This window comes from Magallana gigas, chromosome 1, assembly GCF_963853765.1.
Source record: "Magallana gigas chromosome 1, xbMagGiga1.1, whole genome shotgun sequence".
NCBI lineage: Eukaryota > Metazoa > Mollusca > Bivalvia > Ostreida > Ostreidae > Magallana > Magallana gigas.
Window position 1 is genome coordinate 56,568,153 of NC_088853.1, and position 72,089 is coordinate 56,640,241.

General features: G+C 34.2%; 2 protein-coding genes across 2 annotated transcripts; one reads left to right on the forward strand and one right to left on the reverse strand.

The window, feature by feature from the left end:
• Positions 1–10,864: 10,864 nt before the first annotated feature.
• LOC117685598 (uncharacterized) lies at positions 10,865–17,797 on the reverse strand. Its single transcript, XM_066074312.1, has 7 exons — positions 16,416–17,797; positions 15,881–15,958; positions 15,418–15,480; positions 15,112–15,207; positions 14,802–14,855; positions 12,407–13,859; positions 10,865–12,196 (listed from the first exon to the last, which is right to left on the reverse strand). Exons 1-6 carry the CDS (start codon positions 16,885–16,887, stop codon positions 13,741–13,743), a joined length of 882 nt encoding a protein of 293 aa, XP_065930384.1. The 5' UTR covers positions 16,888–17,797; the 3' UTR covers positions 10,865–12,196; positions 12,407–13,740.
• An 18,189-nt stretch (positions 17,798–35,986) lies between these two features.
• On the forward strand, positions 35,987–60,218 carry LOC136276068 (uncharacterized). The gene is made up of 4 exons (XM_066086924.1): positions 35,987–36,466; positions 38,342–38,757; positions 39,121–41,905; positions 60,048–60,218. Exons 1-4 carry the CDS (start codon positions 35,987–35,989, stop codon positions 60,216–60,218), a joined length of 3,852 nt encoding a protein of 1,283 aa, XP_065942996.1.
• Positions 60,219–72,089: the final 11,871 nt, after the last annotated feature.

The following is a 72,089-nucleotide window of genomic DNA, read 5'->3' on the forward strand; positions in this document are numbered from 1 at the left end:
CCCCCGCGGGTAGGGTGGGGCCACAATTGGGGGGGGGGTCGAAGTTTTACATAGGAATATATAGAGTAAATCTTTAAAAATCTTCTTCTCAGAAACAAATCAGCCAGCAAAGCGGAGACTTGTGTGGAAGCACCCTCAGGTAGTGTAAATTCAAAGTTGTTAAAATCATGAACCCATTGGGGTAGGGTGGGTCCACAATGGGGGATTTAAGTTTTACACAGGAATATATAGAGTAAATCTTTAAAAATCCACATCTCAGAAACTAATCAGCCAGGAAAGCTGAAACTTGTGTGGAAGCATCCTCTAGTAGTGTAGATTCAAAGTTGTGAAAATCATGACCCCCGAGGGTAGGGATGGGCCACAATGGGGGGTCGAAGTTTAACAAAGGAATAAATAGGGTAAATCTTAAAACATCTTCTTCTCAGAAACTAATCAGCCAGATGATTCTTTATAATTGTTAAGACTTTGGCCCCAGGACAATTCTTTGGCCTCACAAGAAGGTTCAGAGTTTGATGTAGGTTTATATCCCATATATAAACTATTGTTAAGGATCTTTTTGAGAACTGCAATACTCAACATATGATATGACTTTAAAATCATCCTGTTAGAACTTTAGGGACTAATGATTATAAACATAAGAATATCCAGGGGAAAAATGGATTTTATTATACAGGATCTACATCTGTACATTGTCCAGATAGTTTGTATTATGACTCCATTAAGCTGATTTTATCATACCTATTGTTCCTCAGGTGAGCGATGTAGCCCATGGGCCTCTTGTCTCATTTGCTGTGACTAGCAAAGACCGATCCTATCATTTTGGAGTTCCGATTGAGAATAAATGAAGACGGACTGAACGATAAGTGAACGCACAGTAAGCGCAAGGTGAGCGTTTTGTGACCGGTGAGCGCGAACGGAGCGAAGCGCTAGTGAACGCATGGTGAGCGCACTCTAAACGCACAAAATATTGGGAAAGTGGAACGTAAACAACAACACACTGTAATCAACAACACAGAAGGCATTTTAATTGTTTTTAACACAAATCTTGTCAACACTTGAATTTATTTACTTGGAATTACTTGAGACTAATTTGACTCTTACTTTGACCTCAACGGAGATTATTCGCTCTTAAATTATTTGATATTAAACTTCAAACTATATATCAATTATGTTCAATTGTTTCCTTAATTAACAGTCATGCATGGTTTTTATTAAAAGCACACATGTATTTAAACTGAACACATTTTATTATAACCAGGGCTTCGCTAAAAAAATATGGAGGGTAATCGTGTTTAAAATTAAGACATGTAAACTTGTAAATCCGAATATGCAATCGTGTTGCTGTGTGAACCTGAGTATGAATGTGTGCAATTCTGATCGTGTAACCTATAAAACTCGGACATAAACACATGTAAGTTATGACTAGGTTCCTTCGTATGATGCACATTTCGCAGCTTTATTGTTTTCATTAGTTAATTTAACCTTCAACTCTGCACACATTTAATCCGTAGTTTCTTCATTTGAAACTTCATGCTTGGCAATAGCACATCAGACGTGATACAAGTTGACAAATGTAAAGTGTACAAGTTTGTCGAATTTTGACATGACCTTACATGGCATTTGCCTTGCTGCGGGGAATAGGCATGCCGTAATCGCCAGAATGGACGAAAAATATATATGATATTCAGCTCAACTGTTGCACTAAGTTATTGATGAAAAACACTTTTTCTATTCAAAATACCGGCATTATTTGTAGAAAATATTTGAGGTATAATCAAAACTGAACCAAACAAGAAGAGGTTCATGTATATAAAATTCGTTTCTGATGTGACGAATGCGCTGATTTCTGTAATATTCTATGAACTTCTCGGGTAGCTAAATCATCGTATTTATCGAAAAAAAACCATCAATAATTATTTTTTATATAATTCATCGATGAATTGATACAGACTTATAATAATGGATTGTTATCAAGCAAAGTTTAAGTTTAAAGCCATAGCCGAACAAATTGAGAAACGCGATGTTTCATTGGACTATCTTTATTTAGTCCAATGTACAGAAAATCAAATGTTATATTGGCCTCCTAGATTACGTGAACATGAATTAACGTTCTCTTTTTTTTTCGACATAGTTGGATATGAGCCAATCAGAAAGCTAGGAATTAATCAATTATATAACAAATGTTAATGCGTACTCTTTTTTAGAAATGAGACGGATCAAGAGGTTTCATAAGGGGGGGGGGGGATTATTTTTATCGGCATGGGGTTCGGAGACCGCCGTGAGGTCCATCGTACCTCGATTGCTTCTGTTGTGTTCTAAGAATTTTGAGAGAAAATTTTTAACTCGGTTTTCCGGTTATTAAAAAAGTGGAAATGGCGGGCGGGGGAGAGGCTGCCATAAAGGTACCCTTATTGTATCGATAACCCCTAGTACAGGATAACCCCTAGTACAGGATAACTCCTCGTACAGGATAACTCGTCGAACAGGATAACTCCTCGTACAGGATAACTCCTCGTACAGTTGTTTTTTAAGATAGGAAGTTGTTCTTTTGCAGATCAATTAAACATATATCAGAGGAATGCAAATTGCTAGGATTATGAAAAAATATCAGCTGTTGAACTTGGTCATTTTTGGCAAAAACATTGCATATAGAGTACCCCATTTTTCTGGATAGATAGTTTGTATCAATTCAGGATGGTCAAATGGATTATGGATACTGTTCACACAAAATAAAAACCCGGTTTTCTGTCACATTGGCAGCTTTTCTCTTGTTATTAAGGTCTTCCGTTTCCAACGTCACATTGGCAGCTTTTCTCTTGTTATTAAGGTCTTCCGTTTCCAACGGAAGACCTTCTTGTTATTCTTCGGTTTCTTTTTCCCTATTATTAAGGTCTTCCGTTTCCAACGGAAGACCTTATTGTTTTCGTTCGGTTTCTTTTTCCCTATTATTATTATTTTTCTTTTTTTTTCTTACAAATTTTGTGAACGCGATTTCTCAGAGACGACTCAAAAGATTTTCTTGAAACTTTCAGATATAATAGATAGTGATCGGAACCTTATAGGTTTTTTATTATATTGATGACGTCACTTCCGTTTTTGAGATATTAACGTTTTAGCGATTTTTAGAGGGATGGCTTGTTCCTTTAACTTCTCCTTAACTATAAAAGATATTGAGGTAAAATTTTCAGGGATAGTAGACAAAAGATTGTAGATTTGCAATTTTATTTTCATTTTGATCTGGCTTGAAAGGCGCCGAAGCTCGCCTGGACCCGAAAATTGAGTTTAAAAAAAATGTCGTATTTTTTCTGGTTTTCTTTGTTTTTCTCTTTTCTGAAAAATATTTTGTTAAGACATGTAATGTAAAAAAGGTTTATATTTACAGGACCTTTTATTTGCTATCAGGAAAAAGGGGCTTCTCAAATTAGGGGACCAAAGGGCTCTAAAGTCTTTTATCTGTAGCCCTTTATAGGTTATAGAAGCAAATGTGTTTATCTTACAGTTATGTACATAAGTAATGTAATGAGTTTATCATGTGTCACGTGGTTAAGGGTTTTTAGGGGCCAAAAGTCAAAAATTTTGGTCACCCATATCTCAGAAAGGAAATATATTTTGAAATGCAGTACAGAAGAAAAGTTGTTTAAAATGATGTTCTCAACAAAATGCAACCTTTAAAATTTCGATAAACGGCCCCTATAAGGAGATAAGGGATTGACCCCTAAAACCTTCATTCTCATATATCTCCAGAACGGTAACGAATTTCTGAACACTTGTTGAACAAAATTTTTTTAGAATTAAATGACCTTTCATTTGATATCAAGAAGGGGCTGGCCCCTCAAATTAGGGGACCAATGGGCTCTAAAGTCTTTAATATGTAGCCCTTAACTGAGAGATATTTTGTGAAAGGTTATAGAAGCAAATATGTTTATCTTACAGTTATGTATCCAAGTAATGTTATGATTTTATCATGTGTTATGTAATAAGGGGTTTTAGGGGCCAAAAGTCCCAACATTTAATCACCCACATCTCAGAAAGGAAAAATATTTTGTAATGCAGTACAGAAGAAAAGTTGTTCAAAATGACGTTCTCAACAAAATGCAACCCTCAAAATTTCGTTAAACGGCCCCTAAAAGGAGATAAGGGACCGGCCCCTAAAACCTTCTTTCTCATATATCTCCAGAACGGTACCGAATTTCTAAACACTTGTTGAACAAAATTTATTTAGAATTAAATGACCTTTCAATTCATATAAAAAAAAGGGGCTGGCCCCTAAAATTAGGGGACCAAAGGGCTCTTAAGTCTTTTATCTATAACCCTTTATTGAGGGATATTTTGTGAAATGTTATAGAAGCAAATGTGTTTATCTTATAGTTATGTATTTTAGCAATGTAATGATTTTATCATGTGTTACGTAATTCAGGGTTTTTAGGGGCCAAAAGTCCAAAATTTGATCACCCATATATCAGAAAGGAGAAATATTTTGTAATGCAGTACAGTAGAAAAGTTGTTCAAAATGATGTTCTCAACAAAATGCAACCTTCAAAATTTAGTTAAACGGCCCCTAAAAGGAGATAAGGGATCGGCCCCTAAAACCTTCTTTCATATATATCTCCAGAACGGTAACGAATTTCTAAACACTTGTTGACAAAATTTGTTTAGAATTAAATGACCTTTTATTGCATATCAAGAACAAGGGGCTGGCCCCTAAAATCAGGGGACCAAAGGGCTATAAAGTCTTTAATCTGTAGGCCGATCTCAATCAAATTTTAGGATGTGATAGATAGTGGTCTGAACTTGATTGGAAATTTTTTGCATTGATGACGTCACATCCGTTTTTGAGATATTGAGATTTTTCTAATTTTTATATGGGTATTTTGTCTTCTGTTGTTCTCCTAAACTATAAGAGATATTAAGCTCAAATTTCTACGGTTGGTAAACGAAAGATTGAAGTTTTGCATGATTGTTGTTTTGTATGTTTACCACTACTGGCGCAAAAGCTCGCTATGGCTCGAAAATTGACATTAAAAAAGCGTCGTCATTTTTTGTGCTTTTCCTCTTTTATCTCTTTTCTGGAAAATATTTTGTTTAAACATGTAATGTAAAAAAAGTTTATATTTACAAGACCTTTTAGCTGATATCAGAAAAAAGGGGCTGGCCCCTCAAATAAGGGACCCAGAGGGCTCTAAAGTCTTTTACCCATAACTCTTTACCGAGGGATATTTTGTAATAAATTATATAAGCAAATATGTTAATCTTACAGATATGAAGCCAAGCAGTATAACGATTTTCTCATATGTTACGTAATTGGGGATTTTTAGGGGTCAGAAGTCCAAAACTTTGACCACCTATATCTCAAAACGGAAAAATATTTTGAAATGCAGTATAAAAGAAAAGATGCTCAAAATGATGTACTTAACACCATGCAACCTAAAAATTTTGGTTCAGCGGCCCCAATAAGGAGATACGGGACCGGCCCCTATAACATTATGTCTCAGATATCTCAAGAATGGTAACGAATTTCTGAACACTTGTTGAACAAAATGTCTTTATAATTAAATGACCTTTCATTTGATACCAAGAAAAAGGGGCTGGTCCCTAATATTAGGGACCTAGAGGGCTCTAAAGTCTTTTTATTATAGTTCTTTACTGAGGGATATTTTGTAATAAATTATAGAAGCAAATATGTTTATCTTGCAGTTATGAAGCCAAGCAGTATAACGATTTTCTCATATGTTACGTAATTAGGGATTTTTAGGGGTCAGAAGTCCAAAACTTTGACCACCTATATCTCAAAACGGAAAAATATTTTGAAATGCAGTATAAAAGAAAAGATGCTCAAAATGATGTCCTTAACAACATGCAGCCTAAAAAATTTGGTTCAGCGGCCCCAATAAGGAGATAAGGGACCGGCCCCTAAAAATATTCTTTCTGAGATATCTCAAGAATAGTAACGGATTTCTGAACACTTGTTGAACCAAATATCTTTATAATTAAATGACCTTTTATTTGATACCATGAAAAAGGGGGCTGGCCCCTAATATTAGGGACCTAGAGGGCTCTAAAGTATTTTTCCTATTATTCTTTACCGAGGGGTATTTCGTAATAGATTATAGAAGCAAATATGTTTATCTAACAGTTGTGTAGCCTAACATTATAATGATTTTTCTCATGTGTTACGTAATTAAGGATTTTTAGGGGTCAAAAGTCCAAAAATGTGATAACCTATATCTCAAAAAGAAAAAATATTTTGAGATGCAGTATAAAAGAAAAGATGCTGAAAATAATGTACCTAATAACATGCAACCTTACAATTTTTGTTCAGCGGCCACAATAAGGAGATAAGGTCCGGCCCCTAAAATATTCTTTCTGAGATATCTCAAGAACGGTGACGAATTTCTAAACACTTGTTGAACAAAACTCTTACAGCTGAAACAAAATAGTATCAGGCACTTAAAATGAAGATCCTCTTTTCCTGTTTTAAATCATGTATAGCTGTTAAATAACAAAATCAAGATCAAACATAAATCTCAATTTCTAAAATCAGACGGAAGACCTCCTCGTTGCTCGCAACGAGATCGTGTCTGGTTAAGGTCTTCCGTTTCCAACGGAAGACCTTATAGTTTTCGTACTGTTTCTTATTAAGGTCTTCCGTTTCCAACGGAAGACCTTCTTGTTATTGCTTTGTTTCTTTTTCACTATTATTTTTATTGTTTTTTTTTTCTGTCACGTTTTCTCAAAAATGCTTCAGCCGATTTTCATGAAATTTTCAGATCTTATTCATGACAAAATTTGTAAGAAAAGTACACGATTTTTTTTTGGTCGTCACTTCCGGTACCGAGAAATTGAAGATTTTACGTTTTTGCTTGTTCACGATTTTTCTCAAAAAGTATTTACGATAGAACCTTCAAATTTTCAGAGAAGGTAGAGAATGAACGGCCGCAGTGCCCTTCGCATATCCGAACGTCCGCCGTCACTTCCGGTCGTCACCGGAAGGAAATGAAAAACCTTAATTTTTCAAATTTTTAGATTTGAATTATATTTATGTTTTTATTCGATAGAGACGCTTAAAACACTTCAGAATATGAAATTCGTGTTAAAATAGATCCAGACATTCCCGAGATTTTGAGATCAAAAGTTCTGAAGCGAGAGTCCGCGTAGCTCAGTCGTTAGAGTGTTGGACTTGTGCCCAGGCGACCCGGGTTCCATCCCCGAGTGCCGATTATTTTTTCTTCCCTAATTTTGTTTTGTTTAACGATTTTACCTTTAAAATGATGGTTTTTATTGTTTTCCGTTTTATTTTTATCATAAATAAAAATAATAACAGCTTTTTTAGTACAAATATAGAGCTCGTTTTTGTCAGCAGTTCGCATCGCCGCCATCAAAGACATGCCGCCGAAGCGCCCCTGCAGTACGACCGCATTAGAGTTCACTGGGTCGCTTTGCCGGCATCAAAGAAATGCCGCCATCTCAATGACTGTATGCACACAACATTTAGCAATGCACCATCGTTATTTTACATGGCTTTAAAAGGAGAACTGATTAGTATTTGTTCACATATATAGATACACGCTTGCATGTATGCATGCGTTTATTGACATACGTTGCTGATATACTGATTCCCTAAACACTACAAAAAACTAGAAAATTTCTCTCTCTCTCTCTCTCTCTCTCTCTCTCTCTCTCTCTCTCTCTCTCTAAAGTACATAAGAACTTAGTACAGGTAACATGCAGTAAATTAGATAGAGGCTAAATGTACATTGGCGTCCAAAAATTATACATGTAATTATTTCAAATTACGGGATAATGTCTATGGATTCAAATAATTTGAAATTCATTGTTTAATGATTGTCTTTTTACTGATTGGAAGTCAACGCTAAAAAGTCATTTTTATTAAAGATGGTGTACTTTTTCCTTTTTTGTGCATGTCTATATACTGATACAAATCTGTTGCCTGTCTGGGATTAAGAAAAACCTCCAAAGTTTATATTTCCGTTTAGTCTGTATCTACGATAGCATGTGAACTACATATGAATGTTAGAACTGTGGAAATTACTGTCATCAAATTTTTACCGAATAAATTTACGTGTTACTGATTTCGTTATTTCTACATTTATAAAGATTTTATCAATCCTGCTGAAATAAAACAGTCAAACATAATAGTAAACGACACGAAAAAACATTCTCAAAACTGAAATACATGGGTAAAATGCATCAGTCATTGTTTTTGGACCTAATTGTTGTTAACCGAATCCGAGATCCACACCTCAAAATTCTATTTTCGATTTATTTAAGACGAAAATCAAGCTCGGGTCTTTTCAACCCCCTCCAGACACAAACACGCATCAATATTTCAAATGACCTCGCACTGTTACCAAACCTGAATAGTCAGACCTCTTACACGTTGTTTTTCATCTCATACAAAAACTCAGCTCCTCTCCCGGGCGGAAACGCCCCAAATTCAAAGACAAATTCGGGAATTATTTCGCGTCAAACATGTTTTGAGACACCTGCAAAGGCTGTGTGTTCTTATCTCGCCGGAGCCAAGATTTGTTCTTTCTCTCTATTTCTTTCTCTCCTTTTTATTTAATTTTCTAACTAAAATATTCAACATAAAAGGGTTGTTGGACTGTAGTTCAAGTTGAAAAACACTCTTCAATTAAGATTTAGACAAAAACAGTCTTTTATTATTAGGGTCTTCCGTCGACCCTTCTATTCTTATTGTTATTAGGGTCTTCCGTTTACAAAGGCAGACCATCTTTTTTTTCTTCGGTTTCTTTTTATTACAGGTCAGTAGATCTGTTATTAGGTCAAAAGACTTCTTATTTAATATGAAATATATGGGGCTGGTTCTTTAAATAAGGGATCCAACGGGGTGTATAATCCTTCATCCATCGCACTTTTAGATCACATCTGCATTTCCTGATATGTTTCGTTGATGAAGATAAAAGGCAAGGTCATTTCCTCTTCTAAAAATCGGACGGAAGACCTCCTCGTTGCTCGCAACGAGATCGTGTCTAGTTATTATTATTTTTTTTTTTTCCAAATTTTGTGCACGCGATTTCTCGAAAACTATTCGACCGATTTTCAACATTTTTTTTTACAGATAATGAGTCATCATCTGAATTTTATATGTTTTTGAAATTTTTGTTGTCGTCACTTCAGGTACCGATTTATCGACCATTTTGTAGTTTTTTACGATCATTTTGTGCAGAGCTGATCTCAGAAACTATCAGAGATATGACTATGAAATTTTCAGGATCGGTAGTCTATAGTCTGAAGTTGTGCACTATTATTTTGTTTTACGCCAGTGGCGCCATTTCTTGGAGCTCGCCTGGGCACGAAAATGGAGTACGAGTTTTCATTCAAAATTTTCAAACGTTTTGATCTGTATCTTTTTATCAGTTGATATTTTGTTAACATATATATAACAAAAGTGGTAGATAATCAAAAGTTCTTTTCAACGAACTCAAGAAAAAGGGGCTGGCCCCTTTTTTTAGGGGCCAAGGCACTCGTAAACTCTATTACAAATAACTTAAAAACGATAAAGATTTTGTAATGCATTATAGAAGCAAAGTTGTTGATCGTACCAATATCTATTAGAAAAAAATCATTGCCACGCCCATTTATTACGTAATTGGGGATTTTTAGGGGCCAAAGTACTTAAACCTTGACAAAAAATAACTAGAGAAGTATGCATATTTTGTTAGACATCATAGAAGAGAAAATGTTTGAATAAATGATTTAAATTAATTCCACTTATCAAAACACGAATTTCTGTCCTCATTAAGGATCTAGGGGGCTGGCCCCTAAAATATTCAATCATTTGTATCTCAAAAAAGATCAACAATTTTACATTGGTGTAAGAACAAAAATTGTTTGTATTCTAAAGACCTTTTCAAAGAAATCAAGAAAAAGGGGCTGGCCCCCTTTTTTTAGGGGCCAAGGCACTCGTTAACTCTATTACAAATAACTTAAAAACGATAAAGATTTTGTAATGCATTATAGAAGCAAAGTTGTTGATCGTACCAATATCTATTTGAAAAAATCATTGCCACGCCCATTTATTACGTTATTAGGGATTTTTAGGGGCCAAAGTACTTAAACTTTGACGAAAAATAACTAGAGAAGTATACATATTTTGTTAAACATCAAAGAAGAGAAAATGTTTGAATAAATGATTTAAGTGAGCGTCTCAGAGAAAGTCATGCAAAACAGTCCACAAGCATGGTTGATGTATCGATATCAATTTTGGTGTGCAACATAGTATTAATATGCCATAAAATTTGACACATATGTTTTTGTCATGGTTAGCATAGTTCATGAGTAAAAGGCATATTACCAAAAATAGAACAAGGGGTCAAAACTGGGAACAAAAACCATGAAATCTACACATATTTCAGGACCTCTCAACTAACAGTGATAATACATGCATAGAAACTAATTATAGGGGGTAAAAGCATGTTGTCTAGCATGTCTCCTGGGGAGGTACATTTAAATAGATCTGATCTAGTTTAAGTACAAAAAGGTCATAAATTTTTCAAATTCCTACGTTTAGTGAAATGTTCAAATTTTACCAACTTACAAAGCATTATTTTGGGGTCTGTAAACGCTTCAATTTCTTTTATTGCAATTACACCAATAAGTACGGACCATGAATAATACAATATAAAAAATCTGACTTTGGACTCTATAATATAGGTCAGATATGACGTCACCAATGAGACTGATATTTTCATTTTTACAAAAAAACGTTAAAATGGCTAACATTCAATTCATTTAAATCTATACCAGAAATGTTTTGATATATCACAGAATTATTTTGACAATTTATACAGCAAATAATAATAAAAATTAACTTTGAATATTTCAAAACAGGAAATACAAGTTGTCATTAATAACGCCATCATATAAGTACATTACGTATATATTACTGTTATTCATAAAAACTTAAAATTGTTTTTTTTTCTCATTTTGGACTTTTATCACTTTCTTTGAGGAAGGTAAAAAAAAAATTCTGATGCTTTATGGTTTTAACAGAGAATACTAAATCAAATGTTATTACTCTAAGATAAGTTTTGCAAATATTAATTTCAATATTTTCAAATACTAAAATAAAATTGGTTACTAAAATGAAAAAAACTTGTTTCCAAGGAAATACAATCATTTGCGTTTGTTTAATTTCCTGAGAAAACCTTATATATTACTGACAGTGCATTGAACCTTGAGAGAGTTAACTTTTGGTGGTGTCTAATTAGAACTGACAATAATCATTACATAAAAAGAAATAAATCATTGCACTAATGTAACCTGTAAGTTGCCATGCTCACACAATCATAAAAGATTAATACCAAAGGTAATAAGAAATAAATTCATGCTAAAATACACATACTGAGTGGATTTTTTTTTTAAACCTGGAATTTTTCACCTTTACAAATATCTTAAAGTATAAAACATTGATAATTTCCATGTAAATGCATGTTATACAGGTTGCCACAGAGATATCCAAAGGTAAATTAAGTATTTACTGCATAAAACACATTTTCATACATGTCAGATACAGTCTGCTGACGTTCTTCTGCCTTAAGATTCATGACAATTTCTTGAAGATGTTCATCAGTTTCTGGAACTTCCAGTAAAAGAATCTGTCTGTCCCTGTAATTTTTCTTCTTGTTGTTAATATATGATGCAAACAAGTTTCTCAATTGATTTGCTGTTAGCCACTCAAATGGTCTAAAAAGGCGCTGTCCATTTTCATCACAAGCTTTTTGAAGTTCTCCACTTAAAGCTGCATAATTCGGCCGTTTTCCTGTCTTTTCACAGCTTTCAAAAATCTTCTTTACATACTCCTTCACATTTAAGGAGAACCTGTTGCATTTAGCAACAGATTTCAATGCCCATCCTCCTGAACATAAGGAAACGATACCTGTATCACGACTCTGAGACAACACTGTCTCACAAATGTGAGCATATTTCTCTCGGATGGCAGAACACTTCTCAACCCAGATTTTGATGCCACAATCAATTCCGGATACTGTTTCTGGCAATAGGGATCTGGACATGCATACAAATCATTATTCAGGGGCCCCTGGTCCTGATCCTGGTTCTGTTCCTCCTCCATTTCATTTTGAATATTTGGGTTCCTCATTCTAACACAGACTTGTCCAACATCAACTGCATGAGATGGAAATTCTTCTAACACCTATAAAGCAATAAAATCCAAATTACATTTGTAATTTTTAGACTATATAGCACATACATTTGTATTTATACTACAGAGACTATATAGTAAATGCATTTGTAATTTATATAACAGAGACAAAATAGCTAGTATCTTGTCTTCTTTATGATGTTGAACCGAACATTATATATTTACCGGTAATGATTATTAATTTTTACAACTAACATATACCTCAAAACCATTAATTTCTCCAACATTAAGATGCTGATCCTTCAAAGTATTAGTCTCAATAAGGCGTCCACAACCAATCTGATATGCCCTTCTTGCAATAACTGAATCCACATCAAATCTGAAATTGTTCAGAAGGCTAATCTGAGGAATTTTGGATTTTATCTTTGGCTCCTCTGCATTGTCAATGGAGATACACAGGTCTTTGTTCCTTTTAATCCATTATTACTTTCTAAGGCTCTCTTCAAGTCTGAGGCAGAAAAAATATCATTTCCCTCATTCAGAAATCTAGCCACATGCATTCGACAGGAACCAGTTTTGCTGTCACAAAGATCTTCTCCAGACTGTGTTTCACTGAAGTTGAACTCCTTGATGGTAATAGGAAAATGACTGTGATTCTGACTGATGAAGGCGATTAGTGGTGTACAGTGATAGCAACCAGTATTGTCTGTCTTCATGTAGATCTCTTTCAGGTTTGGAAACTGCACTGATAGAGTCAAAAGAAGGTGTCTAATAATATGAGCAATGGAAAACCAACCTTGAGTACCATTCCCAAGGATATGGATATAGGTGTTCAAGTCAAGGTGGTCAGACGAGATGCTAGCTGTTGGTTCAGGGTCACTCTTCTTGGTAATTAAACATGAAATATGCCAGCTAATGCCCTTTTTTCCAAAGAAGTCTGACTGTGTTTCCCTGTACTGGAGGGGTAGAAACTTCATGGCCCAATCCATTATAAGAAGTCCCTGGTTTGATTCAAGGTGTTGTAGGATGTCTGATCTTGCAAAGTCTTGGTGCACAGTTCTAAGAAGATGAGCCTTCCAGTCCTTGGTGGCTTTTGCTGCCATGGTAATTTCATGCTGCAATTCCTCCATCAAATCCTCAGATGGTATTCTGACTGTTTTAGTGGCTTCATTGATGCCCTCTGTAAGTTTGTGTGTCAAAACACAATTTGAGCAAATGTCTGAATGGTCATGATCACAGTTACTAGAAAAGCATGTGTGTTGGATCACTCAGGGAACACATTGTACAATGATCACTGCATGAGGAACTTCTGCTGAAATGGCTTTTCACATCAAATTTCAAGGGCTGATTACAGATGTTGATCATATCAATCAGAGTGTCTTTTTTCTCCATATCCAATCCATATTCCCCAAGTCTTGTTACAACCTTCTGTAATGACTCCATGGCATTCATTCCAAGTGCTGTAGTATTGTCAAGTCCATGCATCGCTTTCCTTTTTGATGCTCGACAGGCTTTCAGGATTCTGTACAAAGATGCACGGCTGGAAGTTTGGAACTCTGTTTCCTTGCAATACTCTAGGTAGTTTGCAATGATTCTTAGTGAGTTAAATTACCTGAAAGTCTCCGTAATGCTTCATTTAGTTTTTCTTTTGGTGTTTTGTACTGCTCATACCAGTCTTGGGATGATGGTAAGGAAGGGTAACAAGAACTTGTGGCTGGAAAGCAATACGGTGTGCTTCATTACTAGAAATCTACCGGTAACTAGAAAATGTGAATTCATGTATAAATGCTATGTGTATGATCTTCTCAGGTAGTATGATTTGCATAGTCAATGTCTATGATTTGTCTCAGTAACATATTGGTTTACCATGATCTATTTATTAATTGATCAAACTTTGATATATTTAGATACACTTATGAGTTATATTAAATAAATATGCAGCTCTAATAATGGAAACAAGATATCCGCAAGTGACCAATGCTCACTAGTAATACCCTCGCTCTGATGTGAATATTATACAAAATAAGCAAAGTCTACATTTAACAGGAAGTTGATGTACACATGGTACAAAAATAAATCCCACTATATGGCATACCTATACAAAGTGTGTGTTAAAAGTTCAAGCATCTGTGATGAATAGCTAGTTGCTGAGAAAACTGTGACAGAAATTTTTGTTACAGACAGACAGACACACACACAAGGGTAAAACAGTATACCCCTTTCTCCTTTGGAGTGGGATACCAATAATTCATTATAGATACTAAAAAACTGACATAGTCTCAAGATATACAATCCTCCTTATATGGTCTACTTGTGACATATTGTGTCACACAATTGTGTTAATGGACAGACAGACAGTTGGACAGAATGATATTTCTCTTAGAGTTCCAAGATTTTTTACCGAGTCATAATTACTTTTGACATTGGTTTGCATACTGCACTGCATACATTTTAAAACTTTTTTTTTTTTACACAATGCACAATAAACATTTACAGTACACATATTACACCTAACAAGAATATTTGTCAAATTTATAGGAAATAAGATAATCAAAATAAACACCAAAAAATAAAACAGTTGAGGCTAATTTAGCTTGTAAATATGCTTTACATGTAATTGATTTGTGGCTTAATTTATCTGCATACATACACTTACAGAGAATTTCAAACTCCATGTCTGTACCCACTGTGTCTTGTGAACTTGGTACACCTGTATTTAGGGAAGACACACATATCAATTTAAAACAAAGCAATATTGCTAAAGACCTTTAGATATATATACACTCTTTTATTATTTATCTGTTTCTGATAAGAATTGGGAAAGGTTATTGGTTTATCTTTATATATATAGTTACACATATACCTGTAGTTGCATCTAGATTGAGCTAAGAAACCACCAACAATGATGCTGATGTAGCTGTTTCACAAACAATACATGTTTCTGTTCAATTCAACTGTGTACTTACTGTGTACATCAATATCAAATGCTGTTTCTTTGTTTTCAACTATAGCTGGTACATGTGGCACTTGTATGTCAATCAAGGAGGACTGTAGATGTTCACCTATATAGGTATAATGCAAATCTTTTCAGATTGATTTTATGCTAAACATAAAAATAGTTGTATATTTCTTAATTTTGTATAAAGATTTGGTTTAACTAACATACATGAGAATATCCAAAATCAAGTCATTAACTGAGAAAGAATATCTGGTATAATTCATTTACATATGGAAAATGCACTAAATTTCATCGAAAAAAATGTGTCTGATACCATGAATTTTTGATTTTGTGCTGTTGTCTGTGTGAAAAATTCTACAAATCTGTCTACACCACTCTGAAAGTAAAGTAATAAGGTCTTCTTAACAATTACTTTAAAAATAATACCCATATGAAAAGCTAAAATGTATCATTGACAACCCCAAGTTCCATATATATCTATAATTAACAAACCTGGTATTACACAATATATCACAACACATGCAGTTTTAAAGTTTTCAAAATTTCTTAAGCATCAAATCCATTGTTCATGCATGCATATCTACATGTTCATGTATGTTCTTAACATTTGACATATAAAAATAATCCTTAAAATGTTTATGATGAAATCATTCGACATGTTACAATGCTTTCAATAAGTAGAATATATTCCTTTACAATTCTAATTGTATACATGCATGTTTGTCAGTTTATTACATTTATGTATATAACTGAATAATATACAGCAAAATTATTACCTAGTTCTTCTACATACTCTACACTGTATGATGGGGACACATTCTTCTTATGATCCATTGAGCACCTTTTGCAAATTGCTACAAGTAAATACTGCACATAAGATCAAAGTTCAATCACTACACTGTGCATTGTAACACAATTTGACACATGTTTTGATTGTGATGACATATTAAGTTATCATTTAGTTTATTTTCATATGATTGTGAAATTGAAGTAGTTTTAGAGCAAAACATATTGTAGTGATCTAAAGTACTAATACACAATAAGACCTCCCCCCCTCCCCCGGAAAACAAAACTATCTCTCATTGGACCCCCCCCCCCCCTTTTTGGAAAAAATTTCTGGATCCGCGCATGTACAGTTAAGGTCAATTGTTAAAGTAATTACAGACCCTCATATCTATATTACATCTAAATCTAGATATAGAGGTCCTCCTAGATATCACCTGTTTATAAAATACACTAATTTTCTCATAATATTTTATATTACATACTCTGTCAACGTCCTGAATTAAGGTGACTGTAAAAATAACTTACCTGATCCTACTGGTATAATCTGTCTTGTTTTTAACCAGAGTTCTTTACACATTGTTGGACTGGCCCCTCTGTCAGCTTTCATATTACCCCGATGACCAGGATAAGAACAAGTTCTCTTTGATCTTTTCCACCGTGCTCCCAACTCTTCGCGGTGCTTCAGGCATATTTTCATAGAAAGCACTGCCTTATCGATGATGAAATACCAACTTCGATACAATATTACTATGTACTCAGGACATATGTGAGCATTAGACACACACTTGTCTAGAATTTGTGCGCTTTGTAAACTGTATAAGTGATTCATAATATCCCTGTCACACTCATAAACAGAACAAATGTTTGCAACATCACATTCAGATCCTCCGGATCCATTAAAAAAGTTACATATAGCAGGACATTCAGCTGCTAAACCTAGTGCGTTTTCACCCATTTTCATGAACAAATAGGTCAAGCTAAATGAAAATAATCTCATAGTTCCTTCTGATGGAAAATTATAAGGTCATAATGATCAAATAACTTGTATTCACCCCATTGTCATAAATTATGTTTTCAATGTGACCTCCATTTGGCGTCTCTTCACTTTTTTAACCTCATCTGCCTAGAGATTGCATCAAAGGGGAGGTAAATCTTACAAATCATATTTCACAACCAAACATTAATTTACAGGTTTGGGAAGCGATAATATCAATATAAAAAATATTTATGACAAGAAAATATCAATTTTTAATTAATTTATTCTTTCAAAATCCATTTAATAACTTATTTTTTGAAATATAAATATATTTAATAATATGCTAGAATATGCTTATTTTGATGGAATGTATCAGTCAATATATTATCATTGCGTGTTATTCTTTGAGAGTCCAAAAGTGGATTTTTGAGAAATTTACACTTATGTCTTCATCTTAAAAAATCATGATAAATTTTGAAGATGCAGGCGTTTACAGGTATATTTATACCTCTATCAAAGTTGTTAATATTTATACATCTAGCAAAATTGGCAAACTGCCAGTTTTCAAAATCTCTTTTTCCTGGTTCTATGGGCAGTTTGTAATAATTTAAATTGGTATTATGAAAAATGGAGTTTTAAGTAACATATATATAAGTAAAACAATTGTGGGGAATTTTCTATTATATTCTTTTTTTAGTGCTCAAACTGCATTGTTTTCCATAATTTTTCTTGGGTTTTAATCCATATTTGGGCCATTATTCAAATTAGGTCACAGCTAAAAATAGAACGACACCAGCAAGCAATTGAATTCAAAATTTGGACTTTTATGGGATAATCTTTCAGTTTTAAACACTTTTTAAAATATGTAAGATGTACGCTTGTGGACGATTTTGGTAATATTGCATGACTTTCTCCGAGACGCTCACTTAAATTGATTCTACTTATCAAAACACGAATTTCTGTCCCCATTAAGGATCTAGAGGGCTGGCCCCTAAAATATTTAATCATTTGTATCTCAAAAGTGATCATCAATTTTAGATGGATGTAAGAACAAAAAATGTTAGTATTCATAAGACCTTTCGTATAAAATCAAGAAAAAGGGGCTGGCCCCTTAAATTAGGGGCCAATAGACTCCTTAACTCTATTACTCATACGTTAAAAATGATCAAGATTTTGTAATGCATTATAAAAACAAAGTTGTTGATCGCAGCAATATCAGTTTGTAAAACTCATTTCCAAACCCATTGATGACGTATTTAGAGATTTTAGGGGACTAAAATCTTAAATCTTTAATGTGCTGTATGTTAAAAAGCAAAACTCTTTGTTAAGCATTTTAAAGGATATTGACAATCGTATACATTATCTAAAAGGAAGTGGTTGAGGGAGAATTCTGAAATTTCATTGATATTTTAATCGAATCGTTTAAAAAATTGAACGGAAGACCTAGTCGTTACTCGTAACGAGATCGTATCTAGTTATTATTAAGGTCTTCCGTTTCAAACGGAAGACCTTATTGTTTTCGTTCGGTTTCTTTTTCCCTATTATTAAGGTCTTCCGTTTCCAACGGAAGACCTTATTGTTTTCGTTCGGTTTCTTTTTCCCTATTATTATTATTATTATTTTTCTTTTTTTTTCTTACAAATTTTGTGCACGCGATTTCTCGAAAACGGCTCGACCGATTTTCATGAAACTTTCAGATCTGATAGATAATGATTTAAACCTTATAGGTTTTTTATTATATTGATGACGTCACTTCCGTTTTTGAGAAATTGACGTTTTAGCGATTTTTAGAGGGGTCGTTTGTTCCTCTACGTTCTCCTAAACTATAAAAGATATTGAGTTCAAACTTTCAGGGATAGTGGACAAAAGATTGTAGATTTGTAATTTTATTTTCATTTTGATCTGTCTTGAAAGGCGCCGAAGCTCGCCTGGACCCGAAAATTGAGATGGAAAAAACGTCGTAATTTTTTCTGGTTTTCTTTGATTATCTTTTTTCTGAAAAATATTTTGTTAAGACATGTAATGTAAAAAAAGTTTCTATTTACAGGACCTTTTCTTTGAAATCAAGAAAAAAGGGCTGGCCCCTCAAATTAGGGGACCAAAGGGCTCTAAAGTCTTTAATCTGTAGCCCTTTACTGAGAGATACTTTGTGAAAGGTTATAGAAGCAAATATGTTTATCTTACAGTTATGTATCCAAGCAATGTAATGAGTTTATTATGTATTACGTAATTAAGGGTTTTTAGGGGCCAACAGTTCAAAATTTTGATCACCCATATCTCAGAAAGGAAAAATATTTTGTAATGCAAAACAGAAGAAAAGTTGTTCAAAATGATGTACTGAACAAAATGCAACCTTCAAAATTTCGTCAAACGGCCCCTATAAGGAGATAAGGGATCGGCCCCTAAAACCTTCTTTCTCATATATCTCCAGAACGGTAACGAATTTCTAAACACTTGTAGAACAAAATATGTTCAGAATTAAATGACCTTTTATTTGATATCAAGAAAAAGGGGCTGGCCCCTTAAATTAGGGGACCAAAGGGCTCTAAATCCTTTTATCTGTAGCCCTTTACTGAGAGATATTTTTATAAATGTTATAGAAGCAAATATGTTTATCTTACAGTTATGTATCCAAGCAATGTAATGATTTTATCATGTGTTTTGTAATTAAGGGTTTTTAGGGGCCAAAAGTCCAACATTTTGGTCACCCATATCTCAGAAAGGAAAAATATTGTGTAATGCAGTACGGAAGAAAAGTTGTTCAAAATGATGTACTGAACAAAATGCAACCTTCAAAATTTCGTCAAACGGCCCCTATAAGGAGATAAGGGATCAGCCCCTAAAACCTTCTTTCTCATATATCTTTAGAACGGTAACGAATTTTTAAACACTTGTTGAACAAAATTTGTTTAGAATTAAATGACCTTTTATTTGATACCAAGAAAAAGGGGCTTGCCCCTCAAATAAGGGGACCAAAGGGCTCTAAAGTGTTTAATCTGTAGCCCTTTACTGAGAGATATTTTGTGAAATGTTATAAAAACAAAAATGTTTATCTTAGAATTATGTATCCAAGCAATGTAATTATTTCATCATGTGTTATGTAATTAGGGTTTTTTAGGGGCCAAAAATCCAAAATTTTTATCAACCATATTTCAGAAAGGAAAAATGTTTTAAAATGCAGCATAGAACAAAAGATGTTCAGAATGATGTACTTAACAATGTGCAATCTATAAAATTTCGTTCAACGGAGATAAGGGATCGGCCCCTAAAACGTTCTTTCCCATATATCTCAAGAAGGGTAACGAATGTTTAAACAGTTTACCCCTAATTAGGGTTGGGGGGGGGGGGGTCAGAAGTCCAAAAGTCTGATCACCCATATCTCAGCAAGGAAAATTATTTTGAAATGCAATATAGAAGAAAAGATGCTCAAAATGATGTAATAAACCATGTGCAACCTTCATAATTCTGTTAAAACGGTAACGATAAGTAGATAAGGGATCGGTCCGTAAAACGTTCTTTCAAAGAGAAGTCAAATACGGTAAAATAATTTAAACACTTCCTTAAAATGCACTTGAAATATATAATGACCTTTCATATGATATGAAGAAAAAGGGGCTGATCCCTCAAAATACGGTGCCAGGTGTGTCTAGAGTCAATATCTATAGCTCGCTACTTGGCCGGAATTTTTTTTGTGGCAGGTTATAGAAGCCAATATTTTCATCTAACAGTTGTGTACCCAAGCAATATAATGATCTTCTCGTGTGTTACGTAGTTAAGGGTTTTAAGGGGTCAAAAGTATATAAGAGGTCTCCTCGAAAACCCCCGCTTCGCGTCTGTTGACAATGGCTTTCTCAGGGTGTCAATTTTAACTGTAACCCTCTCAAAAGGGCAGTATTTATATAATATTCTCTAATTTTGACATTTAAAATTGGTAGCCAGAGTTTTTTTTTGTTTTTTGTTTTGTTTATTTGTTTATTTCGTGAAAGGTTTATTATCAACATAAGTTGATGCTATACACACATCCACTGGATTTTAATTAGCAAACCGACGATCAAACACGGACCCAGAAGAATGGGGGTAGTCCCTTTGAATATTTGCGGTTTCCCGGGGGGGGGTATTTTCAGTAATTTTACAATGCGAATTTAATAGATTTGAATTCTCTTGAAAGTATTATTTACTTAAATCATTTATTATAGACCCAGGAAATAAGCAGCGCCTTACAATTTACCTGGTCTGAACAAGGAATACGTTGCTACAGACTAACATTTGCATATTATTTTAATAGACCTAGCTCAATTTCAGCCTTTGAACGCAGGTATTACATCAGTAACAGCCGATCTGTAATATTATGCGTTCCCATTTTGATGTTTGCGTTTTGCAAATATTTGAGGGAAATGAAGATTTTTTTTAAATTTACACATATATCTAAATAATTAATCAATTTTAAGGTGGAATATCCCTCTGATAAGAGAGATAACTTCTGTAGAAAATAATCTCACTTCGTTTCTGTTAACTCACAATCATTAAGGCATGTAGCAACAAGGGAGGCGGTGCAGAGCCCCAATTCATTTTAGAAGGCTACATTTATTTATATTCAAATGTAGAAAAAGAATATTTGAACGGAGCGAACTGAACATCGACTTTTAGCTTGGGGGGAAAAGTAAAGAAAACTTTTGCAAAACTTTGCAAGAAGCGAATCATATTGATCAAATTTTTATGAGGCAATTTCTGCATGAATATCCCCCTCCCCCATATGGATTAATTTTAAAAAATAAAATAAAAATAAATTTTATGTACTAGTTTGAAACTTATAACATTTCAAATGTTTAAAATTGAATAAGGGTTTTCTATTCTGAGAGAACAGATATGGGACAACAAAAATTGAAACAAAAAATCGATATAACATTTTATTCAAGACAATATATCCCTATATTATAGAGAACATACTAGTATCAATTACTGGAAGATCATTTATTTGATCCCCCTTTTGTGTTTTAATAAAATGTTCTGGTTTACATTTAAAGCATTTCTTAAACACACATGTATGGATCCTTTTACTATTATCTTATCCAAATTTAAAAACAGAAAAACTTATCTGAAAAATTAGAAGCTGTGGTGGCAACTTACCATGCACTGAATGTAAAACATGCATGTAAAACCTTCAATAGTCTATAATAAAGAAAGATAACTCTTGCTGAATGAAGCAATTTTTGTTACAAACCTAAGCAACAAAGCGCTATTCTGAACTAAAAAGCAGCGGTTAATTATGTTTTAGTATGAAGTGGCAATGTATATAACTATATATTATTTTCATGTACAGTTAATATTTTTAATTTTATAATGCGATGGTAAAAGTTTGCTTTTTCCAATCACTATGTCTAGTTTTCTTAATATAATGATTAGACACATTATCAATATTTTTGAAATTTTAGCAGCGTTTCATCACTTCAACTTTGGTAAAATTAATAGCAGAAGGATAAATACATTGTAGGCTAGCTACCTCAAGTACATGTATAGAATGTAAAACATACATCGAAAATTCATCGTGCGAGTTAATATGTTAGATCGGTACACAATGATCATTCGGCAAACGTCGGCCGATTCCCTAACCTACATGAGATGATTTACGAATCAGCCGAGGTGTGCCGAGTGAAAAATGATGTCATTGTCTTTAATTTAGAAAAGATAGCGTCGGTCTGGAGAAACTACGCAGCTACTTTACACTTTTTGGGCAGAATTGAGAAGAACAGAAGAAGCGTACCCGAATCAATATTAAGCAGAAGAGATACAGAGGCAATATTAAGCAACATTAATCAGCAGAAATACACGTCTTGATTCCAGTGTATATTTAGGTCGTGGCCTTTTTGATCAGTGTGCAGCGTAAGTAAAATTAAAAACATGAAAGTTCCATGGGTCTGATTTCATAATGACACTGACATGAACGTTTTCAATCATAACAAGATAGCCTTCTTGGTCTTTCCAAGAGGCAAATAATGGATACTTAAATGCTTGTAGTGATTGTTGATGTCTCGAATATTGGTTTATGCGTGTAAATATAGAATGCATTGCATAAAGTTGGCCTATTATGTGTAGGATGTTTGCCAGTTCCGATTTTTATGCTGAAGTTTGAATCATGCTTATGGATTAGGCCAAGCAGAATCTCTTGATTAAGATATAAAACTTGAAAATGCTTTATAGGCAATAATACTGCTATTTAGATTGGTTAATTTCACTTATTTTTTCATAGATGATTTATTGATTATTATTGGTTATTGATTCATGATCACACAATTACTTCAGGCACGTAGCATCGGGGGGGGGGGGGGGGGGGGGGGGCTGGCCCCCACACTTTTTCTCACAGCAACAAATTTTTTAAAATTTACATATAAAAAATTGAATTATCATTGATTTGCCCCCCCCCCCCCGCTTTTTTGGGAGTTTCTAAAAAATGATATAAAATAAAGAAATGAGGAGTGAAATTGAAGTTATATACTACACCAAAGCCCTATACCTGTGAAGAGACAATGGATAAAGAGTACTCAAATTGATAGTTAATTTTTATTTGATAAGATTGTACATTTAAAGTTAATTTCCAACAGCAAAATCAGATTATTGAAATGGTGTAAATGGCGGGCAGGCGACTACCAAAAGGGTACCCCTATGGTACGGATAACTTAAATTATTGGTAATTTAAGAAAAAAGCACTAGCTTTTGAACTAGGCCATTTATAATTCATATACATGTTGGGTACCCCATTTTACAGATAATTCCCCCAAAATTTTCAAGATAACAAGTTGATGCTTTGCAGATCAATTGTACATCTATTGGAAATGTGCATGTTACTTGGATTTTGATTTTTAATAATAAATGAAAAAAATGCTACCTGCTGAACTCAATTAGGCTTAAGGAAATTAATAGTGCGTTTCCTTTTCCAGCTTTTAAAAAAACAGGGTATGTAGGTAGGAAAAATATTTTATTTTAACATTTTACTGTTTTATTTTATACTTCGACAAAAATGGTATGAGAAAACCCAGGGTTTACAGGGCTCGACATTAACGCTTCTCCGGTACCAGTTAAAAATTATACGGACAAGTGAATTTTGCTGGCCACTTGTCCGACTGGACAAGTGCAATTTTATGTAAAGAAATCTGCAACATTTTAAAAAGAAAAAAAAGTTTTGTGATAAGTTTATTGTTATAAGTTTATCGTTTAGTTATTTTGAATTTGGATCCTGACATCAAATTGCAATGCAATTGAGTTACTCTTGATCGGGATTGTACAAATTAAAACTCTAGGGTATGATAAGCCGGTATGTAGTTGTACACCCTGGTTTGATTTTTCTCATTTAAGGTTGGCCAACCACTTTCAGGGGGGGGGGGGGGGGGAGGTGGTCAAAAGGGTGTTGGGTCTGATATAGAACCTTATGGGAAAAATTGTAGACTCTATTATAAATGGTTATAACTTGAAAACGGACAGAGATAATTACTTAGGGTTTTCAGAATCATATATTGACTGTTATAGGCAATATATGGGGTTTATTAGATCTTGCTCCTGAGGTCATCCCAACCCCCAGGAATTAGAAATGCCAAAATATCTTGAAAACGGTTGGGATCCCCACACCTTTACCATATATATTCTTGTTCTTTGTGTTAAGGGGCATGAAATGGTATGTAGGTCATGGGCTCCAGGGGTAGTCCTGAACCCCCTTACACAGGAAGCGCCCAAATATTTTGCAAACGGTTGAGATCCCCAGCCCTAAACCATATATATATTCTTTATCCTTGTTTTAAGAGGCATCAATTGGTAATGTAGATCATGAGCCCCAGGGGTAGTCCTGACCCCCCCCCCCCCTTTTAAACAGGAAGTGCCTAAGTATTTATAACCACGCAACCAAAGTTTAGGGGGGTATATTGGTTTCACCCTGTCCGTCTGTCTGTAGACGCACATTTGTCCCCCCTATAGAATATTTTACTACTGCATGGAACAGTCTGAAAATTTGTACATAATGTTGATCACCATCTGCAATTTTGTTTAAGATCAGACAAGATTTAATGATTTTATGACAGTTTTCATTTTCCTTATTCTATATATTGTACACTGATGTTGAAAAGTAAGGGAGGTAACCCTTACAAAATTTATTAATTAATTAATAGTATTAAAACACTAAAAATATATTTATATGAATACATCCAGATGGAGCTTTTTTGTCTTAATGTCTTAACTAAAGTTATTTTTATTAGTATTCTATCAACTGACAATGCAAAATTTTTGTTTGTCAATGATAAATTTTTAGGAGCTAATAAGAACGTCAAAGACAAGTTTGGCTGAATTCATTTGTCCCAATGGGGCCATTATCTGAGCCATGGTTTAGATGTAGCATGTGTTTAGGGAAAATTGATTATCTGTAAAAAGGGCAGTGCTTTTGGGGCTATTTTAAAACTGTTTCATGTAAACCAAAAGATTCCATCATTATAAGGAAATAATATCATTATTAATAAAAAAGTTTACTGGTAATTATGGTAATGTTTTGGGAGTTTATTAAATTAAACAAGCTCATCAAAGAAAATCATAGTCCTATGGGATCAATTTTCTGATATGGAGTTCCATTGTACCACAGGAGAAATTGGGGAAAATTTGAAACAACTAATTGCATCTGTCAAGACTTTTATTAGAAAGATATTCACAGTTTTATCAACAATAGAGCATTGCTTGGCTAACTGTATTTCCATTTACTGCAAAGGGAGGGGTTATTGTAATTTTTTTGGTTTTTGTTTAAAACAAATAAAAAAAGAATATCATCAGATGCATAAATTTGTAAATGTATTACTGTCATACATAGTTATTTACAGTGAAATTCTGACAATTTTGATTTTACTTTTTCTTTGTTAATTTTTTTTTTACAATTCTAGATTTTCTTTTTATTTGTATGTGTTCCAAACCTTTATTATTCAATTCAATTATTTGTTTCATTTGAAATTAGCCTTGCGGGGGTATTAGTCCCATTAGGACAGTTCTAGTTTGAAAACGGTTGAGATGCCCACCCCTAAACCATATATATTCTTAATCCTTGTTATAAGGGGCATCAATTGGTATGTAGGTCAAGGGCCCCAGGGGTAGTCCTGACCCCCCCAAACAGGAAGTGCCGAAATATTTTGAAAATGGTTGAGATCCCCACCCCTAAACCATATATATTATTGTTCTTTGTGTTAAGGGGCATCAAGTGGTATGTTGGTCATAGGCCTTGGGGGTAGTCCTGACCCCCCTTAAACAGGAAATGCCCAAATATTTTGAAAACGGTTGAGATCCCTACCCCTAAACCATATATATTCTTAATCCTAGTGTTAAGAGGCATCAAATGGTATCTAGGTCTTGGGCCCCGGGGGTAGTCTTGACACCTGTTGAACAGACAATTTCCAAATATCTTGAAAACATTTGAGATCCGCACCCCTAAACCATGTTTATTCTTGTTCCTTTGGTCATGTCGGTTCACGTGATATACAGTAAATGACTCCTTGGGAACCTCATAAAGTTTCACAAATGAAAATATTTAAGTATTACTCTTTTTGAGGCGCATCGCTATCAGCGATGTAACCTCATTGCTGTCAGCTCACTTCTCTCGGCTTATATACAAGTGGCGTCATAGAACTAAGTATCAATGCGTTGATAAATATATAGTGCTGTTCTGATTGTTACCTATTTTCAACCAGGAACATATATTCGGTATTTGAATTAGATTAATTAAAGATTAATACACAGATGAGATAGACTGGCAATGCCTGCAATGCGATATACGTATGATAGGGACAGAGGACCAGTCAACCGATGAAATATTTTGCATAAGATCATTTCGTACTTCAATTTAAAAGTGGCGACGTTAATTGTTCGAATATCAGAGGTAAAAAAAAGTAATAATTTATTATATAAAATATTTATATTAAAATGAGAGTAAGTGGCTGTGTTCCTATAGCTAGGAACAGATTTCATATTTTATCACTTAATAAAACGAATAAGACAATGTCCAACTGAATGAGGAAAAGCACGCCACCTTCCCCATGTAGAATGGCGATATTTAACAACTTGTAGTGATGTTTTAGCTATCTTCAATGCGATGCACCGCTCAGGCCTTTGGTTTTCTGTAAAGTTTGACCCATGTTGGTGATCCCTACCCCCAATGATGGCTTGTTTGTTTGGGATACTTTACAATTGCCCTGATTATAATTACATCTTGTTCATTAAATGAATTTTTAACATGTATCCAAGTCATGCTTATCAACCTGCAGGTCCCAAGTTTAAATACTGCAGGGACTTTTATTTTCATGAACAGGGGTAAAATGTTAAAAAGTAGATTTTTTCCCAAAAATTTGAATTGTTTCAGTCATTTTCAAGTTGAACGCATGCTAGAAATCCATATCTTTAAGTAATGTAGAAGAATGAGCTTGTATGCAGTGTGTTGAGGACCCGTAAAGCACAACATTTTTAGTTTCAAGTATACGTTTTATTTCATAATGGTAAGTTGCTTCACCTGGAACAAAAACGTGTCATAAGCGCTTCGGAGTGTTTAATGTACCTCACTTTCTAACAAATAAATATTCTAGTAAAAGAATGTATTAAGTTTGGCAAATTATGCGTATTTAAACCATAATTATTGACTGCCGGGTTCTTAGGGTCCGCTATAAGAGTCGTCGGTGAACCAGAAAAACACTGTTAATTTTCTTGGCCTTATTTCTCTTTGAAGAATAAAAAAATGGGGTATTTTTTTCTTTTTTAATAGGTAGTGTTTATCAATTCCAGTTCAACAAATTTATTATGGACACTGTTTACATAGAAGAAAACTGAGTTTGCTGTCACATTCACAGCTTTTCACTTGTTTCTCAACTATCCTGATGTTGTGGTTGTTTTTTTTAATGATGCAAACTGTTTTTCGAGGCATTGAGCTAATGCTTGGCAGCCTTCTAGCGATTGTCTGGATTGGCAATCGTAGAAATTCATTTTCTCCACTGCCTTTTTAATGCGCATATGAAGTTCTTTAAAGTATTACAAGATTTTTATTCCATTTATTGAACAATATTGTGTACAAAAAACCCAACTTTGCCTCCGTTTATTGACAACTCATTGCAAGTATAAATTTGCTTAATGAGGAAATGGCAGATTATGAGATAAATACAGTAAGGTGAAAAAATTCACAAAATATTATTTTAGTTTATCGCCTACATTTTAATTGCAGACCATGATCGATGAAGAAAAAAATTGATATGTTAATTTATTTGTTATCAGGCACAGTTTCCAAAATAAATGTAAGTGATAAAGGTACCTAGTGACTTTTTTACCATAAATAAACATGATAATGCAGTTTGTTTGGGAGAGCATTTTAGTTAGCACATGGATTGAATTTATTTGTAAACAACTATACCATAAGTAATCTTGTTTCAAACAGGAATTGAAATGAATAAAAGTATTATTTATTATTATAATCAAGGACACCAGGGGAAGGGGGGGGGCACAATGGGGAATGAATTTTTACTTAGGAATATAAAGAGAAAGTGTTTAAAAATCTTCTTTTCAAAAACTAATAGGCCAGAAAAGCTCAAATTTGAGTGGAAGCATCTACAGATAGAGTGGATTCATAATTGTTTAAATCATGGTTCCGGAGGTAGGGTGGGGCTACAATGTGGGATGAATTTTTACATAAGAATATATAGAGAAAATTTTCTACTCAAAAATTATTAGGCCAGAAAAGCTCAAATTGAAGTTGAAGCATCTTCAGATAATGTAAATTAAAGTTTGTTGCTTAAATCATGGTCACCAGGGAAAGGGCGGGGCCACAAGGGAGGATGACCTTTTAAATAGGAATATACAGAGAAAACTTTAAACATATTCTGGGAATGTTTTCTGTCCAAAAGCCAGTAACCTGTGTGAAAGCAGGGATAAAGTGTGGGGGGTGGGTATATAGGAATAGAGAAAAATCTTCTTACGGGTACAACAACAAAAGGGGCTTGGTATATACCATAAAATTATGTGGATAAAAATCCATGGATTTTTAATTTTTTTTAGCAAGATCTACTGTACTTGATTGTCAAGATATTTTGATTTTGATATTATTATGCTAATTTGATTACTGATAAGGCTATTGTTGCTCAGGTGAGTGATGTGGCCCTGAGCCTCTTGTTGTATGAATTGAACCTCTTAATTTTTACACAAAGCATCCTTAGCCTAAGGGGATTCAATGTTGTGAAAATTAAGGACCACGCCCTTTTGTAAAGGGAGATAATTAGGAATTTCGAGAAATTTTCAAAAATCTTCTTCTCATGAACCATAAAACCAGGAAAGCTGAAACTTGTGTGGAAGCATCCTCAGGTAGTGTAGATTTAAAGTTTTGAACATCATGACCCCTGGGGGTAGGGTGGGGCCACAATGGGGGTGTTGAAGTTTAACATATGAATATATAGAGTATATCTTTAAAAATCTTCTTCTAAGAAACTAATCGGCCAGGAAAGCTGACACTTTTGTGGAAGCATTCTCAGGTAATGTAGATTCAAAGTTGTGAAAATCATGACCCCTGGGGGTAGGGTGGGGCCACAATCGGGGGGTCGAAGTTTAACATAGGACTATATAGATTAAATCTTTAAAAATCTTCTTTTCAGAAACTAATCAGCCAGGTAAGCTGACACTTGTGTGGAAGCATCCTCAGGTAGTGTAGATTCAAAATTGTGAAAATCATGATCCCCGGGGGTAGGGTGGGGCCACAATGGGGTGTCAAAGTTTAATATATGACTATATAGAGTAAATCTTTAAAAATCTTCTTCTCCGAAACTAATCAGCCGGCAAAGCTAAAACTTGTGTGGAAGCATCCTCAGGTAGTGTAGATTCAAAATTGTGAAAATCATGACCTCCGGGGGTAGGGTGGGGCCACAATGGTGGGTCGAAATTTAACATATGAATATACAGAGTATATATATCTTTAAAAATCTTCTTCTCAGAAACTAATCGGCCAGGAAAGCTGACACTTGTGTGGAAGCATCCTCAGATAATGTAGATTTAAAGTTGTGAAAATCATAATCCCCGGGGGTAGGGTGGGGCCACAATGGGGGGGGGGGTCGAAGTTTAACATATGACTATATAGAGTAAATCTTTAAAAATCTTTTTCTCAGAAACTAATCAGCCAGGAAAGCTGAAACTTGTGTTGATTGCATCCTCAGGTAGTGTAAATTCAAAGTTGTGAAAATCATGACCCCTGGGGGTAAGGTAGGGCCACAATGGGGGGTCAAAGTTTAACATGAATATATAGAGTAAATATTTAAAAATCTTCTTCTCAGAAACTAATCGGCCAGGAAAGCTGAAACTTGTGTGAAAGCATCCTCCAGTAGTGTAGATACAAAGTTGTGAAAATCATGACCCCCGGGGGTAGGTTGGACCACAATGGTAGGTCGAAATTTTACATAGGAATATACAGAGTAAATCTTTAAAAATCTTCTTCTCATGAACCATATGACCAGGAAAGCTGAAACTTGTGTGGAAGTATTCTCCGTTAGTGTAGATTCAAAGTTGTGAAAATCATGACCCCCTGGGGTAGGGTGGGGCCACAATGGGGGGGGGGTCGAAATTTTACATAGGAATATATAGAGTAAATCTATAAAAATCTTCTTCTCAGAAACTAATCAGCCAGAAAAGCTGACACTTGTGTGGAAGCATCCTCAGGTAATGTAGATTAAAAGTTGTGAAAATCATGACCCCTGGGGGTAGGTAGGGGCCACAATGGGGGGGGGGGGGGTCGAAGTTTTACATAGGAATATATAAAGAGTAAATCTTTAAAAATCCTAGTCTCAGACACTAATTGGACAGGAATGCTGAAACTTGCGTGGAAGCATCATCAGGTAGTGAAGATTCAAAGTTGTGAAAATCATGACCCCTGGGGGTAGGGTGGGGCCACAATGGGGGGTCTAATTTTAACATATGAATATACAGAGTATATTTAAAAAAATCTTCTTCTCAGAAATTAATCAGCCAGGAAAGCTGACACTTGTGTGGAAGCATCCTCGGGTAGTGTAGATTCAAAGTTGTGAAAATCATGGCCCCCGGGGGTAGGGTGGGGTCACAATGGGGGGGGGGGGGGGTCGAAGTTTTACATAGGAATATATAGAATAAATCTTTAAAAATCTTTTTCCCAGAAACTAATCAGCTAGGAAAGCTAAAACTTGTGTGGAAGCATCCTCTCAGGTAGTGTAAATTCAAAGTATGTATTATGTATTATGTACATTGTCCAGATAGTTTGTATTATGACTCCATTTAGCTGATTTTATCATACCTATTGTTTCTCAGGTGAGCGATGTGGCCCATGGGCCTCTTGTTTTAATGACTTGACTGGATGAATTTAATTCTAAAATTCCATCAAATTTGCTTAAAAATTTATATTCCGTTAATTGTAGTATTTATCATGTTTAAACCACAAATTACATTATCTCCATTTATAAACCTTACATATTTGTGCCATAAAGAATTGCTATAATACTTAAGCATTATTGTATCAATATCTCGTTTGCTGTAAGATACTGCCTTTGAAACTTTGCCAATAAAATACAAAAAACAACATAACAATCTTTAAGACAAGAACTAAACAAAACTTAAATAATGCCAAAAAATTTGCAAAAAATTGAAATCCAAAGCCCAAGTTATTTCCTTCAACAGAAATAGGCATAATAACTTAAAAATGTTATCAATGAATTTTAAAGGTGAATTTAGGGTATATAAATCAATTATTTTTACCTGGAATTGTTAAATTTATCATATGCAATGAAATATCAATCGATTATTTAAATTTCTTATTAAAATGTTAATGATACCTATCAGACATAGGGTAATCATTTTAACACTAAAATGTTTTCTTTGATGATTCATGCAGAATATGAATCTGGCGACATTGCAATACTGGATTATGTAATTTTTTCTGCAAATGATCACTAACTTCATAACCAGCATGAATCATCAAAAAAAAGCAATTTATTGTTTATATTTACATATTTATTTTAAGAAATTAATAAATCGATTGTGAAAAGTAAGTAAAATTTACTACATTACTGATAATATACATCAGGACGTTAGCAAAAATAAACATATTTTGTGATGCATATATTGTATGGAATCGCTCAATGGAAGCCTGAGTATTGCCAGCTACCACACAATACAATAGATACCACAATATATTAATGTGATACCTTGTGTATTACAACATAGTAGTAAGCTATAAATAAACTGGTATCTATATAGATTCAAGTTTCCTCAAATCATTACCACTAGGGGGTAGGGTGGGGACACATGGGGGGGGGGGGTGTCAAACTCATACATAGAAATATATATAGAGTAAATCTCTAGAAGTCTTTTTCTCTGAGAGCAGTATCCATAGGTAATGTTCATTCAAGATTTTTTAAATCATAATCCCCAATAGATTGGAAGGGTGAAACAATGTCGGGGGAGGGGGGGGGGTCAAAAATTTAAATAGGAATGTTTAGGGGAAAATCTTTATACATCTTTATCTAAAACTCAATTATTTGCCTACAAAATTTGTAAGTTTTAAATAAAGAAATTGAATTTGCTCAAATCAAAATCTTGAAGAGTTGAATGGGGCCACATTGGGGATCCAATTTAACAAAAAAAGCATTTTAATTATTCACAAAAGCTGAAATGTTAAGATATATATTTTTACTTTCATCCCAGCATTATGGCTTATTGCTGATTCTTAAAGATATATAGACTTTGCTGCCTGGACTATTCTTTGGCCTTTGAACGGGTTCACATTGTGATGTAGGAAAAGGTAGTAATGATAATGTAACCTAATATCCAAGAGGAAATTATACATGATATGCATGTATTATACTACATTGTCCAGATAGTTTGTAATATGACTTAATTAAGTTAATTTAATGATACCTATTGTTACATAGGTGAGCAATATGGTCCATGAGCCTATTGTATATGACATTCCATTTTCACTTAAAATGTTTATATTGGTTCACATGAACATATAATCTGTTAATCAGTTAGAGCTCTGCACTTCCTTGCAGATTTTAACTCTTGTTTCAAGCTACCAACTGATTGACCATAAGAGAGAGAGAGTTTATATCTTCTGTCTGTCTGAAAGAGACAGAAGTGTATGTAAGTGTCACTAATCGTGTTTGCCTTTTCAGTTCTTAAATCCACAATGCAGTTAATGATGTTTGACCACCCTTATTTTTGGATAGTAATTGAAATTGTTTTAATAAGGATCAATTAAATTGGAAAATTTACAAGCTCCAAACACATTTTATTCAAATACTGAAGCAATGTTCCATCAAAGTTCTTTGTTTATTGCGGATAATATTTTAATGAAAATATTTGATAAAATAAATTCAAATTTTATTTTTAAAAAAATCAGTAAAATCAAAATAATTATAATGGTTAAAGGCGCAAAGTCAAGATTTTACTCTTAAATCCTCCACACCCCCCCCCCCCCCAAAAAAAACAAACAAAAAAAACCCACTCTTTACATAGATTTTAAAAATTGAGCTTTCTATGTTGGTTAAGATTTGTATAATGAATAAGCACTAAAAATTCTAAAATGTTATTTTATTAAGATTGAAATATGAAGTCTAAATTTTTTATATCATTCATAATGAAAATACCCCATTAATTCTTAAAGCAAATCGATTTGTAAAATTTATACAATATGTTAAAAAGAGGTTTACATTCACATTTTAATGGAAAAAAAAATTAATAAACAAATGAAATACTTTTATTATTGATTTTCATAAAAAGAAAATTGATTAAAATTTTGCCATTAAATTACTATCAACAATATATAAAGAAGTTCATGGTAATCTCCCTTCATGATTTTTATGAATTGTTTAAAATGTAGAGCTTGCTATTGTTTTAATTTAGTAGATCCTTATTTGGACTATTTTTAATCGTTATCCAAACATAGGGCTTGCCATACCCCAGTAGCTGCTTTTATGGATTATTTTTAAAAACGACAATGATAAACTCAGTGACACATACACATCCTTTTGTGTTTTCCTCTTGAAAGATAAACACAAAATGCGGGTATATGTCTTTTAATTTCTCTCATTTGTGGTCAACCATAAGTTAGCTCTACTCATTTATAAAAACATGTTAATTTAGATAATTAAAAAGTCTGCACAGAAATATGAAACACAGAATAAATATCTAATCATATTCACAGTTGAACTAATATTTAATTACATTTTAAGAAGGCTCAATGGTCAACATGAGCAATCAGATCTTTAAAAAAAAAATGAAAGACGTGAATTTTTTATTTATGAATTATTATTAAAGAATAAACACCATAAACTTTGACGATAAGATATGAGTATTTCTATATGAATATTTCATAATAAAGATGTTCTAAAAGAGACCAATACCGTATAAAAATGGTCACGACCATCCAGTCCTCTAAAGTGTTGGTGGCAAATCGTAAAAAATGGAGATATCAATTTTGTTTTATGAATTATATTATTAACAACACTAAAAGATTAAAAACTAAAAAAAAAGTAATTAGATTGATATTGTCGGCTGTAATCGATGACATTACAATTTCAAGTACTGTAGAATCATTTATATTCGTGGGGTTCAATGTTCGTTGATAGCTAAAAATTTTCCTGCTTCATGTGGACGTAATTTCATTGGTAGTGGATCATTTTTAACCGGGTATTCCAACGGAAAAATCCGGTTATTAAAATGGTGAAAATGGCGGGCGGACGGCCGGGCGGGCGGCTGCCAAAAGGGTACCCTCATTGTACGGATAACTCCTCCTACAGTTTTCAAGATAGGAAGTTGTTCTTTTGCAGATCAATTGTACATATATCAGAGGTGTGCATATTGCTAGGATTTTGATTTCTGATTATTTATGAAAAAATACCAGATTTTGAACTTAGTCATTTTTTGGCAAAATATTGCATAAAGGGTACCCTCATTGTACGGATAACTCATCCTATAGTTTTCAAGATAGGAAGTTGTTCTTTTGCAGATCAATTGTACATATATCAGAGGTGTGCATATTGCTAGGATTTAGATTTCTGATAATTAATGAAAAAAATACCAGCTTTTGAACTTAGTCATTTTTTGGCAAAATATTGCATATAGGGTACCCTCATAGTACGGATAAATCCTCCTACAGTTTTCAAGATAGGAAGTTGTTCTTTTGCAGATCAATTGTACATATATCAGAGGTGTGCATATTGCTAGGATTTTGATTTCCAATAATTACGAAAAAAAATACTAGCTTTTGAACTTAGTCATTTTTTGGCAAAATATTGCCAATAGGGTACCCTTTATTGTACGGATAACTTCTCCTACAGTTTTCAAGATAGAAAGTTGTTCTTTTGCAGATCAGTTGTACATATATCAGAGTTTAAATATTGCTAGGATTTAGATTTCCGATTATTTATGAAAAAAATATCAGCTTTTGAATTTAGTCATTTTTTGGCAAAATATTGCATATAGGGTACCCTCATTGTACGGATAACTCCTCCTACAGTTTTCAAGATAGGAAGTTGTTCTTTTGCAGATCAATTATACATATATAAGAGGTGTGCATATTGCTAGGATTTAGATTTCTGATTATTTATGAGAAAAAAAAACCAGCTTTTGAACTTAGTCATTTTTTGGCAAAATATTGCATATAGGATACCCTTTCACCTTATCCATTTCACTGGATACAGGTTGACATGGATTATGGATACAGTTCAAATAAAAGAAAACCCGGTTTGCTGTCACATTGACAGCTTTTCACTTGTAATAAATATTAAACAAATGATTGTATATATGTTCGTGGGGATGTAAATTCGTGGGCAAGGGTTACAAATGTACCAATGAAACCCACGAACATTGGTCCCCACAAACAATAATGATTCCACAGTATTTAACTCGACTCGACTACAGATTATTGTCAATTCCACAGTATATTAAAATTGCTTTGACTACAGATTATTGTCAACTAATTATAGTCAACTTACCGTTACAGTAGATTATGATTAGTTGATACAATTATCTCATGCCTACATTTTAATTAGAAAGAAAGTCAATAATGTAGAAATTGTTTTGAAAACTTTAAATTTTAGGGATATTTTTTCAGATGCCAAAGAGAAAAGCTGTTAACACTCGAAAAAAGCGAGAAAGAGAAAGGGAGAGAATGAGACAGAAGAGACGCAAATCTGTTTATGAAGATGCCCAAGACGACCAGACCTTGACAAAGTCCTCTGTTCCTTGCGGGACAGAGGAGGAAGCTGAGGCAGCTTCTCCCGGTAATTTTCCGGGGCACGGTTCTATGGGGTTTCCGCCTAAAGAGGAAAAACCCCTGGCCAGGGTGCAGGCCTCGCCTCGAGTGAAAATGCATTCACCTGCCCCGAGGTTGCCATCTCCTCGGGGAAGTCGTCTGTTTGTCCACGAACAGGACAAGGCACCGTCCCCTGACTCCCTAGAAAGGGTTTGTGCTCCACCGAGGGCACCTGGACCGGACACCGTGCACGTGTCTGGACCAGCAGGTCAGGCGCAGCTGGAAACCTCTATGTATGGAGGGACCAGCAGGAAAACAAAAGATGAGGGCAACTTGAGGGTAAACAAAAAGGAAACTGAAAGGAAAACAAATAGAAATGAGAATGAAAACTATGAGAAAAATGTTATTTCAGATAAAGATATTGACGAAAACACGAGAGAAAGAAATACTGGTCAGTTATTGCAGAAATCATGTAAAACAGGTAACTATGAATCAACTTATTCAGTACAGGGGTCATTTCATCAAGCTAATCCATTGTTTGAAGACAATGCTGGAACTCAATGCGTTGCAAATTGTTTAGCAGGATTGGCCTTTCACAAATTTAAAAATGCAAAGAATTGGACTACACAAGATATGGATAGAGTGTTAATGACAGGGAATGAGTTGTATTCTTATTTGCAAAAGAGCTCATCAATTACTGAAAGATATTTGCTTGTGGAAGAATTACCAGAACTGTTTGAGTGTTTTAATCGATCGTACCAATTTCATGCAAAAGAATCACTTGCAAGTGTTGTTATGGCTGATGATGAATTGAACTATGCAGAATTTAATGCATTGCCTCTAGATGAAGCTCTGCAGGTTGCTCTTTCGGATACTGATGGTTGCTTTGTTTGCTTTGGTGGTAACACCTTTTTAATAGGTAAAACACAAAGTGGATTTTTTGCTTTTGATTCTCATTCAAGGTCTTCTAATGGGATGTTAAGTATGTTTGGAAAAAGTACAAGGGTTTTACTTCAAAATTTAGGTGAAGTATATTCACACATACAAAATCTTGCTCTTTCAATGAGATATTCAAACAGCGTTGAATGTAATTTGACTGGTGTGTCCTGCAAAATGAACTCTATTGAACATGAAAATATCAAGCTAGAGAACGAACACTTTTCTGGTGAACAATTTGAAAGGCCTTTGTTATTAGAAACAACGAGTGTTAAAACACATGATCAAAATGATGATGTTGTGTTCATTAGTCAAGAACAGTTTCAGTTCAGTTTTTCCCCATTGAATTTAGGCAGCAAACAAAATCTTTGTCAAAAATTGAATGTCCCTTACATATCAAACAGAGATTTAATTGATATCCAATGCTCCAGAACAAACATTACTACACCAAGGCTAGAAAAAGAAATCTTAGGAGATGGAAACTGCTTTTTTAGAGCTGTTTCATTCAGTCTAACAAACTCTGAGGATTTTCACAATGTAATGCGCAGCGCTGTCTGTAACCATATGATGGAAAACAAAAAGTTATTTCAACCATTTGTAGATGATGAAGAATCTGTTGAAAGTCACATTTCTTCTACACAAATGACACAGGAAAGTACATGGGCTACTGAGGTTGAAATATTTGCTACAGCTCACTTACTGAACAGCGATATATACACATTCTCTGGAGGGAGATGGATAAGATTTGCAGTGAATGATGTAGAACCCGGTGACCAAAATAGAACAGGGGCACTTTACTTTAATCATCACCAACAAAACCATTATAATGTTGTGCTCTCGGTTAATGGAGAAGAGTCAAACTTGACCCAAATGCCAATGCTTAAAAGTTCACTTGAGTATGAAAAGCGATATCGAAACCGGACACGAATGCAAAAAAATAGACAACAATCGTCAGAAGTACAAAAAAATCATAGTTATGCAGAGGTACGGAAAATTGCTCTGAGAAAGAAGTACCAGAATGACATGAATTTTAGGGGGAAAAAACTCAAAATAGCTGCTCAAAGATATTTGGATGATGAAGAATTCCAAGAAAATATTAGAAAGGTTAGCAAACAAAGGTATCATTCTGAAATTGACTACAATATCAAAACAAAAGAAAGAAGCAGGGAAAAAAGCAAAATTAAATATCAAAAAGATCCTGACCATAGACAAAGAGTGAAAACGAGAATTGTTAAGGCATATACAACAAATGAAGAATATAAGAATGCTTCCAAAAAGAGAAGTACTGAGAGATATGCGACAGATATTGAGCATAGACAGGATGTTAAAAATAGAAGTATTGAGAAGTATGCAACAGATCTCGAACACAAGCAGAAAGTCAAAAAGAGAAGCACTGACAAATATAGAAATGATGAAGAACATAAACAAAAATTAAAAAAGAAAAGCATCGACAGGTATTCAACTGACAAACAGCACAGAGATGACGTCAAAAGGAAAAGTATTCAGAAATACGAATCAAACGCTGAACACCGAGAACATGTCAAAACAAACAGTAAACTGAAGTACAAGTTAGATGAAGTGCACAGGACTCACGTCAATACTGCAAGTACATTGAAGTACAGGGAAAATGAAAACTTCCGGGAAACAAAACTTCATGCAGCAGCTATGAAGTATGAAAAAGATGATTTATTCAGGTCTAAAAGGAAGGCTTCAAGTAAAAATCGATACGATTCCAGTCCAACGGCAAAAGCACAAATTAAAGAGAGAATAAAGAAACAAAGAAATGTTCAACGAGCTAAATTGGAAAATCAGGAAGAAACTGTGAAAGTCTTTAAAGAAAAAGCTAAACAAGGGATAGATTATTCCTGCTGTTGCTGTGATCGGCTCTTATTTAAAAATCAAGTTCAAAAGTGTGAACGACACACATATACAAAAAACGAACAGGCAGCAAATGTTGCAGCGGTTTGCATTCAAGAAAAGTATTGCCACCAATGTACAGAGACGTGTGAAGAAAATTGTATAAAATCCAATTTATGGATTTGTTTTACATGTCACAGGAAAATTTTGAGTGGAAATATTCCAGCAGAAGCCGCAGCTAATAAAATGGCCCTTGAAGATATTCCGAAGGAATTTGAAGAACTTAACAGTCTTGAAAAACACTTGATTGCGATACACATTCCGTTTATGAAAATTATGGCTCTTCCACACGGTGGTCAACAAAATATTCATGGACCAGTTGTATGTGTTCCATCAGATCTGAAGAAAGTAACAAGTTTACCAATGAAACCTGAGGAAGACCTCTTACTAAGAGTGAAGCTAAAGAGAAAACTAAATTATAAAGGATACATCGAATACCAGTTCGTTAATCCAAAACACGTATTCGAGGCATTACAGTATTTGAAAAGAAACAATCAATGGTATGAAGATGTAGCAATAGATACAAGCTGGAATGGAACTGTCGAGAGTTGCCTTACAACTGCTGAAACTGAGGAACAGTTATTAAACGACGATGAACACCAGCAAATTGCGACAGATTCTTGTTTACAACCAGTTGATATTGGTCAGGTGGTTCTGGACCATTACTTTGATGATATTTATGATATTGCTCCAGGTGAAGGAAATAATCCGATTAGAATGTTACAGGAACCAGGTAATGAGGCAAAAACATTTCCGTACCTCTTTCCTACTGGAAAATTTTCATGGAATGACAAAAGAGAAACACGAATTACACTGTCAAGATACTTCAACAATCGTCTTATGAATACAGATGATAGATTCGCAAAAGACAGCAGCTACATCTTTTTCAGCCAGTTTATGTCCGACTTAAATCAAGTTATAGAAAAAACACAAATATCTATCAGAAAATCTGTTAGGAGACTTGAATGTGACCAAAATATGACAGCCAATATGGTACAAAACCCCGAAATTCTATCAAAGCTAATGCGAAATGACGAGGCTTTAAGGTTTATGCAACCCATACGCGGAACGCCAGCATATTGGTCAGCCTCACAAAAAGATCTGTTTGCTATGCTTCGTCAGCTAGGAATCCCAACGTGGTTTTGCTCATTTTCTGCTGCAGAACATAGATGGAATGATGCAATTTCAACGATATTGAGACAACAAAATGATCCAAGAGATCCAAGTATGTTGGACTGGAGTGAAAAAAATGAAGTTCTGAGAAGTAATCCTGTAACAGTTGCTAGAATGTTCGAGCATAGATTTCATGTTTTTCAAACAGAAGTGATATTTTCACCATCACAACCAATTGGAAATGTTAGTGATTATTTCCAGAGAGTCGAATTCCAGCAAAGAGGGTCACCCCACATGCATTGCTTATATTGGGTAGAAAATGCTCCAAACCTTGATGAAAACGGAGAGGAAGAAGTATGCACTTTCATCGACAAATATGTGAGTTGTGCAATACCATCTGACAATGAAGATTTAGAGCTGAAGGATATTGTTTTGTCTGTACAACAACACAGCAAAAAACATTCCAAGTCGTGTAGAAAAAAGGGCACAGAATGTAGGTTTAATTTTCCTAGACCTCCATCTGAATACACATTCATCAATTCTCCTTATGAGGAAGACAACATCGAAAATGATATGGATACAATTCATTTAAAAGAGGAAGAGTCAAAGGCTAAACAAATCCTTTTACAAGTTTGGAATGAAATCCAAGATGATGCAAACGGATTGGAAAACACAGAACAGGTTTTCGAAAAGTTGGGCTTGACACAAGCACAGTACATGGAAGCACACAAACGATTAGCAAAGAAAACGTCAGTTGTTTTAAAAAGAAACCCATCTGAATTATGGACCAATCAGTATAATCCGTGCCTTTTGAAATGCTGGGATGCTAATATGGACATTCAGTTTGTTTTGGATCCATTCAGTTGTATCGTCTACATTATTTCTTACATTTCAAAGTCTGAAAGAGAAATGGGAATGGTGTTAAGACAAACCAAAATAGAGGCAGAAGAAGGAAATGAAAGTGCCCGATCAACCTTAAAGAAAATTGGCTCTGCGTATTTAACTCACAGAGAAGTTAGTGCACAGGAAGCTGTTTATCGGGTATGTAACTTGAAAATGAAGGAATGTTCGAGAAAGGTTGTTTTTATACCAGTTGGGGAGAATCCAACGAGACTGACAAAACCATTGTCTCAAATCAAAAGAAATCAAAAATCAAGAAAAAACGATGAAATTGAGGAAGACGACGATGAAGACATATGGATGACAAACATTGTAGACAGATATGAAAGTCGGCCAAATGAACCGTTGTTTCAAAACATGTGCCTGGCAGAATTTTGCTCAGAATTCAGAGTCCTTGCCAAATCACAGGTTCCAAAGACTAAAAATGAAAATGTGTTTGAACTGCAAAATTCAAAAGGATTTATTCAGAAGCGAACACGTGCTAAGCCGGCAATAGTACGATACCCAAGATTCGATGCTAAAAAAATGCCGGAAAAGTATTACCAGTGCCAATTACAACTGTTCTTGCCTTACTGGGGAATCAATCAACTAAAACCACCAGGCTATGATCAATATGAGGCATTTTACGAAAACGGGCACGTGCGAATATTAGGAAAACACAAATTGCAATCTGTCAAATCCATTGTTGACTCAAACAGAGCAAGGTATGCCCAGAATGAAGATGTAATCGCAGAAGCACAAGAAAACTTCGAACAGATCGGGGAGCCAGAAGATGCTTGGGCAAATCTTTGTCCAGAGACAGAAGTAATGAGACATGAATGCTCTAGAAATAGAAATGTTGATCTAGACTTAAATGCTACAGAAGAATTGCCAGACATGCAACCACAACATAATTCTGATGTTCTTTACAAGGTAAAGCAAAATACACAGTCAAGAGAACAGATAACGCATGTTCTACAAAATTTGAATGAGACTCAAATGAAAGTATTTTACTTGGTGAGAGATTGGTGTTTAAAGAAAACCTTCGGCGAAAAAATTGAATCGCTGCACATTTTCATAACTGGCGGAGCAGGAACAGGCAAGAGTCATCTAATTAAAGCCATACATTATGAAGCATCACGCTTACTGGGAAAAAACTTGACAACTCCAGATAGTGTTTCAGTTCTTCTTACAGCTTTCACAGGAACAGCTGCATATAACATCGGAGGAAATACTATTCACCATTTGTTTTCACTGCCAAAACATATGCCATTGCCTTATGAACCATTGAGAGAACAGAGTCTCAGTGAAATGCGAGTTCAACTTTCAGATCTTCAAATTCTGGTCATTGATGAAATTTCAATGGTGTATAAAAGATTATTATACTATATTCATGAAAGACTAGTTCAAATTAAGAAATGCAAGGAACCATTTGGGGGAGTGTCAGTAATTGCCGTTGGAGATTTCTATCAGCTTCCGCCTGTGAAACAGCGCAAAGATGAACGTCTCTATAAGGATAGTGCTCTTTATCCCTTCGATTTTTGGCTAGACCTTTTCAAAGTAGTAGAATTGACAGATATCATGAGGCAACGACAAGACATTCCATTTGCAGAGGCACTGAATACACTTCGAACAAGAGAAATAAATCAACCATTAGAAGAGCAAACTAACGCTATCTTAAACGAATGTGTACGAGAGGGCCCAGACGATGTCCTTCATGTCTATGCAACAAATGATGAGGTTAATGCTTATAACTTGACAATGCTTCGAAAAAAATGTGACGACTTTGTTGAGATTGACGCTCAAGACTCCACAAAAGATAGAACTACAGGAAAACTGATCGTAAGAGATAAGCCATTGACAAGCTCTAAAACAGACAGTCTTCCAAGCACATTGTTATTAGGACTCGGTGCAAGAGTGATGCTCACAAGAAACTGCAACGTAGATGATGGCCTTGTAAATGGAGTTATGGGAATTGTATCAACATTTGTCTACGGTCAGAGACATGCACAAAACACAGTTGTTGCAATAGGAGTAACTTTTGATAATGTAAATGTCGGGAAGAAACATGGAAAAGGAAATAAAAATGGAAATATCGTTTTAATTGAAAGGATTCATGAAGATATTATGTCCCAGAAAACAAAAAATGTTGTTCGACATCAGTTTCCGTTACGATTGTCATGGGCCTGTACAGCGCACAAAGTGCAAGGATTGACAGTTGATAAAGTAGTAGTTAATTTAGACCGGACATTTTCACCCGGACAAGGTTATGTTGCGTTGAGCAGGGTTACGTCTAAACAAGGATTATTCATTGAATCAAATAAACCTGAAATGGTACAGAAAAGAATTTATGCTGATCCAGAAGTCAATGCAGCTCTCGAGAAAATGCCGACATTAACACTCCCAAAAGCTGAAACATCAGATAATGACTTAAAGATTTATCTTCACAATATTCAAAGCCTTAGCAAACATTTCAGTGATCTTCAGATGGATTTTCGATGTAAAACTGCAGACATAATCTGCCTAACGGAGACTTGGCTGAGATCTGGACAAAACGTGAATGATTTTGAAATAAATGGTTTCAGATTTCACCAAACGAATAGAACAGATTCATATGATTGCACAAATGCACAAGTTTCTCAATTGCATGCCTCAAAAGGTGGTGGTGTGGGTGTTTACATAAAAGAAACCGCTTGTAATAAAATCGTTAGTTCACTTCCTGTGAAAAATATTGAAGGAATCTGTGTAAAATGTATGCCAGAAGATATTGTCGTTGTTACTGTATATCGCCCCAACTCCTTGGATGTTACAAAGTTTTTGATGCAACTCGAAAAGGTGATTACATATTACAAATCTCAGAGGAAATACTTTGCATGTCTTGGAGACTTCAATGAAGACGCAACTTCTGCAGGCCCTATTCAGACTTTTATGATTAAACATGGTTGTAGGCAAATCGTAAATTTCAAAACAACAGAAGGAGCTACTATTTTAGACCATGTTTACTTGTCAAATTCTTTAATGGCAAAAGTCGAAAGAGTATCAACTTACTACAGTTACCACGATGCGTTAATTTTGACCATCACACCAAGCAAATAGATATTTGCGGAAATTTTATTCCTGCTCCCTGCTAAAACCTATTACAATTTTTTTCAGATTTCAATTTCCACTTTTGCAGATTTATATCAAAAATTTTCATTTTTTTTTTTTTTTTTTCATTTTTTGCACTTTAAATTTATATCCTATTCGGGCTATTATGTCTCAAACGGGTTAGTATATCCAATTATGGCGATTGGTCCCAACCTGTATAATGTCTTAAAATTTTCTGATAAAAAATGAATTAATGATCTTCAAAATTTCTTTAAAAGTCCCCCTATTCGGGCTATTATGTCTCAAACGGGTTAGTATACCCAATTTGGGCTATTGGTCCCAACCTGTATAATGTCTTAACATTTCTCACAATATAAATAAAATTACAAAAAGATTTAATTTCATATTGATTGTATAACGACAGACACTTCAAATTAGTGACCAAGATTTCGTTAAACGGCCCTCTAAGGAGATATGGGATCAAACCATAAATGTTTTTTCCCATATATCTCATGAACAGTAAAAAAATTCTAAACTTTGTTAATAAAATGTGTTTAAAATCAAATGACATTGCATTCGATATCAAGAAAAAGAGACTGACCCCTCAAATAAGTGGCCCAGATGGGTCTGAAGTCTTTTGTCTATGACTGTTTATTGAGAGATAATCTTAAATCTAAGAAGCAAATAAATTCATCTTACAGTTATGTATCAGAGCAATATAATGGTTTTCCCATTTGTTACGTAATAAGGGGTTATTTGAGTCAAAACTCCAAAATTTTCATCACCCATATCTCAAAAAATAAAAATATATATTGACATGCAGTAGAGAAGAAAACATGCTCAAAATAATGTACTAAACAAAATACAACCCTCAAAAGTTCGATTAACGGCCCTCATACGGAGATAAAGGATCAATATCTCAAACGTTCTTTCTGGGATAACTCAAGAAAGGTAATGTCTTGGAAACACTTGTTGAACAAAATGCATTTGAAATTAAATGACCTTTCATTTGATGCTAACAACAAACGGCTAACCTCTCAAATTTGGAATCCAAATAAGTCTTTTAATTATAGCGGTTACTGACAGATATTGTGTAAAAGGTTAAAGAATCAAAAATGATTTTAATACAGTTAATGTAACGATTTTTCATGTGTTACAAAAAAAAAATTTTCTAGGGGTCAAAAGTCTAAAATTTAAATCACCCATATCTCAGAAAGGAAAAATATATTTAATGCTGTATAAACGAAAAGTTGCTCAAAATTATGTACCCAATTATTATGTAACAATAAATAATCTTCAAAATTTCTTTAAAAGTCCCCCATAAGGAGGTTACGGATCAGCCTCTTTAACCTTCTTTCCGATATATCTTAAGAACGGTAGCAAATTTCTTAATACTTGTTGAACAAAATTTGTTTAAAACTAAATGACCTTTCATTTGATATCAAAAATGGACTAGCCCTTAAAATTAGGGACCTATATGGGTCTTAACTCATTGATCTATAGCCCTTTACTGAAAGATATTTTGTAAAAGGTTATGAAAGAACAATTATATATAATACGTTTACATATCCAAACATTATAATGATTTTCACATGCGTTACGTAATTAGATGTTTTAGGGACCAGATTTAAAAATCTTTAAAGGAAGTGAATATGAAAAAATTAATTGTTGCTTAATAAATTTTAAAAGCCTTTTGAAACTTAAATATGAGGTCTGTAGCCTTTTTGTTTATTTCTATCAAGAGATTTTATCAATTTAACACTCTCATTGAAAGGTTTATGGAGGTAATCCATTTTTCCCTAGAATGCATCTGTTCTCTGACGTACATCAGCCACATTGCTGCTGGTGACTGGGTCAATGTTGGAACTAGGCCAGTGATTATGTACAGAGTTGATAAAAGTTACGAAAAAAAAATGCCTGGATGTGAAGAAAATATTTTTACTGTCATGTGAGAACAAAAATTTAGTTCATTTCTACAGATGAACCTCCGATAACTTTACATGATTTGTGCAAAAAATGAATAAATAAATTAATTTGTAAAATATGAGACCAGATGTTTGTATGAAGATTTGACAGTCAGTGTTTATATAATAAAATGCTGTTTGTAGATTTCAATTTAAATTAATATAAAAATGTAATTTCATAATCTTTGTGAGGATTCTTACCGTTACTTTTTATCTAAATGCCCTGGAAATTTTTCTGATTTGTTTTTATCCATTTTTGATAAATAAGATCTTTATGATATGTACGCAGGTTCTGTTTATGCTGTCAGAAGAATAACAGAACTTAGACACTATTTAAAAATCAGGATGCTGAGCATTGCACCTTGTGTGCTCATTTATGAAGCACACATAATGTTCAAACTCATAAACAAGAAATTCCCGAGTGCAAGAAGAAATAGGTCACAATAACACTGATCCACGGACATTCCTATTAGTTACATGTCCTATTAACTGCTGGCGGGAATGCATCATTCTGAGATCCAAAATTTTCCTCCATAAACACTGTTTTAAAATGACAACTCTTTACATCCATTTCAAGTTTCAATCCACATTTTGATGATGGCATTTTATCTCTGTTCGGCCTACTAAACGTGTGTAAAAATGCAATGTGTCTCACTGACGTCAGCATCAGTGCTGCCCTCTCTTAGATGCTTAGAGATAACCCAGCAGTGAGGTAATGGTTTTAACAATATGGCAGCTCTCATGGATTGCAAGAAATAGTTACTCTAAGTGGTATATATTTTTACTGTGGAGAGCTCTGTCCAAACGGTTTTCAGATATCATTATACACATCTAACAGACAAATTTGAGCCCTTGATAATTTTTTCATGTTCACTTCCTTTAATCTCTTCTTTCTCAATAGGAAGAAATACAAGTATTTGAAAAACCAACGTAAAAAAATAAGTGATTCAGAAAAGCATTAGTACTCCACTCATATATATATCATGATTCGTTGTCGAAAATCAAAATCGAGACAACGTATTACCATCTAAAAATCGGACGGAAGACCTCCTCGTTGCTCGCAACGAGATCGTGTCTAGTTATTATTATTTTTTTTTTTTCTTACAAATTTTGTGCACGCGATTTCTCAGAAACGGCTCAACCGATTGTCATGAAACTTTCAGATAAGATAGACAGTGATCGAAATCTTTTAGCTTTTTAATTATATTGATGACGTCACTTCCGTTTCTGAGATATTGACGTTTTAGCGATTTTTAGAGGGGTTGCTTGTTACTCTAACTTCTCCTAAACTATAACATATATTGAGTTCAAACTTTCATGGAATGGTAGACAAAAGATTGTAGATTTGCAATTTTATTTTCATTTTGAACTGGATTGAAAGGCGCCGAAGCTCGCCTGGACCCGAAAATTGAGTTTAAAAAAATGTCGTATTTTTTTCTTGTTTTCTTTGTTTATCTCTTTTCTGAAAAATATTTTGTTAAAACATGTAATGTAGGAAAGGTTAATATTTACAGGACCTTTCATTTCATATCAAGGAAAAGGGGCTGGCCCCTCAAATTAGGGGACCAAAGGCCTCTAAAGTCTTTTATCTGTAGCCCTTTACTGAGAAATTTTTTGTGAAATGTTATAGAAGCAAATATGTTTATCTTACGGTTATGTATCCAAGTAATGTAATGATTTTATCATATGTTACGTAATTAAGGGTTTTGAAGGGCCAAAAGTCCAAAATTTTGATCACCCATATCTCAGAAAGGAAAAATATTTCGTAATGCAATACAGAAGAAAAGTTGTTTCAAATGATGTTCTCAACAAAATGCAACCGTCAAAATTTCGTTAAACGGCCCTTAAAAGGAGTTAAGGGACCGGCCCCTAAAACCTTCTTTCTCATATATCTCCAAAACGGTAACGATATTTGAAACACTTGTTGAACAAAATATGTGTAGAATTAAATGACATTTTATTTGATACCAAGAAAAAGGGGCTGGCCCCTTAAATTAGGGGACCAAAGGCCTCTAAAGTCTTTAATCTGTAGTCCTTTCCTGAGAGATATTTTGTGAAATGATGTAGAAGCAAATGTGTTTATTTTAAAGTTATGTATTCAAGTAATGTAATGATTTTATCATGTGTTACGTAAATAAGGGATTTAAGGGGCCAAAAGTCAAAAGTTTTGATCACCCATATCTCAGAAAGGAAAAATATTTTGTAATGCAGTACAGAAGAAAAGTTGTTCAAAATGATGTTCTCAACAAAATGCAACCGTCAAAATTTCGTTAAACGGCCCCTAAAAGGAGTTAAGGGACCGGCCCCTAAAACCTTCTTTCTCATATATCTCCAAAACGGTAACGATATTTTAAACACTTGTTGAACAAAATTTGTGTAGAATAAAATGACCTTTTATTTGATACCAAGAAAAAGGGGCTGGCCCCTTAAATTAGGGGACCAAAGGCCTCTCAAGTCTTTAATCTGTAGCCCTTTACTGAGGGATATTTTGTGAACGGTTATAGAAGCAAATATGTTTATCTTACAGTTATGTATCCAAGCGATGTAATGATTTTATCATGTGTTACATAATAAGGGTTTTTTAGGGGCCAAAATTATAGAATGTTGATCACAAATATCTCAGAAAGGAAATATATTTTGAAATGCAGTAAAGAAGAAAAGATACTCAGAAAGATGTACTTAATAAGATGCAATTTTCAAAATTTCGTTAAATGGCCCCTATAAGGAGTTAAGGGATCAGCCCCTTAAACGTTCTTTCCCATATATCTCATGAACGGTAACTAATTTCTAAACAGTTGTTTAACAAAATGTGTTGAGATTCAATTGACCTTTTATTTGATATCATAAAAAGGGGATGGCGCCTAAAATTAGGAAACTAAAGGGCTCTAAAATGTTTCATCTGTAGCTCTTTACTGAGGGAAATTTAATGAAAGGCTATAGAAGCAAATATGTTTATCTTACAGTTCTGTATCCAAGTAATGTGATGATTTTTTCATGTGTTATGGAATAAGGATTTTTTAGGGGTCAAGGGTCCACAAACTATGACCAGCTATATCTCACCAAGGAAAATGTTTTGAAATGCAGTGTAGAAGAAAAGATACTCAAAATGATGTACTTTACAAAATGCAACCTTCAAAATTTGGTTCAGCGACTCCAATAAGGAGGTAAGGGACTGGCCCCTAAAATTTTTTTTTCTCAGATATCTCAAGAACGGTGACGAATTTCTAAACCCTTGTTGAACAAAGCTCTTATCCTTGAAACCAAAACAGTATCTGGCCCTTAGAATGTAGACCCCGTTTTTCTATTCTAAATCATGTTTAGCAAAATCAAGATCTAACATATATCTCAAATTCTAAAATCAGACGGAAGACCTCCTCGTTGCTCGCAACGAGATCGTGTCTAGTTATTTTTCTTTTTTTTTCTTACAAATTTTGTGCACGCGATTTCTCAGAAACGACTCGACCGATTTTCATGAAACTTTCAGATATGATAGATAGTGAGCAAAAGCTTATAGGTTTTTAATTATATTGATGACGTCACTTCCGTTTTTAGCTCACCTGAGCTGAAAGCTCAAGTGAGCTATTCTGATCACATTTTGTCCGTCGTCCGTCTGTCCGTCCGTCTGTCCGTCTGTCCGTCCGTCCGTCTGTCCGTCTGTCCGTCTGTAAACTTTTTACATTTTGAACTTCTTCTCTAAAACCGCTTATCCAATTTCAACCAAATTTGTCACAAAGCATCCTTATGGGAGGGCGAATATAAATTGCAGAAATAAAAGTTTGATCTGTATTCAAAGCGGAGAAAACCTTGAAACTGTAGAAAAAGGGGGGTGCATTTTTAAAAATCTTCTTCTCAAGAACTACCGAGGCAAATTCAACCTAGTTTAGCATAAATTATCCTTATGGGAAGGAAAATATAAATTGCAAAAATTAAGTGGTAATTCTGTTTCAAATCTGAGTTATTACGAAAATAATAATAAAGGAAAGGCGTGTTTCAATCAGTTTAATAGCTTCGGGTTCGGCATACGGTAAAATGATTCCATACTTCTAAAACGAGGTTCTTTGTTTAAAGCAGCCATGACATTATACGAAAAAGGTCTTTCTGACTATGATGAATTTGCTTGTTGTGCAACAGTTTGCGTATGAAGGGAAATTTTGAAACATACAAAATATATTGGTGCCGATTTTGTGAAGTAAATTGAGGCTAAATATTTCAATGCGTTGATAGTTTTCACACATGACGATGGTGTTAGCTTGTTCTGATTTTCGTTTCGTTCTCATTATGCTTTGTAACCTGGAAACTATCGTCTGTATTTCGTGATTTTTACGTATCAAATCAAACAGAGACTTCGGTAAATCAAACAGTTAACTGTTTACCTGCGCAAATTAAGCAAAATCGGATGTAGGGGTACTGAAATACAATTCATTCTATCGGTAATTCGGCATAATCTTTTGCGTAATGGTACATGTAGATTAATGCAATAGGTTTTGTTGAGATGCTCGGCATTTTCTCGAGTTTATTCAGTTTAAATAGAGTTTGATATCGCTGACGGAAATATGTAGGTATATACATGTATATATATGATTCATTTCGAAAAAATAAATTGTGTTCTTTATTTGTTATACATGTAGTGCATGTTTCTTGTGTTTAATTGTTTACAATTTCTATTTACTAACCATATTTGAGTGTTAAGCTTCGAATTATAAGCAAGATACAGAGATTTGCTCACAATTCTATGTTTGTACACAGATCTTAAAAACTAAAGCTTAAAAAATTAAAAAATTTGTCAATATTTATTAAGAAAATTTACAAAGCCTGTTCTTCCAGAAACCAACTTTAACAACTTATTGTATTGTAACCTTAACCTTTTTAGCTCACCTGAGGGTGGGGCCACAATGGGGGGTCGAAGTTTAACAAATGAATATATAGAGTAAATCTTTAAAAATCTTCTCCTCAGAAACTAATCAGCCAGGAAAGCTGAAACTTGTGTGAAAGCATCATCAGGTAATGTAGATAAAAATTTGTGAAAATCATGATCTCCGGAGGTAGGGTGGGGCCACAATGAAGGATCGAAGTTTTACATAGGAATATATAGAATAAATCTTTAAAAATCTTCTTCTCAGAAACTAATCGGCCAGGAAAGCTGACACCTGTGTGGAAGTATCCTCAGGTAGTGTAGATTCAAAGTTGTGAAAATCATGACCCCCGGGGTACGGTGGGGCCACAATGGGGGATCGAAGTTTAATATAGGAATATATAGAGTAAATCTTTAAAAATCTTCTTCTCAGAAACTAATCAGCCAGGAAAGCTGAAACTTGTGTGAAGGCATCCTCAGGTAGTGTAGATTCATAGTTGTGAAAATCATGACCCCCAGGGATAGGGTGGGGCCACAATGGGGGATTGAAGTTTAAAATAGGAATATATAGAGTAAATCTTTAAAAATCTTCTTCTCAGAAACTAATCAGCCAGGAAAGCTGACACTTTTGTGGATGCATCCTTAGGTAGTGTAAATTCAAAGTTGTGAAAATCATGACCCCCGGGGGTAGGATGGGGCCACAATGGGGGATCGAAGTTAAACATAGGAATATATAGAGTAAATCTTTAAAAATCTTCTTCTCAGAAACTAATCTGCCGGCAATGCTGAATCTTCTTCGGAAGCATCCTCAGGTAGTGTTGATTCACAGTTGTGAAAATAATAACCCCTGGGGGTAGAATGGGGCCACAATGGGGGGTCGAAGTTTAACATATGATTATATAGAGTAAATCTTTAAAAATCTTCTTCTCAGAAACTAATTAGCCAGGAAAGCTGAAACTTGTGTGGAAGCATCCTCAGGTAGTGTAGATTCAAATTTGTGAAAATCATAACCCTGGGGGTAGGTTTGGGCCACAATGGGAGGTCGATGTTTTACATAGGAATAAACAGTGTAAATCTTTTAAAATCTTCTTCTCAGAAACTAATCAGCCAGGAAAGCTGAAACTTGTGTGAAAGCATCCTCAGGTAGTGTAGATTTATAGTTGTGAAAATCATGATCCCCAGGGGTAGGGTGGGGCCACAATGGGGGGGTCAAAGTTTAACAAAGGAATATATAGGGTAAATCTTTAAAAATCTTCTCAGAAACTAATCAGCCAGATGTTTCTTTATAATTGTTAAGAATTTGGCCCCAGGACAATTCTTTGGCCTCCCGAGAAGGTTCAGAGTTTGATGTACGTTTATATCTAATATATAAACTATTGTTAAGGATCATTTTGAGAACTGCAATACTCAACATATGATATGACTATAAAATCATCTTGTTAGAAAAGGGACTAATGATTATAAACATAAGAATATCCAGGGGAAAATGGATTTTATTTATACAGGATCTACATGTATTATTGTACATTGTCCAGATAGTTTGTATTATGACTCCATTAAGCTGATTTTATCATACCTATTATTCCTCAGGTGAGCGATGTGGCCCATGGGCCTCTTGTTGAGATATTGACGTTTTAGCGATTTTTAGAGGGGTGGCTTGTTACTCTAACTTCTCCTAAACTATAAAAGATATCGAGTTCAAACTTTCAGGGATAGTAGACGAAAGATTGTAGATGTGCAATTTTATTTTCATTTTGATATGGCTTGAAAGGCGCCGAAGCTCGCCTGGACCCGAAAATTGAGTTTAAAAAAAATGTCGTATTTTTCTGGATTTCTTTGTTTATCTCTTTTCTGAAAAATATTTTGTTAAGACATGTAATGTAAAAAAGGTTTATATTTACAGGACCTTTCATTTGATATCAAGAAAAAGGGGCTGGCTCCTCCAATTATGGGACCAAAGGGCTCTAAAGTCTTTTATCTGTAGACCTTTACTGAGATATATTTTGTGAAAGGTTATAGAAGCAAATGTGTTTATCTTAAAGTTATGTATCCAAGTAATTTAATAATTTTATCATGTGTCACGTGATTAGGGGTTTTTAGGGGCCAAAAGTCCAAAATTTTGATTACCCATATCTCCGAAAGAAAAAAATATTTTAAAATGCAGTACAGAAGAAAAGTTGTTCAAAATGATGTTCTCAACAAAATGCAACCTTGAAAATTTCGTTAAACGGCCCCTATAAGGAGATTAGGGATCGGCCTCTAAAATCTTCATTCTCATATATCTCCAAAACGGTAACGAATTTCTAAACACTTGTTGAACAAAATTTGTTTAAAATTAAATGGCCTTTCATTTGATGTCAAGAAAAAGGGGCTGACCCCTCAAATAAGGGGACCAAAGGGCTCTAAAGTCTTTGATATGTAGCCCTTAATTGAGAGATATTTTGTGAAAGGTTATAGAAGCAAATATGTTTATCTTACAGTTATGTATTCAAGTAATGTTATGATTTTATCATGTGTTATGTAATAAGGGGTTTTAGGGGCCAAAAGTCCCAACTTTTAATCACCCACATCTCAGAAAGGAAAAATATTTTGTAATGCAGTACAGAACAAAAGTTGTTCAAAATGACGTTCTCAACAAAATGCAACCCTCAAAATTTCGTTAAACGGCCCCTCAAAGGAGATAAGGGACCGGCCCCTAAAACCTTCTTTCTCATATATCTCCAGAACGGTACCGAATTTCTAAACACTTGTTGAACAAAATTTGTTTAGAATTAAATGACCTTTTAATTCATATCAAAAAAAAGGGGCTGGCCCCTAAAATTAGGGGACCAAAGGGCTCTTAAGTCTTTTATCTATAACCCTTTATTGAAGGATATTTTGTGAAATGTTATAGAAGCAAATGTGTTTATCTTATAGTTATGTATTTAAGCAATGTAATGATTTTATCATGTGTTACGTAATTCAGGGTTTTTAGGGGCCAAAAGTCCAAAACTTGATCACCCATATATCAGAAAGGAGAAATATTTTGTAATGCAGTACAGTAGAAAAGTTGTTCAAAATGATGTTCTCAACAAAATGCAACCTTCAAAATTTAGTTAATCGGCCCCTAAAAGGAGATTAGGGATCGGCCCTTAAAACCTTCTTTCTTATATATCTCCAGAACGGTTACGAATTTCTAAACACTTGTTGACAAAATTTGTTTAGAATTAAATGACCTTTTATTGCATATCAAGAACAAGGGGCTGGCCCCTAAAATCAGGGGACCAAAGGGCTATAAAGTCTTTAATCTGTAGCCCTTTACTGAGAGGTATTTTGTGAAAGGTTAGAGAGGCAAATGTGTTTATCCTGCAGTTATGTATTTAAGCAATGTATTGGTTTTGTCATGTGTTTTGTAATTAGGGGTTTTTAGGGGCCAAAAGTCTAAAATTTTGATCACCCATATCTCAAAAGAAAAAAATATTTTGAAATGCAGTACAGAAGAAAAGTTGTTCAAATGATGTTCTCAACAAAATTCAACCTTCAAAATTTAGTTAAACGGCCCCTAAAAGGATATAAGGGATCGGCCCCTAAAACCTTCTTTCTTATATATCTCCAGAACGGTAACGAATTGTTGAACAAAATTTGTGTAGAATTAAATTACCTTTTATTTGAATCAAAGAAAAAGGGACACGTCCCTTAAATTAGGGGATCAAAGAGCTCTAAAATCTTTTATCTATAGCCCTTTTATGAGAGCCATTTTGTGAAAGGTTATTAAAGCTAGATTAGGTAAAATACGTTTAAATATCCTAACAATATTATGATTTTCTCTTGCGTTACCCAATTGGGGTTTTAGGGACCAGAGTTAAACAAGTTTGATCTTTTCTATCTTAATTGAAAGAAATGCAAGTATTTAAAAAAGCAAGAGAACTTATAAAAAGCGATACAATAAAGCATTAGTACTTCACTCCTTTTTCCAAAACATATTTTGTTGTCGAAAATTAAAGTCGATGATGTCATATTTCATTCTAAAAATTGAACGGAAGACCTCCTCGTTGCTCGCAACGAGATCGTGTCTAGTTAGGGTCTTCCGTCTTCAGCGGAAGACCCTTCTATTATTCTATTGTTTCTTTTTCACTTTTCTTATTGTTATTATTATTATTCTTCTTTTTTTTTCTTACCGATTTTGTGCAGACGATTTCTCGGAGATGGCTGGGTCGATTTCGCTCAAATTTGCAGTATAAAGGTGTTTTTATCTGAAGCTGATACATTTTGTTTCATTTTTGAAAAAAACACTTCCGGTCAGAAGTTATCGTCCGTTTACGATTTTAAAAAATCAATTTTGTTGGTCGGGTTTCTCAAAAACGAGTAAAGATAGAGAACTGAAATTTTTAGAGATGATACATCTACCGTTTTTCTGGTGCACCTCGGTCAAGAGAATGTCCGCCGTCACTTCCGGTCGTCACCGGAAGGATATTTCAAAAATTGAATTTTTCGACTTTTTTATTTTTTAATATTTTTCTTTGAAATTTTTACACCTTACAGTGACCCTTTTACTGATTAAGAATATGTAATTAGTTTTAAAATCGATCAAGGCATTCTCGAGAAATTAAGCGTCAAAGTTCTGAAGCGGAGTCCGAGTAGCTCAGTCGTTATAGTCGTGGACATGGCCCAGGCGACCCGGGTTCAAGCCTCGAGTGCCGCAAAATTTTTTTCTCTTTTTTTCGCTTAGATCTATGATTTTATCTTTGAATTGATAAGTTTAATCTTATCTATTCAAAAATTGGACGGAAGACCCACTCGTTGCTCGCAACGAGATCGAATCTAGTTATTATTATTATTCTTTTTTTTTCTTACCAATTTTGTGCAGACGATTTCTCGCAGATGGCTGGGTCGATTTCGCTCAAATTTTCAATATAAACGTGTTTTTATCTAAAGCTGATACATTTTGTTTCATTTTTGAAAAAAACACTTCCGGTCAGAAGTTATCGTCCGTTTACGATTTTAAAAAATCAATTTTGTTGGTCGGGTTTCTCAAAAACGAGTACAGATAAATGGCTGAAATTTTCAGAGATAATAGATCTACCGTTTTTCTGGTGCACCTCGGTCAAGAGAATATCCGCCGTTACTTCCGGTCGTCACTGGAAGGAAATTTTAAAAATTGAATTTTTCGACTTTTTTATTTTTTAATATTTTTTTCTGAAATTTTTACACCTTATAGTGACCCTTTTACTGATTAAGAATATGTAATTAAATTTAAAATCGATTAAGGCATTCTCGAGAAATTAAGCGTCAAAGTTCTGAAGCGGAGTCCGAGTAGCTCAGTCGTTAAAGTCGTGGACATGGCCCAGGCGACCTGGGTTCAAGCCTCGAGTGCCGCAAAATTTTTTTCTCTTTTTTTCGCTTAGATCTACGATTTTATCTTTGAATTCTATTATTCTATTGTTTCTTTTTCACTTTTCTTATTCTTATTATTATTAAGGTCTTCCGTTTCCAACGGAAGACCTTATTGTTTTCGTTCGGTTTCTTTTTCCCTATTATTAAGGTCTTCCGTTTCCAACGGAAGACCTTATTGTTTTCGTTCGGTTTCTTTTTCCCTATTATTATTATTATTTTTTTTTTCTTACAAATTTTGTGCACGCGATTTCTCAGAAACGGCTCGACTGATTTTCATGAAACTTTCAGATATGATAGATAGTGATCGAAACCTTAAAGGTTTTTAATTGTATTTATGACGTCACTTCCGTTTTTGAGATATTGACGTTTTAGCAATTTTTAGAGGGGTGGCTTGTTACTCTAACTTCTCCTAAACTATAAAAGATATTGAGTTCAAACTTTCATGGAATGGTAGACAAAAGATTATAGATTTGCAATTTTATTTTCATTTTGAACTGGATTGGAAGGCGCCGAAGCTCGCCTGGACCCGAAAATTTAGTTTAAAAAAACGTCGTATTTTTTTCTTGTTTTTTTTGTTTATCTCTTTTCTGAAAAATATTTTGTTAAGACATGTAATGTAAGAAAGGTTAATATTTACAGGACCTTTCATTTGATATCAAGAAAAAGGGGCTGGCCCCTCAAATTAGGAAACCAAAGGGCTTTAAAGTCTTTTATCTGTAGCCCTTTACTGAGAAATTTTTTGTTAAATGTTATAGAAGCAAATATGTTTATCTTACAGTAATGTATCCAAGTACTGTAATGATTTTATCATATGTTACGTAATTAAGGTTTTGAAGGGCCAAAAGTCCAAAATTTTGATCACCCATATCTCAGAAAGAAAAAATATATTGAAATGTAGTATAGAAGAGAAGTTGTTTCAAATAATGTTCTTAACAAAATGCAACCTTCAAAGTTTCGTTAAACGGCCCCTAAAAGGAGTTAAGGGACCGGCCCCTAAAACCTTCTTTCTCATATATCTCCAAAACGGTAACGATATTTTAAACACTTGTTGGTTTTTTTTAAAGGAAAAGATGTTTGTAAACAGAAATTTTCTATCAAATGTTAATATAGTCACCTCTTTGGCAAACTTACAGGATATGACTATATATTATCAAGAATTCTATTCTATTATCTCATAGTATCTTAATTATTGTAATTATATCAAAACCTATGACCTTAACACATTATCTTTTACATTTACAACCCACGGATCGTTGTTTACGGCCGGACCAATGGATTATTATGCTGTTTGGGTAAGAGTTGGTTTGGGTACGACTTCACCTGACTCTGTACAAAGAAAAGACTTCCAGGCAACACACATTTTTCTCTGATTGACAACATTGAGCATGTCCGAGGTTTTGTTATGATTACATTTTTTAATTACCGGAAAACCATACATTTCCTCCTTTAAATATGTCTTGTTTCATATCCAATATATGTACGGTGTACCAGACAAGTATACACTATGTATATAGACCATTTAAAGAATTTAATCAAAAACATTAAAAGTAATAGAGTTCTGTATAATTATCTTTTATAGATAGAACAAAAATCATCACTTAATTAAACATACATAAGCAAAAAAAAATAAATGTAAAAATTGTAAATTTGGACATTAAGAATATTTTATTCATCCACATTTTTTTGTCATAAATCTAAATTGAAAGTTAATGTGGAAGACAATTTGTGTAACATAAATAATGGTAACTTAAAAACAGTAGTTATCATTATGGTTATTTTTAAAAAATCACAAAAGCAGACAAATACCTCAATTATCGTTTGGTTCAATTGGTTGAAAATAAGTCAAATGCTTGGTTTAAATATACATATATACATATATACGACTGCATAAAGTTACAAAGTCAAACGTGCATGTAATTCATTCATCCAGTATCAAGGTCCCTTAATTGGGGGGGGGGGGTGTGTTATACCAGGCACATTTAATACAATTATATATTTGTCATTATCATTATTACAAAATAGTGATGAAATACACAGATAGAATGTCCAGATCGAATTACAATTTTTGTCCCCCGCCGCACCGTGGAGCGGGGACATAGAAATGCCGGGCGTCCGTCCGTGGATCCGTGCGTCCGTCCGTCACACTTTTTTGTAAGCGCTCTCATGCCTACCAATTTTGACGGATTTTCATTAAATTTATACCAAATGTTTATACCACTAATACTTTGTTCAAGTTCGAAAATCAGCATTGGTCGATACTTTTAGTTGGAGTTATGGGACTTTGATCACAATAATGACTCCGTTTTATCAAAAAATTGACCTTGTAAGCGCTCTCATGCCTACAAATTTTGACGGATTTTCATTAAATTTATACCAAATGTTTATACCACTAATGTTTTGGTCGAGTTCGAAAATCAGTATTGGTCGACGCTTTTTGTTGGAGTTATGGGATTTGGACCACAATAATGACTCCGTTTTATCAAAAAATTGACCTTGTAAAAGCTCTCATGCCTACAAATTTTGACGGATTTTCATTAAATTTATACCAAATGTTTATACCACTAATGCTTTGGTCGAGTTCGAAAATCAGTATTGGTCGACGCTTTTTGTTGGAGTTATAGGATTTGGACCACAATAATGACTTCGTTTTATCAAAAAATGGACCTTGTAAAAGCTCTCATGCCTACAAATTTTGACTGATTTTCATTGAATTTATATCAAATGTTTATACCACTAATAATTTGGTCAAGTTCGAAAATCAGCATTGGTCGATGCTTTTTATTGGAGTTATGGTACTTTGACCACAATAAAGACTCCGTTTTATCCAAAAATTGACATTGTAAGCGCTCTCATGCCTACAAATTTTGACGGATTTACATGAAATTTATACCAAATGTTTATACCACTAATACATTGGTCAAGTTCCTAAATCAGCCTTGGTCATTACTAGTATACTGCTTGACCGGCGGGGGACCCAGGAATTGTATTCTTGTTTCAACTAAATAACAAATGATTCATAGATGAAATATATGACCGTCAAAATAGTAAGAATAGATCATTAAAACTGCATCAGAAGTCAATTAAAACAACCGAATTTATTTATTTTACAACGATGGATAAACAAGTTCTACAACTTATATTAATATCTCTTGTTGGCACGGATGTTAGCGCGAGGGGGTCATTGGTGTGGGACGAAGCCGGAGTACCCTGAGAGAACCCGAGTGTCCAAGCGGGCGACCGCCATACCCTATCACATCCAACCTCTGTCGATCACGGGGATCGAACTCGGGTCGCAGCGGTGAAAAGAAGTCAATTTGAGATGGTGAAATTTGCGTGGTCATTTTTTTTTACATTTAGTACAGTACCATTTCGAATTCACTTCTTCAAACACCTTCTTTGGAATTGAAAGGCACGACTTGTGAAACCACACCTCACAGTCCTCACATTTCCCCATTTTTGTCTTCCCTATTGTCTGGTAATCTGCAAATGCAGAAAAGTGGGATCTTGAAGGACTTTGTCACCATTTTCTGCATATTCCTTTCTTCTGACGGAAAAGGGCACATCTGGTTTTCTGCCAAACATGAGAGTAAATGATTTCTCATACTTTTCTGGGTGTAAGTTTTCATTGATGGGTCATTTCCAAAACAAAGATCTGTTGCATATGCAAATGAAAATAATCCACAATCATATCCTCCTTTTTTCGCTTGCAGTTGATGACATTTATACCCATGGTCTGCTCTTGGATCATCATAATGCATGCAGCTTGCATTTTAACGTCCATGGAAACTGATGTAAACAGGGAGTGGAAGACAGTAATGGTGAAGATTCAGGTGATAATGGTGGCAGCGAACATGGGGAAGAAGGCAAGTCTTCATCGCTTACACTGGTTTTAGGTGAAGGCACCATGTTGTCAATTTTGGATGGAGATGGAGCTGAGATGATAGGTGTCTCTGGTGTCACACAGGGATAAGGTTCGTCAGCTTCTTCTGCTTTAAAAATGACTTTTTCCCAACTGAGCCATGCATCATACATCGTAGCAAGAGTATCCATTTTTTCATTGAACTCTTTTGTACATGTACCCACAGTAGATGCATAGTCTGCAATAGCCTAGCATAATACCATCATTTCCTGAATTTTTGATAATTGATTTTTCTTATTTTTTTCGCAGATGTTGACTGCTTTCTGTGTTTCTGTAATTGTCCTTTTGTGTCTCCTACCTGTACATATTTTTTGGTATTATAGGCGCCACCTCTCTGCAACATCATCAATATTGAATCTATTTTCCCCTTGCTCTATCCTTCCGGCAAAAACATGTCTACATGGCAAAATCATGTTCTTCTTAAGAGAACAACTGCACGTTTTATTGTTCTTTGATGTGCTTAAACGGGCTTTTTCTAGTTCTGCAAATATAATGCCTGCTGCATATGGTGTAATGTTTTAAACAATGTCATCTTTTACAACATCATCATCTCCTAGGAGGTATGCGGTTTTAAATGTATGGTTGATTTCTCGGTGAGACATTTCATTTACTTTTCCCCTGTGCAGTAGTAATATGCTCTTTACTCCTCTGTTAGTGTCATATTTCTTTTCAGGATATCTTTGATTTTCTAGTCATGTGACTCCATCCTATTATTTGTTGTGTTTCCAAGATTAATTTGTTGGACTGTTTTATAGAATGCCCAATGTTTTATCTGATGTGGCTTTACCTAGTTTTTGTTGTAATAAGGTCATGCAACTCTCAGGGGCTGTTGCTGCCAGGTGATTTAATGCTCTTTCAAAAGCTGATTTTGATTTCGAAAACAACAAGTGACTGAAAAGATTTTTAAAGATCATTTTTTTTCCTTTTGTGGTTTTGATAATTATTTAATAAATCTATCTACAGCTGACATGGAAGTTACACTGTTAGATATCGGCCCCTGGAATAACTTTTCTGACAGCTGCGATTCCCTTCATGTCTTTGTCTAATACTACAACTTTTACTTTTTCCAATTGATGTATTCCTGAAATCTCTGTCATGACAGCTAAGAGGATTTGTTCTGTTTCATGGGTGGTAAAAGCATACCCTACAGTTTCATTTCCATTTCCGTCTTCTACGAGAAGTGAAAATAATGGCATTCTCAGCCTGTTTATACAGTAAATACAGTCAATCATTAGTACCTCAGGGAAATGTTTGCTTCATGTCACCAGTGACCAGAAGAAACTCCAATATAAGCAGCAAGGAGGGTACTTGACACTCGCTTCACTCATGACTTTGACCTACTTTCGTGTCAAGGACATGACTTTGACCTACTTTTGGGTAATTCAAGCTCATGTTCTTGACCTACTTTCTGACAATTCAAGGTCATATCCTTGACCTACTTTCGGTTTAAAATCAGGGCCAAGTCCTTGACCTACTGTCAGGTCAAATTTAATGGTCATGTCTCAATTTGACCCAGGTCATTTCCCGAGTTTGACCTGTAGGTCAAGGTTATATTTGAATATAAAACTGATTTTGACTACCCAGACCTTCAATAATTTTCTTTTTCAATATTGTCATCGGGCATATGGATAGATACCTTAAATATCATGAAAACCCAACAAATAATAACAAAAGAAAGGAATTGATATTTTCAAACTATATCTTAATATTTTTATTTGTTAAATTTTGTATTCCTTATTTCTTAAAAAAAACCATTATGTGTGGGGGATAAAAACTACGTTATTGTTGTTCAATGTTTGTATTGTTTGAACCAGAATTTCTGAATTTTCTGCTGATGAGACCAATAATTCAATACATAGGCTCGGAATGCGTAGAGTCGTATGAAATGTTATATCGAACCAGAATGTCCAATATTTTCTCCTAATGTAATCATTTATATTTGAAGTCATTTAGATCTAAAACTTTGTCAAAACAATATTGCATGAAATTTAATAACACCCATTTTTTGTAAAATCAATTTTCTACGAAATAATAAAAAAATAACAAAAAAAAACAAGCATTCTGAGAGTATTGTATAAGCAATACACGTCCCCTACCGGTTTGTGGAAATTGTGAAAACAATGCTTTGTTATGCAGAATATCGAACCCGAACATTAAAAAATTGGAATATAAAACATTAATTTTCTCGAAAATATGTCAACCAGACGCTACAAAAGTGTGAACTTGATCTGTAGTTTGACATTTTGAAGCTGTTCAGCAAATTTCATATTATTCCTCAAACGCATAAAGAAAAAAAGTGTGGAAAACTGAAGTGGGACAGACGGACAGACAGACGGACGGACAGACAGACTGACGGACGCAGAGGAAAGCTATAGTCCCCTCCGGTTAAAACCGGTAGGGGACTAAAAACAACTCAAACGTTTCAACTTTTTACGTGTTTAATCTCAAATAATCAATTACAGAGATTACACAAATATTAACCCATTCCATAATAATAATCTATTTTATAATAACTTATTATAATAGCAATAAGTAGTAATACAACTATACGTTTTTACACGGATAAAAGTTTACGATTTTACACGGAAACAAAATTCACCCTCCGTACTCTGAAATGGTCCTCAAGGTAGTTAATTAGAGTGTCAATCTGTTGGATATTGACACTCATAGCCTCCTTTAGTTCTCTCAGATACTGCAGTTCCTGGTGGAGAGGGTAAGGGTGCACAGCAGGCATTATTTGCACCATTCTTCTTTTTAGTGTAAAGCGTCTTCTATAAAAGTGTATTAGTTACGTTTATCTCTCAAAAAGAAAAAAAAATTATAGATGATTTGTTTTACAGAAATTAATTAGAACCGTATATTTTTCCTTTTAATTATATATAGTATTTGAATTTAAAAGACTAGTTGTCCAAATATTGTATGTAAATTAATTTATCTAGAAAATGGTATTGAGTGCTCACCATAGTTCGGTTAAGATTGAATCCTCCACGCCCACGCCTGCAAAAGCCCCGTTTTCCATTTGTGTGGGGGACTGACATGGAGAGAGGGGAGAAAAGGCAGAGTTGTGTGATGCGGTGATACTCTCTGATTCTTTTGGTGTTGTTGTTATAGGGATAAAACTTGAGTAGGTAGAACTATTTGTTGACTTGTCTGGTTTTCTGGAACTGCAGGGTGCAGAGTTTCCTTTCTTGAGAATAATCTTTGTTGATGGGATAGTCTTTGATGATGGGATGGTCTTTGCTGATGGGATGGTGTTTGTTGATGGGATCGTCTTTGTAGATGGGATGGTCTTTGTTGATGGGATAGTCTTTGTTGATGGGATAGTCTTTGATGATGGGATGGTCTTTGTTGATGGGATGGTGTTTGTTGATGGGATAGTCTTTGATGATGGGATGGTGTTTGTTGATGGGATGGTCATTGCTGATGAATCCAGGCATGGCGTGGCCTTGTTGTCAGATACCAGGTACTTATGAAAATGTACACTTTTGTCTTCCAGCTCCACAATGTCAAGGGTTGAGAATTGTTCTTCTTGTGGAGAGTTCCTAGAATATAAATGTAAATACACCAGGAGAGCTTATTTTCAATGATTTATCGGATTATTTACATTGAGAAAATAGTGATTATATATTTTGTAATATTTTACGAAATATAATCCAGGATTTTATTATTTCTGTTTGTCGTTACTTAATTCACTATTTCACTCATAGCTTAAAAATTTACTCACCCAGAATCAAAGTTTTTCAAATCTAACTCGAGCTGGAGATTGTTCCATAGAGATTGGAATTCCGATAATTTCTTTGGAGACGGCGTGTTTTGTTGTTGTTGCTGTTCCTGTGTATATGTAGTTTTTGGTGGTTGTTGAAGTAAATCCCGAAGTACGGGGTTTTTACCTCTCTCTTCATTTTTCCTTGCAACGTTCCTATAATTAAAGAAAGAATATTTCATTTTTTAAACTTTATACACATATTAAATTTATCACACAAAAGTGAACTCAACTAAAGGGCTTTTTGAAATTACAACTCGGTTCCTAAAATTCTGTAATTTTTTTTTTTTTTTTTTTAATTTTTAACAGAAACAATTCTTTTTAGAAAATGTTTATGTATTAGACTCTATTCCGTGTTGATGAATGATCGATCTCAAATAAATACTATATATTCTTTATCTCACCATTCAGAAACCATGTGGACTTCATCAACAAAAAAAACTCCAACAATATCCTGGTACAATTTAGATCGCAGCAGTCTGGAAAACTTAGTTTTAATGAAAGCTTCTAGATGAGAATATATTAAGATGAATTCTCCATTTGCCAGTTGTTCGAATGGAACGTCAGATTCCAGACATTCTGAACTAGTGAAATCAAATTCCTCTTCATCATCAATACTTTCTTCATATGTAATACCATGTGTACCTTGAAAGAGGGACATAAATACTTACTAATTTATATATTGTTATATTTGTCTCTAATGAAATGAAATCGGTATATAAATAACAGAATGATTAATAATTTGAAAATGTTAAAATATCTTGTAAGGGCTTGTCCACAGATTATTCCAACTTCATACAGGAAGGTTAACATTACATTTCTGAACTAACCCTTGCAGCATTTAACAAAAGGTACCTTAATCTTAACCAACTTTATTTTTCATTAATATTCTCTAATAAATATAAAAAAAAGTGATCTCTTACAATAGTAATAGCCGTTAGGTATTTACACCCGTTATAAATAGTCAAAGTAAACAGAGTGCACGTAGTAATATAATATTTAAAATTTAAAATAAATTATTTAAATACCTGTTATATTCAAATAGCAGGCTTTAACACCCCTTTTCCTTAAGCTCATCACTTGATCAATCATCAAAGAATTCAGAGGTGAAACGACCAACACACACATATGTTTATCGCGTTGCAGTTTTCGCTGAGTGAACCAAGGCAGTAACTGAAAAATTATGCATTTACCGTATCCTGTATGTAATATAGAAATACAGTCGTTTCCGTCATATAGTGTTTTCAATGTCTGTAGCTGTTTTTCTTTGAAAATTATGTGTTTTTCTTGAAATAGAAGACAGTTGTTTAATACAAACTCGATACACTCATCAAATGACGCCATTTTGAGAACTAATTTTTGTAATCGGCACTGTTTCCGTGTGAGTGATTAAACGGCCGCATTACAAATGTAAGGCGTAGCTACATATCAAATCACATCATACATCCGTGGTTTGATGTAGGATACCGGAATCGGCAGAGGTGCGCCGAATGCTGAACCCTTTTATATCAGACAGAAATTAAACAAATTTTAATTAGACAAGTTTGATCGATTCATTTTCTATTACAGTGCTGCTATCCTGAAAGTTGACAAGGATAGGATAGGATAGGATGCAGGATGCACGATACATGATAGAAATATAAAAGTTAAGTTCTATCCTATCCTATCCTATCCTATCCTGCATCCTGTAGCCAATCAGATTCGAGTATAAATTTCAGAGTTATTTTGCGAAACGAAAATTGGCTAAACAATGTATTTTCAATGTCAATTTAATACGTTTTACAAGTTAAACCATTTAAATATAATTATTATATCAAGAACGCGGTGCATAACATTAATGCGCGCTAAAATGTCGGCGCTACATCTTTGTCAATTCGTACGCAAGTACGGAGTTACTGCGAGAATTCGATGCAACATTTGACAACGTCAGAAATAGATTTCTGTATTTACTTCATTTAAATTCTGCAAATTAATAAAAGCTTTAATTTATAAACGACCAATTTGGCATTTTAAAAGATAAACATGTATACAAGAAACAGACATTGCTTCACGTTTCATATAATTTCTTGGATGCCCAATACATGCAACAGGGACGCATATTTCTGTCCGATATTAACCTGAACATATCGACTTAATAAATGTTAGCTAGCTATAAATGTTTAAGAATTCATACTTTAAATATAACTCCGAGTGGTTTAACTATAAATGATGTAAACTTCCCAAAGAAATAATTTATTTCCAGATCGTGTTTACATTTATCGCCGAACGAATCGCTCGAATAACGAGAATTACGCTCAGTTATATGTGATAAGAAAATAATTTGATAAAAATATGTGACTAAACAGTTCCTCAATAAGTGCATCGAAGTTATTTATCTGTTTTTTATGCATACATATAATTGAATCAAAAATCGAATCGCTTACCTGTTTGTTTACGTTATTGTGTCCATCCCGCGTACGATTTAATTTTACCCGAGCACAGGTAAGTAAATTATCCCGCTCGATGAATATTCGGTTTTTAGATTTAATTATTCATTTTGAGTACTACATTAATTGATAAAATCATTTTATTCTTAAATTTCGTTTCATTTAACTTGCATTCCTATATTTTGAAAGTATGGGATAGGATAGGATAGGATAGAGCTTTTTTGCAGGATAGGATGCAGGATACAGGATATAGGATAGGATAGGATAGTTTTGTCAACTTTCACGATAGCAGCACTGTATATAATTTTTCAAAGTAGCTATGTCATTAAAAAGTTCATGTGAAGAATTTAATCTTGAGTGGAATCCTCTGGCTCACTCCCCTCCTGTTCGGTTTCGTTTTGTGCTGCTGAAAGCCTTTTTTTCTCTGCCCTCCTCTTTCTCCCTCCCTCCCGATCACTGGCAAATCTGAACCAGTTTTTGGCAACAGAATATATTTCTTCATCGGTAGCATTGGAGCAAAGACGATTTTTCCTCATTTTTTTAAAAGAGGAAATAATGAAAATAAATATAGTTTTCTCGAAGCTTGATTTATAAAGTCTATCTCTCTTTTTTCCTCCTCTCTTTATTTACATACCTTTCAATACTTCCTTTTATTGCAAGGAAGAGAAAGCAATTTTCCCCCTTTACCAATCCAGTTGATTTTGGTCGCTAGTGGATTTTTTATAATGTGTAATAAGAGTCTCCTTATTGTTGCCTTTGTATTTTCCCCACCAATTGTTGATAATGATCTCGCCTTCATAATGCTAAAAATAAAAAAAGATGCTGATATAAGTGCACTGTATTTTTACATCTCACCTGACTCATCGGCACGTTATCTGCATTTGAGTCAGAAGAGTCACGCAAAGCATATCTTAAATCAAACAAATCATTATGTTCTGTCCGAGCATAAAAATCACTTTCCTCGCTGTCCGCAGACCATCTACTAGTGTTCACAGATTCACTAACTCAACTATTGTGTACTGTCCCAGACATACAAGGTTGATCTACTGAAATTAAGTATGTTGGCACGGAACCAATCTGTCACTAAAATAGCAAGTTCGTCATCGATAGGTTTATCACACGTTTCTTCGACTTTAAGTTTTCTGCCTGCATTGGCATACCCGTTGTCGGTACATGTATCAACATCTTCAGATGCACGCTTCCTCGAAGCCGTCTCATAACGTTCACCGGAAGTTCCTGGGTAGTCAATAAAATCGCCGTAATCATTATAGTCATCTTTAAACTGATACCCACAACACATGTTCTCGATTTCAGCCATTCTATCATCTTGTTTCTTTTGATTCTCTTACATTGTTCTCAATATACTGAGTATCTCGGCGTTTGGGACACTGTCATGTCCACCGGCATTGCTGCTATGATCACTATGCACACGAGAACTCGTTGATGCAGTATTGGAGGCAGAACGTGTACTGCTTGTCTTCTCCGAATACGCACCTTTACTTGGGACTTTCTTTCTCCCTTTCGCAGCTTTCTCATCTTCGCGAGACTCTACGGCCGTATTAGCGTCCGCCATGACGCACGTGATTTCGGTACAGCCACGAGTTTTTGACCACGACAAAAAAAACACAATAGGCTTATTGATTTGCAAAACTAAATATCTGACCACGTCAGAATTTGTTTATACACTATTAAAAGTATATAAATATATTGACCTCGTCATTATAAAAACACAATAAGTATTATAAGCAAAGAACGAACAAGGCCACGTCCTGCACTTCGGCTGCTCGCAGTTCAATGATTTCGCGGCTGCGCAGTGCTTTTCACATTATCTCGGAATTGACGTTTACGATAAATAATCAGATGTTTACAAATACATGTATGATTTTATGAATTAGAATGAAACTTTCCATGTGCAAAGTAAACAAGCCATAATATAAACCATAACATTATAACGAAATAAATACCGGTACTTAAAATCAAATAATAAAAATAACAGGAAGTAAAAACATTATCAAGAAACGATTCAAAAAGGGAAAATAAATGTCTATACATGTACTGTTACATACACGTAGTTTTTTCTTTATGACAAAAAAAAAAACAAAAACCAAAAAAAGGTGAGAAAATACACATAAACATGTTCCTTAATATATTTACAGTATTTAACAAGTTAATACTGACTAGATACTTAAAAAGTGCATGGACTTGTGTGTTAAAATTGACAAGCTACATAGAAGTCTGATCATTATATGGATGCAGATCTTCAGTCAGTTAGGTCTGAAAGATACATGGTGACTGACCTGACAGGCTCTAAACAAAAGACATCAAAATTATATCTGTATCAATTAAAACATTATAAAAATGTACTAAACCCATGTCACATATCTTCAAGTAGAATAAGAGAAAGTAAACATGCCTCGCATCTTTATTTCAAAATTTTCAAAAATTAAAAAACCAAAAATTCTTTTGTCTCTATTTTGTTTAGATTCCATTCTTTAAAAAAAATGTCTTTTTTATCCTTCATCTTTGCAGTTTGACAAAGAAATTTTACAATATTAACTAAAAGAATTTTTTCAAATAATTTTCATGAATTCAAGACATATATTTAATAGATCATATCAATTGTGTAAAAATTTACCCAAAGTTGACAATTTCTCCATTTTCAATGCTCAACGTTGCTTGAAAGGGCAATTTGGTGGTAAGAATATCATTCAAGTCTTCAGCATTGCAGTTTGAATATTCTGCTAATATACTAGATTGAACTTTGTAGGTAGGGTATACCTCCCCATCGTTAATTACCACAGACACTTTACATGAGTCTTCCATGTTGAAGGCAATGGTTTCTGTTGTCACCGTGGTTGATCTCGGTGCATCTACTTCCTATTAAAATAAAATAAGGAAGTTAAAAGCTAATAGTTTCCATTTAAAGAGACAAATGTGCTTCAAATGACTTCAATGCTCTGCTTCAAATGCCTGCAATGCTTACCAGAATCACTATGGCTCACTTGTTTTCAGTAATTTGTTTTAACTCTTTTAAAACTTTATCATTTATTTTCACCTTGTTTCCTGATCGGCACAACAATAAAATCCATCATGCCATTATTATTCAGGTATTATTTTGGCCCATCAATAATGTCTAATCTGGACAGTAAGTTTTTCATTAGAAAATTTCAGATTTTTTTCTAAAAAAATATGTGAAATATTAAGCACATATCATGCATATTGTGGCCACAGCTTTCACATGGAAAATGGGTGACAAAAAAAAAAGTGAAATATACCTTTATAATGTTTAAATAATTCTTCTGGCTTAGTGGTTCTTACTTGAGCTGAATGAGTGGGTTAAACTTCAACGATCCATTAGATGAATTTTTAAGCAATATTTGCTTAACAGCAACTGGAAAAATTGATTTTCTTAAGAACATTCGTGCTAACATTCATATCAATTTTTTATGAAATAATAGAGATTTGTTTTATGCAGACATGATAACATTCCCTTATTTCAATGATGGTGCGAGATGTCGAAGATGCAGACTTCTCATTGTTGTTAGTTTGGACCGCCACATCTGAAATTTTAACATGCTGTCCAATTCCTATATCAGAGGCTGCCAGGTCACGCCACAGTGACACCTTGCACTTCCCATTGTCATCCTTGATGGTTACACTTTTCACTTTCGTATCCCTCCCATTCACAAACAGTTCTGGTAATTTCAGACGAAGTCAGGGGGACCTTATGCTATACCCTCGGCGTCGGCGTCCGGAACTGGTTAAAGTGTTTGTTGCAGGTCCTGTATCTAAGCTATTACTTGTCCTATCTTCACCAAACTTGCATGGATGATGCATCTGGACCTACTTATGGACTTGAAAGACTTGGATGCTGAATCTGAGTCCTAAATTTCAGCTGCTGGAGGAGGTTAAGGTTGTTGGACCAGGTTAAAGTTTTTGTTGCAGGTGCCTATTGATAGCAATATCTAAGTTACTGCAGGTCCGTACTTCACCAAACTTGCATGGATAGTGTGTCTTATGGTACTGATGCACCAGACAGGCTTGAGTGCTGAATCTGAGCTATAGGTTTCGGATGCTGGAGGAGATTAAGGTTTTTGGGGCAGGTTAAAGTTTTTGTTGCAAGTGCCCTTTGATAGCAATATCTAAGTTACTGCTGGTCCGTACTACACCAAACTTGCATTGATTGTGTGTCTTATGATATCTGATGCACCAGGCAGGCTTGGATGCTGAATCTGAGCTATAGGTTACAGATACTGAAGGAGGTTAAGGTTTTTAGAGCTGGTTTAAGTTTTTGTTGCAGGTGCCCTCTGATGATTATATCTTAGTTACTACTTGTCCTAACTTCAACAGACTTCCATGGATGGTGCGTCTTATGATACTGATGCACCAGACAGGCTTGAATGCTGAATCTGAGCCATAGGTTTTGGATGCTGGAGGAGGTTAAGGTTTTTAGAGCTGGTTAAAGTTTTTGAAACAGGTGCCCTCTGATAATTTTATCTCAGTCATTACTTGTCCTAACTACACCAGACTTCCATGGATGGTGCGCCTTATGATACTGATGCACCTGACGGGCTTGAATGCTGAGTCTGAGTCATAGGTTTCAGATGCTGGTTATGGTTAAGTTTTTTGGAACAGGTCACATGTTTAATAGGTAATAGTACTATTTCAAACTTGCATAGTTAATTAAACTGTAATATGAATGAATCACAGAGGAAGCTTCAGATGCAGAGCTTGATCTCCATTATCAAGGATGCTAAAAAATATATCTTAGTTATTACAGGTCCTAACTTCACCAAACTTGAATGGATGGTGTGTCTTATGATACAGATGCACATGACAGGCATGGATGTTGAATCTGAGCTATAGGTTGCGGATGCTGGAGCAGGTTAAGGTTTTAATTGCTAGTGCCCTCTGACGATGATATCTTAGTTATTACTGGTCTGATATAACATGATTCCTATGATATAGTATTGTATAGTATGAAACAATAGTGTTTAATATGATACAATATAATATCATATGTAATATTATAAAAAGTTATATAATGCGATATGATATTGTATCAATTTTTTTTATATTTATTTTATGTTATGATATTGTAACATGATATCATTATGTATGGTATTGATAATTATGATAATATATATAATATTATATTGTATTATTAATTTATTATTTTATCACATGATACTATTACATAAGATATTGCAAAATATATTATTGTATCCTTTGATACAATATTGTATATTCCATAATATTGTATCATACGATATTGTATAATACAATATAAGTTTCTGTTATTTAGACACATGAAATTGTATAATATGATACTGTAATATTATATAATATCGTATCATACAATATTGTATAATATGATTCTGTTATTTAGACACATGAAATTGTATAATATGATACTGTAATATTATATAATATCGTATCATACAATATTGTATAATATGATATTGGTTTATAATATGATATATTATCACATCACATGAAATTGTATTGTATGATATTGTAAAATATATTATTGTATCATATGATACAATATGTATAATTTTGTATTATATATTTTACTTTATCACATAATATTGTATCATTTGATATGATACAATGTTGTATCAAATTATATTGTATCATATGATACAATATCATATTATGTTTCAAAAATGATACAGCATCATACAATATCATACTATATTATACAATATTATATCATATGTTTCAACGTTA

Bases quoted from the DNA above. Each gene is read 5' to 3' on its own strand.
- LOC117685598 (XM_066074312.1), bottom strand. From the start codon at position 16,887: ATGAGATTATTTTCATTTAGCTTGACCTATTTGTTCATGAAAATGGGT. The intron at 15,208-15,417 runs GTATCAGACACA...ATACCTATATAG, and splicing joins CACAAAATCAAAAATTCATG to GTGAACATCTACAGTCCTCC. The intron at 14,856-15,111 runs GTAAGTACACAG...CCCTAAATACAG, and splicing joins ATTTGATATTGATGTACACA to GTGTACCAAGTTCACAAGAC.
- LOC136276068 (XM_066086924.1), top strand. From the start codon at position 35,987: ATGCCAAAGAGAAAAGCTGTTAACACTCGAAAAAAGCGAGAAAGAGAA. The intron at 36,467-38,341 runs GTAAACAAAAAG...GCTTCCAAAAAG, and splicing joins AAGATGAGGGCAACTTGAGG to AGAAGTACTGAGAGATATGC. The intron at 38,758-39,120 runs GTCTAAAAGGAA...TACATGTCACAG, and splicing joins GAAAAAGATGATTTATTCAG to GAAAATTTTGAGTGGAAATA.